This window comes from Equus przewalskii, chromosome 14, assembly GCF_037783145.1.
Source record: "Equus przewalskii isolate Varuska chromosome 14, EquPr2, whole genome shotgun sequence".
In the NCBI taxonomy this organism is placed as follows: domain Eukaryota; kingdom Metazoa; phylum Chordata; class Mammalia; order Perissodactyla; family Equidae; genus Equus; species Equus przewalskii.
In genome coordinates this window covers 59,591,378-59,663,466 of record NC_091844.1, presented here as the reverse complement: position 1 = coordinate 59,663,466, position 72,089 = coordinate 59,591,378, and the positions used below count along the sequence as shown (strand labels likewise).

At 44.1% G+C, this 72,089-nt stretch overlaps 1 protein-coding gene across 2 annotated transcripts; it reads right to left on the bottom strand.

The window, feature by feature from the left end:
• Positions 1 to 29,471: 29,471 nt before the first annotated feature.
• Positions 29,472 to 53,177, bottom strand: CDC42EP3 (CDC42 effector protein 3). Of its 2 annotated transcripts, XM_008516172.2 has the most exons (3): positions 52,833 to 53,140; positions 44,458 to 44,556; positions 29,472 to 31,457 (listed from the first exon to the last, which is right to left on the bottom strand). In XM_008516172.2, exon 3 carries the CDS (start codon positions 31,219 to 31,221, stop codon positions 30,457 to 30,459), a length of 765 nt encoding a protein of 254 aa, XP_008514394.1. In that variant the 5' UTR covers positions 31,222 to 31,457; positions 44,458 to 44,556; positions 52,833 to 53,140; the 3' UTR covers positions 29,472 to 30,456. The 2 variants fall into 2 exon arrangements, with proteins under 2 accessions (XP_008514394.1, XP_008514393.1); XM_008516171.2 differs by lacking the exon at positions 44,458 to 44,556 and having other exon boundaries at positions 52,833 to 53,177.
• Positions 53,178 to 72,089: the final 18,912 nt, after the last annotated feature.

The window sequence follows — 72,089 nt, the reverse complement described above, 5'->3', positions numbered from 1 at the left end:
TCAATTTTTAAAAGAACGTAGGATACCAATTTATTTTTTAAAAAATGTGTTTTTTTTAGTTCAGTTGAAATCCCTCTTTTGTACCAAAGTATACCTACATATTTCTAAAATTTGCATGATTTAAAGCAGGGGTTCTGGGGCCTGCCTGGTGGCACAGCAGTTAAGTTCGCATGTTCCACTTCAGCGGCCCGGGGTTCGTTGGTTCAGATCCCATCCCAGGTGCAGACATGGCACCGCTTGGCACGCCATGCTGTGGTAGGCATCCCACATATAAAGTAGAGGAAGATGGGCATGGATGTTAGCTCAGGGCCAGTCTTCCTCAGCGAAAAGAGGAGGATTGGTGGCAGATATTAGCTCAGGACTAATCTTCCTCAAAAAATAAATAAATAAATAAAAAATAAAGCAGGGGTTCTTATTTTGGAATACATATATATATGCTTTGAAGGAGTCTGTATACTTTATAAACACACATACTCACACACATACTTTATATACATATAAAATAAATAATATATAAACATAAACAATATAAAATACTACCTATCTATATTCATCCATATATACACATTTATATATGTATTTATATACATATATGTTGTGTGTGTGTATATTTTTGGAGGGAGGGTTCCTCTAGCTTTCATTAACTTATGCAAACGATTTATGACTCTCCTCTTGCCCACTCCCCTCCCCCAAAGTTAAAAATTACTGATTTAAAGGGACACAGAAATAAATCCAGTAATCTGAGTCCACACAGCTCTGCCCTCAATTCTTCCTCCCCAGTCAGTAAACATCATCATTCCTTTTGGCCTCACCCAGGAATTGTTCTAACTAAGCAAGTAGATGAATGGTTATTGTGGATCCAGTTCAAAGCAAGGCACAACTGGCTGGTTTTAGATCCTGAAGAAGGCCCACAGTTAGATTATGACCCGAGAGGGGTTGGGGCTGGCAGGCAAACCTTGCTTCTGAACGAGGCTGAGGCAGAGGGAGGGGGATGGCTTCACCCCTTCCTTTCCTGGTTTCTTCTGGCAGAAAGATGTCTGCCGACTATGCCAGGTTGTACATTGGAGCCAATGGTCAGCAGGGGTGCTGGGCTAGAGGCAGCAGAAAGCACCCATAATTGTCAAGGAGCCGACTGTCAAGCCACAGAAGCAGCGTGTTCCGTGTTTGTGCAAAGAGGCTGTTATCTGGAGGCTCAGATGGTGTTTTCCAAAGGTGCTCAGTTGAGTCTCCGGTGCTGCCTCTGCCGCCTTGTGGGGAGGGAGCAGAGCGGGTGTGCCATCGCTTCCCCGGCCTCTTCCAGCAGAGCGGCCCAGCTCTGATCTGTTTAATAGTACGACTCCACAGTGCCGCAGGTGCACACGGACTCGCTGCTCCTCTTGTTTCCTGTAGGAGGAACATGGCTGTTCTACCACTTCTGCTCCCTCACTCACCTCCCCAGAGGAGGAGGGGTGACTTACCTGATCGGGGAACTTGGGAGCAACCCCTGAGAATGAGCGACTCAGCCCCCTCTGACCCCCTCTAGCTCTGGACCCAACATGCCTCAGAGACCGTGTTCCCCATCGCCTGGGCTCCTCTGTGCTGGGTTTTCCAGGGCAGACTCTTTCATGGGAGATGTGGGAGCTTTCCAGTGCTGCCGTGGATAGGCTGAATTTGGGGGTGCAATGCTGGCATACTCCCTGGTCCTCGCGTCTAAGCCGCCGTCTCCAACAGCTGTATCAGTAGTAAAAGTGATGTTTTGGTCTCCATCTGCCTGACTCCCATGTTTATCTCTTTCTATTGGTTCTGAATATGAGCAGGTAAGAGAGGGATGTTTGTATTAATTCCCTAAAATCCAGTAATTACTTTTGAAGAAAGGCTTTAGAAAAACTTGAAATCTTCTGATCTCAGGCACTGTGGGTGGTTAGCAACACAGGGGGTCAGGTGGGCTGGCGATCCTGGGGAGAGGTAGGGACAGAAGTGAAGCAGGCAAAGAACTGGTCACTCCACCCCAGCAACCACAGAAATCATGGAACCTTGCCAACCTGGTCTTCCAATTTGGGATGCCGTTCAAATCTTCTCTGCCGGCCAGCTAACTCTGAGAGATGCTAACCAAAGTTTGCCTGTACCAATGAATGTCCAACTGATATATCAAACAAGTGGAGTCTGATCTGGTGTGATCAGGAATATTTTTTCCATGACTGTTCTGGCAAACCCCATCTTAGCTCCTTTCTCCTAACTCCCACCTTTGGATGCAATCTCACATAGAAGTCATCATCTTTTTGGTTATTCTTGGATAATAATTAAAAAGCCCTCGAAATACATCTAGCCACAAAAATACATCTTAGTGGTAATTAAAATATCCAGATGGCAGTATAGCGGTCACAACTAGAGCAGAAGCTCTGCCATCCTCTGCACAGGTCAGCTTTAGCCTGGAAAAGGGTATGAAACGGGGAGGCGAGGCTGCCTGCCTCCTTCTGTGTTTCCAACAGAGCATGTCTTCACTTCCCCTTTAACTCACTGGGCTGCCTTGGATGGCGGGAAAGAGGAAGAGGAAGAGGAGGGGCCAGAAAAGTTCTTGCTTGGTGGCCTTCATGTTATCTGGCACTGTCTTTCTTGGCGGTGGCCCCTCAAGATGTTCTCCTGTGGGGTCCCTCTAACTATAGCATCTAGCCTTTTCTGCTGGGGTCACGGTGCCTCTTCCAGAAACCACTCCCTGGTAAGATCATTTTAAAAATGACCCAAGTTGACATTCCTACCTTGAGTCCCACATCTGGGACTCACATACGTGCAACCTGGCTTTTAATCCAAAGGGGCTTCAGCTCACATCCTCTGATGACTGGTAGCAGAGGGTTAGTGGCCCCAGTGTGAATGCTGAGAGTGAAGCTGGCAGAGACTTTGTTGCAAGGGACTTGGAGGAAAAGGTGGTGGGCAGAATGGCGGGCCTTGCCCTCGTTCAGCCTGCAGTGGCCTCTCCTTCCTGCTTCTGCTACCTTGCCATTGGCTGACCACTCTTCTTTTGCTTCTCTGAGGCTTTTTCCCCCCTGTCCTTTGCATGGTCACATCATCTGGCCCTTTTCATGGAGTCTTGGCTTCTTGGTGGCACCAGCCTTTCTTTAATTTTTGTTTTTCTGGCCCAGCTGCATCTCCCTCTTTCACTTGCTATATTGAGAGTGTTTGGGGCAATTTTGTGGCATGAATGAAGCCAGCTTCTCTGGTCAGTCGCTGCATCTAAGGAAGTTGATTGAACCTTCAGAAAGTTCATCTGAGCTGATCTGCAGACAGAAGAAGGGGTCTGCTGAGAGGAGTGAGCAAGGGCGGGAGGACAGAGGCCACCAAGCAAGGAGGAGGAGGGGTGAGCTGCCCCAGAGAAACATGGGGTCGGGCAAGAGTCCATCGGGTCCAGCAAACTGCCCAACTGTCATAAGATGAGAGGGAATTACACAGAGGGAGGACTTGCTGCTGTTAGATTCTGGGGCATTTAAGGATTCCGAGCAAGACAATAAGCGCTGTGGATATCAACTCAATAATCCCTTCTGCTCCCAGGATTCTGGGAAAACCCATTTCACCGATCCCCTACAAGAAGTTTCCAAATCACTCAGAAGAAAGTATGTTTTTCACCTGAAAAATATTCAGTCTTTCCTTATCAGCAGGCTGGTGCTGCCAGCACAGTAACACTATGCTTTCCTCTAAAGATGTGTAGAGCTGTGGGACCAGAACAGATGTATGAGGTGGATGATTACCTCTGCTCAAACCTGATTTCTTTTGAAACAACATCTCTTAGGTGCCTAATATGCACTGACTGCATTTGCTACAGGCCTCTCCTTTGACACAGACTCTTAGCTCCTCCCTGTTGGCTAGGTGATTCCAAGGATGCTGGGATTTTTGTAAAATCCTGGCCTTTGGTTAGGGCTGAAACTGGGCCGACTGCCCTAACGGTGTGTGGGGAGTTAAATCTCCCCGAACTTGGTCTTGATGCATTTGCTCTGGTGAATTCTTCTCACTTCTGGCAAAAAAGCGATGCGTGTTCTTTCTCTCCTGGGTTGGATTCCTGGAGCTGGATCAGGTTTGCTGGGGTTAGCTTTTCCTCTTGTTCCCTGTGTAAAAGGAAAACAAGGACAGGTGGTTGCATAAAGGCCCTGGTGAGTAAATCTAAAGCACCTGTGAAAACTCAAAGTCAATATTTTCTTGAAAGTAAAGGAAAAGAGAATGTACACAAATGTAGGCCATTTAACTCAGCTGCCGTAGCAGAGATGACCTGGATATCAATGGCTGGCTTTTGCAGCCTCTCAGTATGTTCTTTCTTAGCTCCCAAAGTTGGGCAGTGCCCTCTGCCAACTTGTTATTAACAAGATTGCCCAGTATTTTGAACAAAGTTGCTGTTTCAATTTCCACCTCAAGGAAAACAACGATAAATTGCTTACAGTTTTTAAATGCTAGCCCTGTGCCTGGCACTGAACTAAATGTTTTATATGGATTATTTTGTTTAATCCTCGCAACAACCGTATGAAGTAACTACTATTATTTTCATGCATAGATGATAAAAATGAGGCTTAGAGATGAGAATTAATTAGCCCACAGTCATAGAGTTTGTAATTGATTCATTCCGTGGCTATTGTGACTTCAAAGTCCCTGCCATGTTGTCTTCATCAGTTGAATAAAACGCTATCTCTTAAGGTGTGTTTTCTTTTTCCTTCCCATGTGTTTCGGTTATTTATCAATGGTGATTTATTATTTCTCACAATTCTGTGGAGAGTTCTGCTTTCCGTGGTGTTGGCCACATTCATTGGGAGCTCAGCTGAGGCACCTCCGTTGTCCTCCACTTGGCCCCTCTCTGCATGTGGTGTCTCGTTCTCCAGGCCATCTCCACATGGCCTCTCTCCAGCAGGATAGCTGAGCCTTCTTCCCAACATGGCAGCTCTAAGAGGAGCTTTCCAAGAGAACAAATCTCACTGTGTAAGCGCTTCTCAAGTGCTTGTATCACACTTGCTAAAGCCTCATTGGCTAATCAAGGCATGGGATCAAGCTCAGATGTAGCGTGGGAGGGGACTTTACCAGGGGGTGGATCCCAGGAAGTGGTGTTCACTGGGGAGGCCTCAATGTAACAGTCTACCACACTACTAATAACACTAATAGTAACAATATCTGTCATTTATTGAGCACTTATCATGTGCCAGTCAATGTGATTCTCTTTCCTCATCATAGTAACACAACCTATCAGCTTGAAGTCTTTATCCGCAGTTTACAGGAGAGGAAGCTGAGACCCAGAGACTCTAAGTAACCTGATAAGATGAGATGGAATTCAAACACTGGTCATTCTATTTATAAGGTCTCAATGCAAGAGATAGAAGCGTGGTATGTAGAAAATAGAAAAAAATAAAAAAGGAAAGAATGTTATTTTTAATGTAACAATAGGCCTTGGAATTTGGAAGGAAAAAGGAAAGGTACTAGTCAGTGGCCATTCAGGCTGGGTGCTATAGTGTGTCTGCAGCCTTGCTGTCCCAAGACTGACTTTCTTTCGTTTGTAGTTGCCCTTTGTAATTCTGGCATTTTGAATGAAGAACACAGTCAGTAAACAAGATTGGGTATAATTAGGCTAATCAAAATGTGAAAGAATATAATGCAACTTTTCTTTTAATCAGCCCCTTGTTTTAATCCTTGGCAAAAAAAAGAGGCAGTCCTTCCTCTGGCTGTGTTTTCCCAAAGTTCTCCTTTGAACAATTTGGGAAGCAGAGAGCTGGAGAAAGAACGGGAGTGGAGGGAGCTATACCGTATAATAATGCCGATTTCAAAATATAGCTTAGATTTTTGGAAAATCCCTTCCCGAGCATGAAAAGTGCAATGACTTATGTTCAGATGCTTTTGCCAGCTGAAAACCACCATGACACTCGAGCATGGATGCAAATGTTCCCTCCTTCCCCACCAGCACCCAGGGCTGTGTTCCAGACGATGAACACAGTGTTTGGCCTGTCTCAGGGCTGAGAGGGTATGAAGTGTGGGCATTGTTGAGTGAGTCTGGTTAGGAGGGCAGTTCTTAAAAGCATGGGAATCATGTGGAAAGATTAATGGAAACTTATATTAAAATATGATACCTCCAAAAATAATTTCTTGCAAGCAGTAAGAATTAATGCATTGTGAAACAAACAGAGCTTTCACTATTAACCTCAGGCAAGAAAAAAAAGGGGTGGCTGGCTCAGTGGAAAATATTGGCTGTGATTTTTTTTTTTTGCCTTTTCCATGCTAGATGGTACTAATTGATTGAAGGGCTTGGTTGTTTGGGAGAAGAGGTTGGGGGGGTGCTCAGAAGGGAAGGGATAAAATTAGACCGTGTGATTTTTGGTATATCATGGGTGGTCCCAATTTTCACCCCTGTGTCTGTCTTATTATTTCACTATTGTTTTGGTCTTAGAGGTAATTTTTAATTTTAAGTAGGTTGCTTGGTTTTTCTGAATGTAGACATTTGGAGGAAAAGCTGACTAATGGGTCTGCAAAATCACTGGGGTGGGTGTTGACAGATCTGACTGACATTTGCATGATATTTCCTTGTGTCCTTTTTCCACACCCTGCACCCTAGTGACAGTAGTTAATGGTACACAGATCTTGGAAAATAGCATTTCTTAACCAATTTCTTTCAAAGTGAAGCCCATAGAGAAAGGAGTCATTTTATCTGAGCGAATAACAAATTCTTACAGAAGCTTGTGATTGCTGTCAACTCTCCTCAAAAATAGACCTTGTGGTGTGAAATGAGGACAGTAATGATTCATATGTAAGGGAGTTTATAATCCATTTTAGAAATAAAGCTGAGCCCGTAAAGTACAGTCCAGGAAAAATAAGGAAGAATGAATAGCCTGAAGGGCACATCAGATTACTTGGGCCAAAATAAAAATATTTGGTATAACTAAAATAAGTCTATATTTACTTTTTGAAAGGTAATGTGCAATTAACTTTTCCTCTGTCTGTTGAATAGTCACTTAAAAACGGTTTTGTAACATTCATGTAGTGACTTCGAATTTATGGAGGGATTGTATGATTTGATCTCACCAACAGTTCTATGACAAAGTCTTCTCATGTAATGTTGTTGACAGGTGACAAAACAGAGGCTGAGAGATTTTATCACTTTCCTAAGGTCACGTAAGTCATAAGTGCCGGAACCAGGACTTGAACTCAGATATGATGGCTCTAAAGCTCATTCTCTTTCCATTAAATTGTACCACATATCACTCTACAAGACTTTGTGAAATGGTAGCCATGGGTCTGTTCATCTATGATCCGGGTCATGGAAGAGTTTTGGATTTAGAATTAGGAGAGCTAGCTAGATTAGAGTCTCACGTGATATTATTTAGCTGAGTGACTTGAAACACATCACTAAAACTCTCCAAGCCTCACTTTTATTATCTGCAAATTGGGGGAAGATATTGCTTATCTACAGGGTTGTTGTGAAACCAAAGATCATGAAGATAAAGTCCTTTGAAGATGATAAAGTACTCTACAAAGGTACACTGTTATTATTTATTAAACATAGACTACATACCCAGCGATAGTCCAGGAGCTATGAGAAATTCAGAAGACTTTTTTATACTCTATATTGACAACCTCTCCTTATTTCCTTCCCATCCATTCTAGAAGTTCCAAGTCCTGGTCACACTGAACTTTTTAGTTTTCCAGACATGACTTGCCTGTTCCTACCGCTATGCCTTTACATATTTCAGTCTTCCTATCTGAAAGGCCCCTCCCCTAGGAACTTTATGCATCCTCCAGAGGCCCTTTCCAACTCTCCTGGGTGGAGTTAACATCTCTATAATAGCAGTTCCCACAGTGCATTGTAATTCATCTGTTTATATATCTGCTTCTGCCCCTTCCTAAGCCATGAGTTCCTCATGGGTGGGTGCTGCCATGTGTATTTAGTGTGCTTGGTACATTTGAGACACCCTAAGGCTTACTTGCTGAATGAATGATTAGAGGTGTAAGAATTACTGTCCTGACTCATAGATACATTACAACTTAATTGAGACAAACAGATATGAAACACTAGCAAAGTCTGCAGGACAATGGATTATGTGATATGGTACATACAGCTCCCTAGCAGTGCATAAATTCACATGAGCAAGAGATTATTGAAAGCTAAAGCAACCAGGAAAAGTTTCAGTAAGTGTGCGTAATTAGTTAATGACATGAAATGAGTGGGAAAACCATTAAATGCACGAGAATTCCTTTAGAGAGGGAATTCCATTGGTTTGGAAGCCCCACTGTGATAGACACTAAGTATTGTTAACTACTCAAAGGATCTGCTCAGGCACAGAACTATTGCGCAAGAGGAAGGGGAATTTCTGACGTCCCAGGAAGACAAGGGATGAGGAAGGGAAGAATGCAAGTGGATTGAGGATGATGGCTGAAAATCACATGCCCAACAAATCTCATTGAAGTTGCCTAAATCCTGATGAGCTTGAACTGAATAGATGTTTTTTGTAGTTTTTTAAAATGGAAGTAATACATGGACTTGAACTGGAGACATTCCACGTGAATACTGGAGTAGGGAGTCAAAGTGAAAAAAGCAAAGCGCAGGTATTCCTAGAGAGTGTGAGAAGGGCTTATGAGGGTCCAAAGACATGGATTTGGGGTTTTGGTCAGGTTTTAACAAGTCTCTAAGGAATGGAGCTGGGGGGCCTGATATCTGGATGACAATATCAAAATGAATTGTTCCTCCAAAGCGAAGAATTGGCTGTGAGTCTCAAGGAACCATTCATGGTAAAGCAAAATGATACTTCAATCCTTTTTATAGACATTTCTATAGCCACCGACCCTTAGACCTATAGTCCATAAATGTCAGTCTTCCGACCACACTGATGATAGAGGAAAAATTTTCACCTGTCTGGCTAAGTAAGGGAAAATGACAATGGTGTGAGTTGTTTATAACACTAAATTCATTTAATTTAAAGAACTACCTTTTTTTTTTAAAATCATGTTCTTTTATGTCTTTTTGGTATACATATCCTTTTTTTTGTGAATTGGTGGTTTCTTTTTGATGTCCTCACATGGCAAAATTAAAATGTGTCAAATTTATGCCCGTCTCCTAAATTTCTTGGAAATTTGCTGGTCTATAAAATCCCAAAGTCCAGGAACCACCTCTCTTAAAGTGACCCACAGTATAATTTCAATTCATTAGTTTGTCCTGAATGAAATAGAAGGAACGAGACTTATTTTCAGCTCCTAAATCCGCTATTTCTGGTCTTGGTTGATGGTGTTTAAGGCAATACCTTTTTGAGTCACAGCAGTAGCCTCTTCAAATTAACATTTGTGAATGGAGGAATTGCCCCGGGGCCCCTCTGAGGACTGTCTGCATGTGAACAGAATTTGGTTCTATAATCAATATGTCATTCACCAAGCTAAATCCTGTACCTAGTAAAAACAATACCTTGTATTGTATTATTACAAAGCAGTGTTTATGTAATGATTACATATTTTCACTTACCTGATTATGAAATTCACAATTGTTCTTATGCTGCACAGTAATTGACCGCAAATGGCATACATTTCACGTAAATGGTGCAATTCCTGTGACTTTTTGTATCAAGGCCAGCTTCATGGGCATGCCACCCGTATAATCCCACAGGCCCTGTGCTCTGGAGGCCCTGCTCTTGGTTTAATGCTCTGTGGTTGCTGTCTTGAAATTGTTAATAATTTTTGAACGAGGGGCCTCACATTTTCTCTTTATACTGAATCTGCAAATTATGTAGCTCTCTGGTACTTGCCTCTCTCTGTGTTATTCTGGAGGCCAGACTCAGCTGGCTTTACATCCTATTAAGGCTAGCTGGTGGAAGGGTGGACAGAAGAATCTGGGCAATCTGAGTTTTTGCAGAAATATTAAGGCCTCATATATCTCCCTGTGACCTAAAATCCCATCTGATAGAGACCATTTAGGTTCATGCAGACTAATCACCCTGGGAGGGTAGAGGGTTGGGGTGGGGGCCTCCTCTTCAGTCTCATCTTTGGTGTAACCCTTGTGCAGGAGGTGCCTGCAGCAGGGGAGGAGGGCTCTGCTGGGAGAGGAGCAGAGAGAACAATTCACAGTGGTCAAGTGGCCGGGGAGGGGTCTTCAGTGGAGCAAAAGTAATTAATGACTTAAATTGTTGCTGTGAGGTTTGCCCTGTAAGCTACCCAGCTCTCCCCTACTCTTCAATAACATCTTCAGTAGAGCTGATATTGCTTTTATGGTTTTGTTAGTGGATTTCTTTGGGAAACTCAAAAAAGTGCCAAGCTCTGAACCCAAGTTGATTCAACATGAAAATAAAGATTGTTCACATGGACTTAGGAACTAGAAGACAAAAGCCACTGGACAACCAGCTTCTGGGTGGCATGGCCTCAATAAGAATTTCAGTTCTGTCATGATCTTCCCCTGAGGTCACGAGAATGAGTGTATGCCGCCCCGAACCGTGGTGGGGATGGTGGGCATTCTCCGTAATTGTGAGCAGAGTGGAGCCTGTGTAAACTAGGAACCTGCCAGCTTTGGGGATTAATCATCTTTGCCCAGGCTCTTTATAAAAGTTTTGTACTTGTTAGGTTGGTTTTGCTTAACTCTTATATTTGACTTCAGATATCATTAGAAATAGTACTTTCGTCATTAATTGTCTTTTTAATCCTTTTTGAGGTTTCTTATATATTATTCTCTCTCTCTTTCCTTCTTTCTCTTTTCTTTTCATTCCTTCACACTACACATAAGTACACTTGAAGCTTTACCATTCCTCTGAGGTTAACTTAAGATATAGGGTATGTTGAGAGGCGCAGGCCAGGACACTGGGCAGGCATGTGGGAAAGAAATATTTTGGCAGCAATATAGTTTGGGAAGCCAATATTTTTTACCATAAGTTACAGTAAATATTTACAAATTCGGTTTTATGTGTGTGTTCAGATTTTTAGTGAAAAGCAATCTCATGCACTGATATTTACTTTGAATATGTTCTCCTCTTTTCAGTAACCATGACTAATTCCCCTTTTCACAGAGAGGAGAGTGTAAGTTGGCATTCAGTCTAGCAAAACACACATACACACACACACACACACACGCCCCAATTTACTATGCACATTCTGGTAGTAGGCGTCTAGTTAGAAAGCAGGAGTAACAAAACTCAACTCCTAAAATCATAGTACCAATTAATAAACGAACTCAGTGTTGCTGCTCGTGGGGCTGAATCACTATTTCACTGGTTCTTACTCTGGGTTTTGCTAGGAAGGCAAAGAATCTGCAAACTCTGAGTGTGATGCAGCAAATGCACTAAATCCAATAAAGATGTTTATTGCATATTGTTGTTGATGCTGTGAGAGATGTGAAGATAATATAAAAAGATCCTTGCTTTCAAGAAACTTATATGTGTAAAGAAAATACATCAACAATGTCAAGTTCAGTAACCATAAAAGGTGTGAATGACACTTGTGGACAACAATACAAGAGAGGCAGAGAGGATTGCTTCATAAATGGAATGTATGGAGTTGTCTCAGAAAGGCATGAGATTATTTGGGGTTGGCAGGAAAGGAGAACCTCTCTGGAGGAGGTGGATTTGACTTGAGTATTGAAAAGGGGCATTCCAGGTAGCAGAAGGTGAGCAGAATCACAGAGGTGGTGAAAGATCCATGTCCATGAGAGTGGGATGAAAAAACCGGTCTGGCTAAAATGAAGTTTCAGAGGATGAATAATTGGAGATAGTGCTGGAAGTAGCCAGTGTGTTGGACTATGGAGGGCCTGGACTTTTGGGGATGAGAGACTCGTCGTGCACCATGAAGGCCTTGCTCTAATATGGTAACCAGCTCTGAATCCACCTTTCCCACCCGCCCATCTTGGCCTTCTTTCCTTTTCTGCTTTTACCTTGAAGCCAAGAGTCCATTCTCATCGGATAGGCCCATCCTTCCTGCCTCAATTGTTCCAAGTCTGACGCAAGTCTAGGCCTGGCAGGTGAGTGTGCAAGCTCTTGTGGGGACTCCTTAAAACTCATTACTTTTCCAACTTGGACTGGGTCTGTTTAGAAAGCGGAGTGGTGAAGTCCTCTTGCCTAAGGATATGTGAAAACTCCTTCAGCTTCCACAGTGGAAACAGAGAGGGTTTCTCCCAGTTACTGCCCCCAGAAACTGCTCACCTGGCCCCCCAACCCAAGAGCCCAAGAAGTAGGTATAAAATTGGGGATTTTCTCAAAGAACAAGCATTACATAAAGATTCGTTTCAACCCCTGAGTAAGGCATTATGAATACAGACCTGATGATGCATTATTATAAGAAAATGAAAAGCACAGCCTTTGTGGTGGTGCCTGCAGAGCTAAGTAATTCTGGAGAGTAATTATGAAGCAGGAGAATGATTATACAAACTGCAGACTAAACATTAAGCCCTGTGTGTGGGGCCAGCTGACAAGCGGAGGTAATTAATAGGCAGTTACAATATGGAAGATTCCGGAAAATAGAGTTTTGTCATTTCAAATTCATAGTCTCTGACAGAAGAATATGAGTAAGATGAATGTATTTGGATCAAGTAATCTTGAGAGGAAGGGCATTCTCAAATCACTTTTGGAAACAATCCCTGGTGGTGTTCGGTTCCCTCTGTCCCTTTATGAAAGAATGTTCTCCTTGAGTGTTACGGTTGGTGAGTGTGTGAGTAAAGGAGATGTCACAAGCAACTGCTACAGCTGTACAAGCAAGCTGCTGGGAGGATTAGACACTTGTTAGTTTTTATGAACTTAGGTGTCTGGTCTCTGTTTCTTTGCCTTCTGAAGGCACTTCCTGGCAGAGAGTTGTAACGGTGCCTCACAGAAAACCCCAGGTCGGCAGCATCTGCTCTGTAGCTTGGCAGCCTGCCGCTGGCCCTGAGCGTGGCTTGCTGCTTTTCTGGGTCAGATGTGGTTCTGGTGGTGATGGGTCTCAGCCAAATAGGACTCTCGAATCTCTGCTCCCCTTCTCCTGCCCCAGAGGCACTGATTATTAGAAGATGTAACAGGGATTCCTGCCTTCCTTTGTGTCAGGAGGGAAGGAGGGGAGCATAATGGGCTTTTTGGAGAGCCAGGAGCCCGGTCTCTAGAACTGATTTTTAGAAAACCATGAAGCTGACTTTTGATAACTTGCAACTTCTTTTTCTCCAATAACCTTTTGGGACCCTTTCCTTCACACCACCCTTATCCTCAAGGCTGATAGATCCCTTTGTCTTACTCCCTAAATGTCCAATTTAATCTTCTTTTGCAATACTGTCAAAGCCTTCTTTGTTTTTACCATACATATCCCACCTTCCAAAATGATCCCTGGCCCCACCTATTCAGAATGTCCATTCCCTCAGGGCTAATACCCAAAGAAACAGATTGATTAATTCACACTAAGATGTGAATGATTGGTGCATTTGGGATGTTTGAAAAATTAAGGCAGTTATTCACTATAGAAGGTCGTTTAAAGACAAATGATTAAGAATATTTCACATCTGTCCTTTCACATTTATTATCCTGTTCATCCCTGTGAAGCAGACAATCTTACTATCTTAATTTTACAGAAAAGGAAACTAAGGCTCAAAAAACTTAAGTAACCTACTTAAATAAATAGTCTCAGTGGGGCTTGAGCCCAGATCTCTGGCTCCAAGAGGCCTTGCTCATTCCCTCATACTCTGGTGCCTGAACAGCAGATGAAAATATATTTGGAGAGTGGATTCTTCCCAACTTTTAGGACAACTAATAGGTTAATCTCTAAAAATCAGCAATCTGCTAAAGGAAGTGTAATGGGCTGAGTGGTATCTCCACCAATTTTGTATCTGGAAGCTCTAACTCCCAATGTGGATGTATTTAGAGACGGGACCTTTGGGAAAAAATTGGTTTTAAATGAGGTCACAAGGGTGGGGTGCTCATGACGGGATTAGTGCCCTTATAAGAAGAGACACCAGAGAGTGTGCTCTCTTTCTCCTGGCCACACGAGGGCACAGTGAGGAGACAGGCCGGGAAGAGAGTCTCACCGGAACCCAAACATGCTGGCACCCTGATCTCAGACTTCCAGCCTCCAGAACTGTGAGAAAATAAATTTCTGCTGTTTAAGCCCCCCAGTCTATGGGGTTTTGTTACAGCGCCACAGCTGACTAGGACAGGACAATACAGAGAGAACTGGGACCACGGTGCCAGTGTGCAACCATGTCTGCTGCTTACGTCCCAAATGCCCACGCGGTGAATTCCAAGGAACCAGGGAAGAACTAAGAAGAAAACAAAAAGCAGAAAAACTTTAAAAACCCAGGGAATTCTGCTCCTTTTTAACTAGGTTTTCCTAAAATTATATTTTGCTGCAAAACCCTGAGTACAGGTCACCTGTTACAAGATAATCCATAATGTCTCTTAGCCCAGTGACATCAGCTTGGAGTTTTCCTTTTCTTTTTTCCCCCTAATTAAGCACAATGTTCTCAGTTGTATTAGCTATAAAAAATAAATGCAAAAAACCATGCCCAGTTATTTAAAGTAATTCTCTTCTTGACCTAGTTGGTTCATCTGGTCTTCCAGATGAAAGAAGTACCCTTGAATGAGCTTTGTTCTTTGATGCCAAAGATACACAGCTGGTGAATGGCAGATGGTAAAGTTTCCTTGGGATAAGCCATGTGGGGATGATTCACATCATCCAAGGGTCATGTCGTAGTCCAAGATCAACTGAAACTTGCTTAGGCAAAGGGGGAGTTCATCGGCTCTCATAACCAAACCATGAGAGGACAGGGTTGTGGCTGGACGTTAGGGGTGATTGAGATGAGGACTCAATCATCTTAAGCCTCTATCCCTCCAACTCGGCCTCTGCTGTTCCCCATCATTGGTTCAATTCCATCTGACAAATGTCCTCCTGACAGCTGGAAATGAGACCAGCAGAAGCAGCTCACACTTGGGTCCAGAGCTCACCTCCAAAACCAGTTGACACTGATGGTCGCTGTTTCAAGCTGCATGAAGAGAGTGGAAGAAGGGATCATCTCCCAAAGATAAGAAATGCTGTTCATAAAAGAAGTGCAGAGAGGGGCTGTGTAGATTCCAAAGAAACGATACTATAAATGGCTGTGGGAATCACAAATAAATGATGATAAAGCTGATTATTTATACATTATGTGTGTTCTTGAAATGGAAGTTTTAAATAAAAATTGATTTGTAGCATCTAAAATTTCCACTATTTATATTACTGAAATAGAAATATGAATGAATGGAAAAATTTTAAATACATAATACAGACACACTTAAGAGACACCAGCTCCTTTTGACTCACACATTTCGAAGACAATGACAGTTTTCAGATAGAAAATAACTCTAAAAAGAAGTTTTAAGAAATAACAGTAATGAGGAAAATTCAAATAATGAAATAGTGGCCAGCCCTATGGCCGAGTGGTTGGGGACATGTGCTCTGCTTTGGTGGCCCAGGGTTTGGCTGGTTCAGATCCTGGGCACAAACCTAGCACCATTCATGAAGCCATGCTGGGGCAGTGTCCCACATAGCAGAACCACAAGGACCTACAACTAGAATTTACAGCCATGTACTGGGGGGCCTTGGGGAGAAGAAAAAAAAAAAAAGGAAGACTGGCAACTGGTGTTAACTCAGAGCCAATCTTTAAAAGAAAAAAAAAGTGTTTATTCACCCGTTATTTTCCCTCAAGTATGTACAATGTAACTGTAAAATAATGAGACAAAAAAAGCTGGCAGGCACACTAGAACTTTACACCAACAACTTTAGAATGCAGTCATTTTGTTGGTATAATAATAACAGCTAATATTCATTGAATGTTTATTAAGTGTGGATAACTATTATAAAACTTTTATTGGCATTATCTAAATTAATACTCAAAACAAATAGTGCACTAAGGCCTGTGGGCCAAATCCAGCCCATCGTCTGTTTTCGCATAGGGTTTTATTGGGACACAATAACTCCCATTCATTTATTCTTTGTCGATAGTTACTTTCACGCTACAGAATTGAGTAGTTGCAACTGAGACTGTATGAACTGCCTAAAGAATGTATCATCGGGTCCTTTATAGAGAAACTTAGCTTATCCCTGCAGAAGAATCCTATGACGTAAATATTATTAACCCTGCTTGACCCCAAGGTTGGATACTGGTATTGTCAGGGTGGCAAGTAAAACCCAAGTCTGTCTGAATATAAAGTCTATAATCTTTCCACATATTTTCAAAGCAGAGAACACAAGTCTTAGAGTGAGACTATTTGGGTTCAGATCAGACTCCACCACTTATAGCCATGTATTGGACATTTTGCTTAACTGCCCTGTATCTCAGATTTCTCCATAACTCCTCCAGTTGGTAATAGATGTTGCTGCTCATCCTTGACATCACTACTGCCCTTCGACCTCAGCGTGTCTGTCCCACGCCCTGCACCTCAGGGCCTCCCATGCTTTGGAGAACTTTCTTCAATATTTTCAAAGTTCCTCTCAGGCCCCTGGGAACAGCTAGAGCAGCAGTGTTATCTGGGCAGGATCCTGGGACCAATATCCTTGCAGACATTTGTCCTCGTTTCTGCCCTTTGGGGTGTCTTTGGTTTCTCCTCTCCATCCACCATGTAGAGTCAACCAGATGCCTTAAAGAGTTCCAGGACTCATATGTGTGGGATTGTTCTGGGGCTCCTGGTATGCCTCTGATTCCAGGACAGTGACCTGACAAGTGATTGCTCCCTAGGATAGCCCAATCTTTATTCGTTGAGATTTCGTGAGATTGAGCCACCGTACAAGTGCAGACACACTGAGTCTGATCACTTGCACATAAGGAGACACAAGTTCAGGGCTCTGGGGTACCCATGGCGCACTGCCAACCCTTGGGCTGCCACATATTGGGTTCATATGTTGGCTGTAACCCCTCCATGTTCTGATATACAGCCGCCTCTGACCTATAGCACCCCAGAGCAGCAAATAAGGCATCATACATCCTTTACCCTGTGTACCTCCCATCACTAGCACCAGGATGGTCAAACCTCCTCCCTGAGCAGTCCTTCAGAGGTGGCTATGTCATTCTCCTCAGAAACCTTGCGAGCTATTGCTCTGCAATGCCAGCAGACCCTTCTGATTGACAGCCTCTCTAGGCTCCAATGAATGTGTTGACATTGACCTCTCCATATTTAAGCTGTGTTGGTGAGAGACAGACATTCCTTGCACAAATGGGACCATTCTTCTTTGTCTTCTCAAGGCTCCTCCCCTCCCCTCCCCACTGGTGGTGACGTGTGGAAGGCAGAGGTGCTGTCAACATAGAAAGAAATCACATTCTAGGAATGCAGTGATTACCCAAAGGAGTTCTAGAAAAGATACGGTCAAAAAATGTCCTGTTCTATGTCAATTTTTAAAATTTTCAAGCAGTGAATTTAACATGATCAGAAGGTGAATTAACATTCACATTTTCCTTTACACTCCGGGTAAGGCTTGCCTCTGTGGTCATCATGCACAGAACCAGTAACAACCCTTGAGAGTCATTGGAATCTGGGACTCATAGGTGGCAGGATGGATGATATAACCAGCATTAAATAATTGGTGTTAGGGAAATGCAAGGACAAGAGGATCTATGCTGTTTCAGTACAAACATGTTCTGAAGAGCCATGGTATTGTGCATAATAACAGCATTGTCACCATTTTCTCCCATTGGAAAAGGTGAAATCAGCACATCCAACAATAAAGAACACAGAGATGGTTCTGGCACCTGCATAGGAAGCGATCGTGCTTAGACTCTATGAATAATCTTCACTTACACTGATTGAACAATAAACAAATATGAGCATACCCCTTCTCCACCCATGATTCTAAATCTCCATCAATAAATCATTATGCCTCATGTAGGCCCATGAATTTTGTAGAACATTTAAAAAGTCAAATTGCAGGGACCTTGCAAAAAATATTTGTCCAGGGGCAGACACCCTAGGGACAGTCCTACTTGGGGTCACCTCATATTCCTTTCTATTGGGTCACTCTTGGTTCCATTTGTAGTTTCTCCTATCTCTTTTCAGGTTTGTGCTTTTCTGTATGTTTTCTGCTCATTTAAGTTGCTCTTTCTTTGTCTCCTTTTCAAAAGTAAACGTATATTCTGTAATACTGTATACCCCTCCACTTCTTTTCAAGCAGATAATTTTGCCACTCTTTCTCTCTCTTTGATCATCTGCTTGTCTCACTCTGTCAGCCATTCTCTTTCTCTCCATCACACACACACATGTGCACACATATATACATACACACACTCTACACACACACAACATACCACACAGGCATACGAACAACTGATGAACATAATGCTTTAACATATAGACAGCAGGTTTGCATGGAATTTGTTCCTTGCTTTAGGAACTATGAAACTCATGAAATAAAGGTCCTGTATTTGAAAGAAGACAAAGAATCCAGGATGACTTATCCTCATTCTCAGATCTAGCATCCGGACATTCAGTTCATAGTATGCTAAGAATGCCAAGATGCCCAGGATGGCACAAGTGGAAATTCTTTTAGATGCTCTATTGTTTGCTCTTGTCTGTGGTTAGAACTTGGCTCCTTAAATCTTTACTTGCCCTTGGATCAAGTGTCCTGTGACTTGTGACAGCTGCTATGTTGGATGAGATAATGGGGTGCTATTTGTGATTCATGGCTGTCTATATTTTTATTATAGAAAACTATTGAACTAAAATCACATTTTATATCATTTAAAAATATTTGAGCAGCCTAAGATTCATTTTTTTGTTTCCCACCAGGAGATAATACAGTCAATTTTTACATGTTGTTCTTCTTTTTATTTATTTTATAGCATAATTTATAGGTCTTTAATCCTGACACTATTTGGCTATCCTAAAGATAGCCCATGCCACCAATTAGGACATAAAATTAGTTGTTGTTGACTTCCTGTCTTATTATGTGTTCATGCGGCAGTGGGGTATGGCGTTTGAAACACATTTAATTTAGCACATTTAGATAATGTATGGTAAAGGCGACAGGTGTTTTTTCTTTTTTGCCAACTTGTGCATTAGTGTCTCTTAAGTGACAGATTAAAAATTTTGAAAAGCACTAACACTGATTAAAAATGTTTGTTTAGGCCTGTTCACGACTCCGAGTGCTCTAAGGCTCCAGATCACATTCTTGTCCTTCTTTAAACCAACGACATTTTAAAAGCTTGCCTTAATGGCTCTATCTTAGTGTAGCAAACAATAATAAATTTCTATAGGGCTATATTCTTCCATAAGGTAAATAATGAAAACATGTAAATATGGAAAAACAATCCAGATCCATGCAAACATTTGCAAGAATATATTTTCAAAAAAAGGTTTCAGTCCTGTTTAGTCTCTACATGCTTTTGATACATTAGAGATGTGCATTGTACCTTGTTTTCTTTTCCTCAAAACTTCTTTTTCAGAATTTATAGCATTTCTCTCATCCAGTTAAGACTCCTGACAAGTTTTAACTTCTTGTGGACTTTATATCTTGTGGACTAATAGAAAAAATTTTTCTTTGGTGAGCATTAATTTTAGTGTCTACTTTTTATCCATTTATTCATTCTGTCATTTTTTCCTTCATTCAGCAACAGCTACTGGGCCTGGCTGGGAGTCATGTCTGAGGACGGCGCTGCCAGGAAGATGGACTTGGTTATAATACCATGAAAGATGCATTGAATAGAGGCTTGTGCAAAGTGTGATGGGGCCAAAAAGGAACAAATGATTGTTGGGACTTCTAGTGCAAGCATCACGGAGGAGGTGTCAGTGGGTTGGGGATGGAGAAGGAGCTCCTGCAAAGACAGACGCTGTAAAGTTTGGTATTTGGGGAGCTCAGCAATAGTCAACGTGGTGGAAGCCAAAGGTATAAACAAAGTTGGATGCCTCATTTGGAGCCAGAAGGGAGAAAGGCCTGGACTGCCATTTTGAAGAGTTTGGACTTTGTCTCTTAGCTATAGGGACCTGGTGAGAATTTCAGTCAGGGCTGTAACTTAGAGTGGGCAAGACTGGAGTCAGGGGCTCCTGAAGCAGTGTAAGACAAAATGAGAACTGAGTCAAAGACCTTCTATGTGATTATAGACAAATTTATTATGTAATATAATAGATAGAAAAGATTAATGTATAAGGAATCATAGCCTCTCTTCTTCTTCTTCCCTTCTACATCCCCCAGGAAATTCTGGCAGAGCTATAAATAAGGAATCCGACCTCCTCTGGAGTTTGAGAGAAGGCTTATTAATGTTGAGTGGCCTGGAGGTTACTTCCTACTTGGTGGCAGATTGAAGACCTGCCGGTTAGTCACATCTGCAAAGGGAAGATAGGCAGGATCTTAAAGCCCCAATTCCTGTCCTATTCCCTGTTACCATTTACGGTCCCCAGAAAAGGGACATGCTATTACCAGATAGGGCTTTAGCCCTCACACCCGATGTGGGTGCCTATTCTGGTCCACTCACCTGGACAAGCCTTGGGGGAGCTGTTAAGGACCCTTTGCCTCCTCTAATCCCAAGACCAGAAGAAGGTGAGATGACATCCTTGGCTACTCTCTCCTGGACTTGACTTGGTTCTACCTGGCTTTCTAACAGAGGGAAGAAAGAAAATGCTGCTTTACAATCATAAGGAGACCCCAGACCCGTATATCCTCCAGCTGCTAGGAAGGGAGGAGGCAGAAGTGATCTAAGTTTTAAGAAAGTTGAACTTTAAAGGAAGAAGTTTTGAATGAAGTACCCACCTAGAAGTAAGGATGTTTATCTTCTAAACTTAACCCCCAGCAGCATAAATCCAATTTCACCTCCTTGGGTATGGATTAGGGTGTTGGGGAGGTGGTAACCATTAGACTTTGATTCGGGAAATTTGGATTCTATGTCCAGGTTCTGCCACTACCACATTATTATGAGTTCATGGAGGGCCTTGCATGCCTGCTTAGGAGTTTGGGCTTAGTATGGTAAGAAGGAGTCTCTGGAGTTTGTTAACTTGGGACTTTATGGGTTTAGATATTCGTTTAGAGAAGTTTAAAATATTTTTTTAAAATATTAAAAAGTATTTTAAAAACCCACCCCCAACAAAATAAAACAAAAACATTGGCAAGGATCATACTGAAGCCAGGGAAATAGTTAGGAAGCTGTTGCTATAATAGAAGCAAGGAATGATGAGGATCTGAACTAAGTTAGTGGTAGTGGGAATGGAGAAAAGAGGTCTGATATAAAAATATTAAGGAGGTAAAAGGAGAGGGTTGTAGGGAGGGTGTAGTCAACTCCCAGGTTTTGTCTTGGGCAGCTGGCTGGCTGGGGGTGTCATTCACTGGGATAGGAGAAGGAGGAAGGAAGCATATTCTTGGGAATGGTGAGCTCAGTTTGGAATATGGTGAATTTGTGGATCCTGCAGGACAGGCGAGTGGAGACGTGCTGTGCTCAGTTGGATTTTCAGGTATGAAGCTCAAGAGCTGAGTCTAGGCAGGAAATACAGATCTGGGAGTCATCAGTAAGTAGCTGGTAGTTGAAGCTATGCAACCAAACAGAGGGACCGAGAGAAGGACAAGGATGACCCACAAGTGCATGGTAGTGACAGGGCAGGTAGAGGAAGAGGAACCAGAAAGGATCCAGAGTGGAGTGGTTAGAGAGGGAGAAGAGTTTGAGGGAACAAGCAGTGCCTGGTAGATTCAAATGCGGCAGAGAAGGAAGGGAGGTGGGATAGGGAATGTCTGTGACTTTAGGAACAGAGTCACTGGTGATTCTGCTGAGTTCAGCTTCCATAGAGCGGCGGTGGTGGAAGACAGAGGACAGTGGCTTCAGTGAACGTGAGGTGAGAAAATGGAGACATTGGTGTAAACTACTCTCAAGGTTGTGAGAGTGGGTCATGGCTTTGAGGCCGGGCTGTTTAGTTTTCAGTGGCAGACACTGGAGCACGTTCTCCACCCCATGTTCTCCCGTAGTGGATCAATGACATTGATAGACTGTTTTAGCCACAGATAGTCACAGGCAAAGTCTCAGTTCTGCTCCTCCTGTCACACTGAAGACTCTTGCTGTTTAGATCTCATCTCAACTCACCAGAGGCTCCTGGGCCTCACAGGCTCCCTGTCCTGGATTTGCTCCCTATCCCCTGTTATAAGTGAAGGGTTTGCAGTGGCCCTGCTGCTGCCGCCACCACTGCCACATGGCTGTCAGGCCTCACCCGGTGCCATGTTAGGTATCCGCTCTAGGGCCACACTTTCTCCATCACCTGCTTGTGCCACACACGGGTCGCAGGACTCTGAGTCCTATGAAAAGCTCAGTGTGGTCCCATAAATAGCTAGGGGGCCAGTAAGACATCCCACAATGCAACTGTTGGGCATCAAATGCGCTACAAGCACGCTGAGGCATTGAACCCGTAGCACCTGCAGCAGGTAGGTGGGGCCTGCATCAGCCGTAACAGCCCTTTCATTTCCCAGAGTACCCTTCAAATGTCTCCATTTCCTTTGTGTGCCCTGAAATGGGAGGCTTTGGCCCTTAGGGCACACTGGCTATCTCTTTGCCAGACAGCTCCCCGAAGGGTATTTACAATGCCCCTCACATCACTCCTGGGTCTCAGTGAACGCTCTGGCCTCTTCTTTGATTTGCTCTCCCCGTCCTGGGAAGGCCTGGACTTTGTGTGGGAAGGAACACTTCTGAGGCAAAGAGCTACTGAGGAATATCTCCCTAGAAACAACCGAGCGCCCCTCTGCAGTCTTCTCTGCTTCCCTTTTGTTGTTATCTGGATGACAGGAATAATCTGGCCCCTGCCCACATCAAATGCTGTCTGGGGCTGGAAACAAGCCTCAAAACATGTTTTAAATCCTTTATTTCTCTTCATCTCCACCATGCACACACTCGATTTGTGTTACACCAGCAGCAATCAATGGTGAGTTACAGTGACCCTCCTGAAGGTAGCCGACTTGGCCCCCACAGGCCAAGGCATCACACCTGTGTCTGATTAGACACTACGTTACCCCATCTGAGCACGTGGCACATGAAAGCAGCTTTCTCTCGTGCGCTTGTAGGGGGATGCTTTCTGGAAATGTTAACACGGGGCTAGACTTTGCTCCTGCTGATCTCCTGCCTGGAATTTTTTCTCCTGCCTCCTGCCTCCCTTTTTTCTCCATAAGCCAGAGCAACACTGAATCAGTGTAAACTCCTTGTCTTACAGTGAGGACTGGGGTCCAGGGAGGTGAGGTCATCCTGGCCTTATCTCCTTAAAGAACCTCACTCTTAGTGGGGGTCTTCTTTGTTAACTGTATTAGCCCGCTTGAGCGGCCATAACAAAATACTGAAGACTGGAGGCCTTAAACAACAGAAATTCATTTTCTCACAGTTCTGGAGGCTAGAAATCTAAGGTCAGGATGCCAGTGGGGCTGGTTTCTCCTGAGGCCTCTCTCCTTGGCTTGCAGATGGTACCTCCTTGCTGTGTCCTCTCATGGCCTTTCCTCTGTGTACATGTATGGAGAGGGAGGGAGAGAGAGAGAGGGTGAGAAAGAGAGAGAGGGCGAGAGAGAGAGAGAGAGCTCTGTCTCTCATCCTCTTCTTATAAGGCCACCAATCCTAGTGGATTAGGGTCTACCTTTATGACCTCATTGAACCTTAATTACCTTTTCAAAGGCCCTGTCTCCAAATACAGTCACATTGGGGTTAAGGCTTCAACATATGAATTTAAGGGGAACAGGATTCAGTCCATAGCATTCTCTGTCCTTCACATACTCTATCTTTCTGCATTCTCTCCAGTGCTTGGGTATCGCACTAGTTTCCTATGGCTACTTTAACAAATTACTACAAACTTGGGGGCTTAAAACTGAAATTTATTCTCTCACAGTTCTAGAGGCAGAAATCCAAACTCAGTATCACTGGGCTGAAATCGAGCTGTCAACAGGACCGAACTCCCTCTGGAAGTTCTGTACTGTGAGGGAGAATCTGTTCCTCACCTCTTCCAGCTTGGTGCCTACCAGCATTCCTTGACTTGTGGCCACATCACATGAATCTCTGCTTCTGCAGCCATGTGGTTTCCTCCTCTTCTGTGTGTCAAATTTTCCTTTGCCTCTCTCATCTGAGAAAAATTATGATTGCACTTAGGGACCACCGGGACAATCCAGGAGAACTCCCATCTCGAGATCCTTAACTTAATCATATCTGTAAAGATCCTGTTTCCAAATATGGTAACATTTTCAGGTTTCAGGGACTAGGACCTGGGATCTTTGGGTGGGGGCCATTATTCAGCCTACCACAGATATAATGTTCATACACTATCATTTGGTGTTTTTATAGTAGAGACAACCGACGAGAGGAGCCCTTGTTGGAAGAACCAGAGACTCGAAGAATCTTTCTTGGGCAAGTCCAGGCAGGATCACACCCTCCAAACCATCCTCCAGAGAGCTGGCTCTGCCTCTCCCATGGCCTTCTCCTAGGACCTGAAGGGAGGGGCTGGGGGCTGGGAAGCTGAGGAGTCTCCCCCAGGGAGGGAATACTCGGAAGATCAGGGGTAGGGAGAAAGGAGTGTTTTCTATGCATCCCTTTTTCAAGGCTGGCTAGAGGGATGGGCACCTCACTCCCAGAAGCCATTTCACTTGCAATACTTTGTTCACTTCCGGTAAGAGCAATCTCCCGGGAGCGGGGTCTGGGGTACCATGACCCTGCTTCCCCTGCTCTTAGAACAGGGTCTGCCCCTCTGCTCGGTTCTCCTATCATGAGACTTAAAACTTTTTCTCTCAGGTACCTAAAGCACCTGATCAATTTGCGATATGCTTATAACGTCCAGAGAGCCAACTGTGTTGAAAATTAGCAATTTTAATCAACAGTGAAGAAAGCACTTTGCTTTTTTTAAAAAAAGAAGGGGTTACTGCAGAGTGAATGTTCACAAACAGTGCTTTATTTGGTCACAGGAGCCATGGTCTGCTATGGGGCGGGAGAGCTTTATTGGATGCTAATCTAATATCTAAGATTGCGTTTGTGTGCTCTTCCTTCTTGCCATTTATGGTGAAAAATCTGAGGCAAGGACACCATGCATGTTTTGCTTCTTGTTTGTAGTCCCATCCTGATTTCATTTTCATGCAATGAGAGTAAGGATTAGGAGATAATTAGCAATTTTCTTCTCTCACTTTTAACGATGTCTCTGCTCACTTTACAAAGTTATGTTTGAACATTATTGCTTACTCTGAAAAGTTAAATACATAATTTTAATGTTTCAGGCTTTTCAAAGTTTCATGTGTTTCTGGGGCATTGCTAACGGTTTACCTTCGAATGCAGAAAAACTATTATAAAGGAGACTTCAGGATAAAATCATAATCTCCTCAAGGAAACCATGTCACTAAGAGGCCATTGTTAAGGGTTGGGAGGGGAAAGGCAGAAGGAAGATTAGACAGTGATTTAGAAATATCAACGTTTGGCGTCAAGGCATTAATGAGTGGAACCACATCAATCATTGAGAGGTTTATATTAATCTTCTCCTGTACTATCTAATTCGTGTTGATTCAAAATTAGATTTCACTGAAATGGCTGCATTTACTCCTCCAGCACCAGGGAGACCAGCCAACTATAACCTTTATTATCTCCTCTGGTGAAAGCCACATTTGGTGATAGCTAAATGTTTTGGAAAAGCCTGTCTCCTCACCCCCTCTTTTGTGGGTACCAGGCAAAATTACGCATTAAAATGAACTCACTCTTCATGCTTTTGTTGTTTCTCTTACTCTCCATGTTCTTCCTTGTCCCAGTACAGTTGCTAGAGTCTTATGCTCCTGGCGTAGACATCTGATAAGTAAATTCACACCCCCCTGGTGATGCTTTAAGATGCTGATGCCATGGAAGTATGCTAAGGGGACTTCATGCCTACCATAATGCCTTATCCAAAGGAACTCATTTCTAATGTGGATTTTCTGACACTGGGGGCAGCTACATACAGGAGAAATTGTTTTGAGCAGTTTGTATTTTCAGGGTCTCCTTAGGTTCTGCCCAGTTCACCTTACAAACAAGGCTGGTCATGGGTATGGGAACAACATTCTTTGGGGGTTTTAATGCACATTTCTTATGACTTGTATTACAGATGGAATTTTCCATGGAAGAAGTTCCTCAAGGGTCTCTTTGTTCAAGACTCAAATGTAATGCAAAGATCTTTCCACTTCTCACTGTGGGTATTTGTGGTGTGAATGTTGGGGACTCTGTGCAGTGCTAAGATGACCATTTTCCTGATGTATCTAGCAGGATAAGGTCTAATCCTAGGTGTGAATGTGGTCAGAGTGGTGGACAGCCCAGAAATCACCCCAGGGAAGAGGCATGAACCTCAGGAAACCAGAGTCTGGAAATCCAAGACTTCGCCTCTCTCTGGGCTTCAATTTTGAGTTTGGACTTCAAAGAGTTTGAGAGAACGTCAGAAGCTGTTTGCTTCTACTCCATTGAGTTGGTTTTTCTACTCAGCCGAGACTCTTCATTGACATTTGGACTTTTCTTTCTGTTTCCTGAGGACCCTTCTCCCTTAATCCTGGGTAAGTTCAATAAGAAATTACAACCCAGCCGGGGAAAAGGATGTGTTGATCAGGGGTGTGACGAAGCTCCCTGGGGGTACTGCTGGTGAGATGGCTGCTCAAGTGTGTTCAGTCCAGGTACTGTCATATGAACTTGTTTCATCTGGTGCTGTTTCAGGAGACACTTAGCCCCTCTCACTTCTTCCATCATCATGAATGGCTTTCCCTGAACACCCAACAGCCTCACTGTTCAAGTGTCTCCAATCTGGCCTTCAGGTTACAGCGTAGTCACTACTGACGGGGCATGAGCTTTCACAAGATGGTGGCTTATTGTATATAAATTTCTAACCCTAGGCACCACCTGTTCAGCAGTCTCAGATTCCTGAGTCTTTTCTTATTCCACTGGGAGAGACTTCTCAGCCATGGGCCCAATTCCTTTAGTCCTGGAACTAAGCATTTTCTACTTCAATCCCTGTTCCTAGACTGTTTTGAGTGGAAACCCTACCAGGATGTAGTGTATCCTTTTGTTTGTTCATAATCTTCTTCCTCTTGAGTATGGCCCCTGTCCCTAAAAAAAAAATCTCACCAGTCCCTCAAGACCCCATTTGGGTCCTCTTTTTCTATGAAGCCAGAACTCCCCAGAACTCAAAGCTCTTTTTTCCCCAACAATCTTTTGGCAATGAATCACACACATGCCTTATGACTTACTCCAATGATCATTTTATGGTGAGCATAATACCCACTTCACTTGTTCAGCCTCGCTAATTTTGACGTATGGCAGACATCTCCTTCTGCACAATGAGTCCCTGGAATATTAACTCTATTCTGCATACTGGCTTTGATTTGGGCAGACGTTTTTATCTATCACCCATGTCAATCTGCTTTCCATGAAGAAAATTTGGCTGACCTTCAAAGGATGAAGATTATTGACCTCCCTTGGAAGCTAATGGAAGTGAATTCACTAGCAGGTTTTTTAAAGTAAAAATGGAAGATAATTGTAAAACAGATTTCACCGTGTTATATACATCACTTCAGAAAATAAGCATAGTTCCCATTCTCCCATGTGATGTTCTTTGTAGCATTTTACCACAGAATGACTCCCTTACAACTCAAGTAAGAAATGTTTAGGCCTACTTCATAAGAATTTGCCCTAAGAACAAGGTGAAAATTAAACACTCTTGAATGGAAGTCTGGCTGGATGAAACGACGTGCTATCAGAATAAAGCATGCGATGTTCCGTATAATTTGTACTCAAGATGTATATTTTTTTGTTTTAATATGCTTATCAAATTAACTCATGGACTTCCTCCATTCCATGACTCAAGTGTGTTGTGAGGGAACTCGAGAAAAAATGGTAACTTTTAGTAACATAAAAAGGAATAGACCGTGATTCTGGAGACCTGGGTTCTCCTTTCTATTCAACCAGTTTAGTCTTTTGTGTTTGTTGACACTGATGTTGACTCACTGAAATGTGATAATTAATGACTATTTCTTAAGAGCTAAGTATACTGCTGTTTTGATCTTTTTAAGCATATAATTTTAGGCAGAAATAATATATCTTGTCCCTTGTTAGGCCTCACTGCCCAGGGAAGAGATCACTCACAAGAACCTTGCCTACAACGCGAAGGGTCTGTACTTAGACTGCACAGTCTCTTTTCTGGTTGTTGGGTCACAGGTGGCTCACTATTCTGAGTTTGCAAATAAAGTGCATCTTGATAAATTAGGTTAAAAGTGAGAGAATGTTCAAAGGCTGAGAACATCAATTCAGCTCTCAGCAAGTGCAAGTCAAAAGTGCCTTTTTGCAGGAGAAAGCCACCACCAGCTCTGCACCTGCTCCCTGGAGAAGGAACCATGTATTAGAAGGACGGCCACAGGAGAACTGACACAACAAAACTGTTCATGAGCCAGATGTGGCTTTGTTTCTTTTCTAATAAGGGCATGTTTGTTTGTGTAATCTCAACTATACCTAACCTAATGGGAGAGACTGTGTGGGAAAGGGCTTGGAGAAAGCATAATGGCTGGATATCTGCAAGGATGCATTATTTCTTAGATTCTATCACACAAACCCAATACTGGCAGAGTTGTTCTCCATATGTCACAGAGGGAGCAGAGAAAATACACACAGACATTCCTCATCATTTCACCTAATAGTTTATTCTTTTCCTGGAGGTCAGGCTGCAGATGAAGAGTAAAATGAGAGAATGAATACAGTCAATAATAAGATGGGGAAAAGTGTTGAAAGAGCCTGGCTAAAAATTATGAGATTCATCAGACTCTTCCTCATTGACCAGAAGAGGCTTGGAAGTCTATTTGGAACTGTGACCTGTGAGTGGGGTGTTGGTCAGACAGAGAAAGAACACTGGGAAATCGTGGGATAGAAATACAGCTGGGAAGTTAAGGCAAGCACCCAACGCTCTCAGGAAACTTGTTTCCTCTTCTGCTTGGTTAGTTGTTTCATCTGCAGTTCAAAGGTTATTTCAGATGATCAGATGATAGAATTGCGACAACTCCAAACCCGGTAAGAAAACACTGAAGTGTTTGGGAGAGGAAGTCATTTCAGGGATACATTTCAAGGAGAAATTAAAGTTATTGTGTGCCAGTGTTTGTCTTTGGGGGGATGGGGGTAGGGGTGGTTGACAATGGGACAGGAATCAGTGTGTACATTTCCTGTTCCTGTTTCCTTAACCTATATCCTCAGGGCATCTCTGGTTCCTTGGTGGGAAAATGCTCTTTGCTGCCCTCTTTTTGGCCTCAATCCTGTCTATATGGGACCTGCAGCACGGAAACACCTGTCCCACAGGGGCAGGATTAGGGTCATAAGAGTTTGCTGTGGCATGTGTTAAAGGGAGGAGATTCACAGACATGAGTTGAGAGGTTGGCATCAGTGTTGACTTAAAAAAAATTATCTCACATGTTCATTTTTCCTAAAATTCAGGGGCCATGTTTCTGTAATCTCAAACCTTTGGGAAATAATCAAAATTACAGAGTGGCTGGAAATCACCTCTTACCTTATTTGAAAGGCCCATGTACACTTCAGAGAAGCAATTTTTCTCATCCTGGACTTAAAAAAAATGATCATTCTCTTAATGTTTTTGTTTACTACTATATAAACAAGCAAGTTCGTTTTAACATTTACTCTTTATTGTGTTGTATGAAGTACCTATGTAATGCAAGTATGTACTGTACTAAAATACCCACATTTCCAAGTAACATTATGTGGTCTCTGCAGAAGCATCATGGGTAATCTGTGCCTTTACACTTTACAATCCATTGTTGGCTGCTGTGAAAAGTATGGTAACAGATGAAGAAAAACATAATATAGCTACATATGAATACACTTTTCCAAACATACATATACACAGCTTACAATGCAACCCCAATGGAAACAAGTCAAATGGCAACATTGGATGTAACATCTATAAAATGTAGACTCTGCAATAAAAAGCCAAAGGCACATTAAAAATATATTTTAACTTTAAAAATAACTTAGTTACAGTAATACTTTGCTTGTGTCTTACCAACATGTAGCTGACAGTCAAAATTTTGCCATATAGATATATAGTAATATAGAGTAATATAAGAGCTACAAGAAAATCCCCAAAACCCATAAAGTTGTTCAAATGTGAAAACAGAGAGAAGTTTTAACACTGAAGAATTTGCTATGGTGAGCCCAAACAATATAATATAGAAAAGAGTCTAGAAAAAGGCTTAAGTGTTAAATAAATTTGACTTTTTCTTGCTCAGAAAATGCAGAGTAAAGTTGCCGAATGTGACTCTTGAGGCCCTTCGCAGCTAGTGCCAATCCTGGCCCAGCCAGATTTCCTACGTGTCTGGAAACAAAATGTGAGCTGGACATCAGCAATGCCCGCCGAAAATGGCTTCTGACTGACTCACTTCCTCTTTTTGCCAGGACAGGTTTTTTTTTCAAACTGTTTTTGCAAACACGGCATAACAGGTAAAAAAATATTTTGTAGGAACGTTATTTTAGAAAACCCATCACACAACTGCAAATGAAGCCAGTGAAGCTCTTCTCTTCAACCGTGGTTTTTTTTTTTTTTTTTTTGATACTTTTGACCCCAGAGGAAAATACCTGGCGGCGTCCTGTTACTTATTTTTATCCATGACGTTCAGCACCTCATCCAAAAATGAGGGCCCAAGATCGAGCTGCAGGGAGAGGAGGGAACCTGTAAGATCCGAGAGTGACTCCTCTGATTTAGTCTTTTCCTTGATGAGCTCACATGGGGCAGGATGGTCAAACATGTCCTCGGCCGGCCAGTCGGAATACTGTTCGGAGAGGCTGGAGGAGTGGCTGTCCCTGCCCTGGCTGGACTGCGAGGCGGACCCGCTGGAGCCCCAGGAGACGTCTCCCTGGTGGGCGGTCCCATTCTCCAACAGACTGCTTTTCTCCGGAGCCTTTTCCTCCATGACAGGCTCACAGCTAAGCCTGGGCAGCTTTGCAGGCCCAAAGGACTCCTGTTTGGAATTAAATGTCACTGGTGACAATAAGGGCAACATGAGTGCTTGGGACCCTCCAATGGTCGGGAGGGAGATGGCGTTTTTGAGCACAGGAGAAGGCGTTTCTGTGAACATGGAGTCGGAGGTGCTGTTGGCCCGTAAGAACTCGCTGTGCCCAGGGAACTGGCCCATGCGTGCTTTCTCCTGGTTCCCAGGTAAAAGCTCATAGTTCCCTTGAAGAAAGGAAATATCCCCAAAGACATCGTGCTGGCCCTCTTTGCCAATGTGGATGGTGTGGCGAAAATCTCCAAGGGGAGGACTGATCATATCAGGAGACAAGATGTCCCTCAGTTTAAATTTCTTTCCTTTCTTGTTATTGGCAGCTTTCAGGTAAATGGGGGTCTTGGCTGGCATTTTGGAATTTGAGAATGTCTATTTTGCAAAAGGGAAAAAGGGCCACTTTCTTCACAGGTGTTCTATGTTTCTGAAAATCGTTTCTGATAGGAATTGTCACATCATTTTTCTCAAGTAGCTTCAGAAGTGGCTCTGAAATGAGAGGGGGTCTAAGAAACCCTCCTGGGGTTACAGCCAAGTGCAGCTTTCTGAAAAGCCAGTTACATCATCCAATCCCTTCCGCAACACGGAGAAACCTGGAAAAGAAACCAAAGCAGGTTATAATTAGCTGGCCCTTCTGGGTTTACTTGGGCCTGTCTTTTTCACAAGAGCCTGTAAACAATGGCAGGACCAGTTCCCAACCAAAGCTGAGCTTTATTTTGCTGCTTCCTTCCATCAAGTAGGATAAAAACTTTAATCTTAACAAGGGTCCACTAATCTCAGTCTTACTTCAGGGGAAAAAAGAAAAAGAGGAGGGAACGAGAGATAGATTCAAAAACCCCAAACATATGACATCAGCACTTTTTAAACATGGCCATGAACACAATTTTCTGGATACGTCTAAAGTTTTAATCCTTTCCCTCTATTATAAGAATTGCTGTCACCACACGACCAGACTGAGTCCAGCTCCTTAGATATGACTGGATTTGTTTTCAAATATATTTTCTCTTTTGGTGTTCACACTAGCAGGACTAATAATACTTCGTCGTTAAGTTCTGTATATAAATAAAATTAATGCAATAAAATGAATAGTCCTATAAAGACAGGGGCTGGAAATATAATTTACTAGTGACAGTGACTATTACACGCTAGTGTCCAACAAAATCTTAGTGAAATGCATTCTTACAAATGAGAAAACCGATTCAGGAGTCAAAAAAACACCCTTTCTCAATGACATACACTGGATAACGAAAGAGCTGGAGCAGGAATCAAGGTGTGGCAGAGAGAGAGGGGCTGTCAAGGATTTCAGGATTTGGAGGCATTCTGAATGGAAGGAAAAGAACAAAACTGCTTCTTTTCAAAGAAAAAAGTGTGATCGTATGTAATAGGTTGGGTCTTCATTTGGGAATACTTCTGAAACATTTACTGATAAGCTTGTGTCCCCTCCCTGTGGTAGGCAGAATTCCAAGGTAATCCCCATAATCTGCCTCCTGGTGTTAATGTCTTAGTGGGCAGAACCTGTGGCTTGTTTGTAACCAACCAAGCATGGCAAAGGTGATGGGATGTCACACCTTGATTAGGTTACATTACAAAAGATTCCATCTTAGCAGACTGGAGACGCCCTTTACTGTTTTTGTTTTTGTTTTTTCTCCCCAAAGCCCCCCAGTACATAGTTGTGTATTCTAGGTGTGAGCGCTCCATTGTGCTATGTGGGATGCCACCTCAACACGGCCTGATGAGCAGTGCCATGTCCTCGCCCAGGATCCGAATCGGTGAAACCCTGGGCCGCCAAAGCAGAGCGCACGAGCATAACCACTTTTGAAAAAGTAACCTGCCATGCTGAGAGAGGGCCTATGGAGATGAATTCTACCAACAACCTGAGGGACCCTTGCTGATCTTTCCCCAGTCGAACTTCTGATGAGACTACCGTGCCAACAGCTGGTTCCCAGCCTGATGAGACCATGGAGCTAAGCCATGCTTGGACTCCTGACCTGCAGAAACTGTGAGACAATACATGGGTATTGTTGTAAGCCACTAAGTTTGTGGTAATTTGTTACCAACCTAGAAAACTAACACACCCTCTCTGCACACGCCATAAGACACGATTAGAACTGATGAGCTACAAGAAGGTTTTGGGGCCCTCAGGCTCTCACGTTACAGATGAGAAACTCTCCATCTCTTGAAAATCATCCTCCGACTCTTCAGTCACCTCAGCTGACATGGAAAAGCTAAACCTTTCCCACTCTGGGAGTTCCTGACATGGCTCTGCAGTGACCTCTCCCTGGTCACAGAGCAAATAAATAAATAAAAACGCTGAGGGTCGGGTTAGATGGTGCCTTGAAGAGAGCCACATTTGCTTCGTAGCAGCTGGAGGTCTGCATCTGCCCCATATTTCTTTCCTCTCAGCAAGAGTTTTAAATTATTTCCCCGTGGCAGGTGGCAAGAACTGTGCTCCAGCACCCACTGGCAAGGTAACAAGTGGCTCTGTTGGGGCAGCAGCTTGCGCCCAGGCCTAAGAAGGCACCAGGCCTGAGAAGGCAGAGAATGATAGCTGGAGAGACTCACCCCTTCCCCAGCCTCGAGCGTGGGGAGGAGGCTGAGGCAGCACCATGGGGTTCATGCCCAGCGTGGGCTAACCTCAAAGCTGCCAGAGAGGACCACACACTCACTGTCTCTCGCTTTCTCTTTACTCCCAACTAAGGCCCTGGCTCACACACCTCCCTGAAGTGCTCCTGTTGTGGCCACAGGGAGGAGCCCCACAGGTCTGCCTGCCCACTTCAGGCAGGAAGGCATGGAGACGCCATGTTATGGATGCTTGATACTGAGCGAGAAGACAGGAAACCCCAGCACAGGAAGACATGCTAGCGGGTCCAGACATTCTCTCTCAGAGTTTTAGCTCTAATTCGGGTCTCGTAAGAGTAACCAAAGTTTAAACCTTGGATCTTCCTGCTAAAACATCAGAACTTCCTTCCCCTGTGAGTGCACAACAGCCCAGGGACCCTGCCACCCAGGGGCAGCTGGCACTGCCTTCATGCCCCTCTGGGCACAGCACAATGACTGCCTGCAGGAGCAGCTGGGGTGCTGGGCCCGCAGAAGGTGGGGGCAGCCCTGAGGGTCAGCTGCCCACTGGAGTGGTGTCCTCAGCACACATGGCCAGGAGGGCAGCTGCCATGGAAAGATACAGTGCATCCACTGCAACTCAGGGGCATGCGAGGGCTGCCTGTGGCCAGCTGGTGGAGTGGGGGTTATGCAAGGCCAGAAACCGAGGCAGAGCATTTCAAATTATTTAGAAAAATAAAAATACCATCAAGATGCAGCCAGAGAGCACTTGTCTGCCCCTTGGACTGGATCACTCACATTCACCCTGTACTTGAATGCTGAATGGGGGTGCTGGGGAGGAAAAGGGAGGAGGAGAAAAGGGAGGCAGGCTTGCAGCTCTTGGAAGGCTCCAGGCAGGATGCCCGGTCACCGTCCCTGCCTGGCCACAGCCACGGGCACTGCAGGCCCCCAGCCAGAGGCTCACTCAGCCTGGGAGAAGCTGGGTTTATGTCAGTGATGTGGACATGAGGGTGGGAGGGCAAGGACAAAAAAGAAAAAAGAAAAGGGTTGGTGAGTGGAAGCTGGAATGCTGCAGGCAGTGAGATTCTGGAGAGTGGGAGAAGAAGAAGATACCTTAAAAGGCATTTTTCTTTCTTTCTACAAATATTTACATACATTTACTGCATGACAGGGATGTAGGCTTCTAGGACATTGGAAAGAATAATTTGCATTGAATTTCTACTATGTGCCAGGACTAAGAGCTCCCAAAGACACTGGAAGTTAAAAAATAAAAAAAAGGATTTGGGGCAAAAATGTCAATTTTACAACTTTAGAAGAGTTGATGTTTGCGATGTGATGCTGGCAAGATATCTGAGAGCTCTGAGCCCGTCCCTCTATCTTATCTGTTATCTTTCCTCCTCCAGCTCGGGGCCAAGCAGGCCTGATTCCAGGAGAGACAATCCAATACCAATGATCTCTTATGCTGACCGCTTCCTCCCTTTCTTTCTGAATATTCTGGGCTCCCTGGCTCATCAATGGACATTCGTGCCCCTTTCCCTTCTTCCCAGGTGACTGCTCTTTCAAGATCTCTGCCATCGTAAATGCAGAAACCTAATGGGCAGTTTCTTCACTGGTAACAAAGTGGCTTGTCCTGGAGAGGGTATGTGTGCGTCTCCTGGGAGCCAGCACTTTATATGACAGTAAATATTTATTGAGAGCATCTCTAGGTGCCAGCCACTGTTCCAACCTTTGACATGTACTAGCTCACTCACAAGAACCCATGAGGCTGCTACTGTTAACATTTCCATTTTACAAATGAAGCGCTGAGGTACAGATGTTGAGTTGCTTCGCCAAGGCCATGTGGCTACTAAGCCAAAGTGCCCAGGCGCAGGCTCCAGAGTTTGAGGTCTTGATACTTAATGAGCACACTCCCTGAGAATCCAGTCAGCTTCCAAATTATGAAGGGGGTGCATTCCAAAGTCTGTTTAAGATACAGATGTGTGATAACGCCCTGGGCTGATAAGGGTGGGAGTTAGGCCTTGTGTACACTGATGGTGGAAGCATGGACAGGTCCAACCTCAACGGCAGGCAGTCTGGCAATATCTATCAGAACTGCAAATCACATGCCTTTGGCCCCAGAATTCCACTCTTACAGAGATTCATCCAACTTACGTACACAAGAAATAATATATGTACAAGGCTGTCAATCCAGCACAGTTTACAACAGCCTGGAGTTGGAAGCAAGCCAATTGTCCACCCAGGGAGGACTGGTTATATACATTAAGGTGCGTCCATATAAATGAATAGTACACAGATCCAAGAAAGGATGAAGCAGCTTTTACTATGCTGATACAGAAAGAGCTTCAAGGATATATATCTTCAAAGGAAAAAAAGATAGGTGTAAAAGTGTATAGATACATTTGTATTGGCTTTATTCTTTTTTTTGTTAAGATTAGCCCTGAGCTAACATCTGCCACCAATCCTCCTCTTTTTGCTGAGGAAGACTGGCCCTGGGCTAACATCTGTGCCCATCTTCCTCTACTTTATATGTGGGATGCCACCACAGCATGGCTTGATAAGCAGTGCATAGGTCCATGCTCAGGATGTGAACTGGTGAACTCTGGGCTGCCAAAGCAGAGTGTGTGAACTTAACTGCTATGCCACCAGGCCAGGCCGGCCCCTGATTTTGGATTTTGGAACCATATGAATGAATCAGCTATTTAAAAAAAAAAAATGAATGAAAGGGTCGATAAAGGCTCAGAGTGCACTTTCTTACGAACCAATTTTACACATCAGTCCTGAGAAGCCTACTGAAACTATGAGTTACTTATAAAGCAAATATTAGTATGGGAAAATGTGTTCAAAAGCCAAAATCTGGGATGGCAGCATGTGGATATATGAAGACCTCACAAGAGGGCTGAGCTCGGCAAAGGGACAGGTCACTCCTCCCTGTAGTGATCAGGCGTTCAGCAAAGAGGCAGCACCAGTGTGTATTTTTTGGAATGGGAAAGATCTCAAGAGAGGGGTTTTCAGTCAGAAGGAAATGAGAACAGACAAGAGACACAAGGATGCTGGAGAATGGCCGGCAGCAGGGCATCCATGTGGAGGGAAGCACAGGCAGGTGGAGACGCTGGGGTTTGGGGGTACAGCTCCCTCTTTGGGAGGTGGCTAGTGAGGCAGGTAGACAACATTCTATGATGGAATGGTCCTAAATGCCACAAAACGAAGTCCTGTCCTTCCTCACCATTTTCAGAAAAGGAGACTTGGGCTCCAGGAGGCTGCCTCACAGGGCAGTAGACAGAGTGAAGAATGAATCAGAGCGGCAGAGCCTGTGTCAGGGGGACACCCAAGAGGCTTTGATCTCTGCCCAGAAGGAAGCGGATGTTCTTGTGGTCGGAGAAGAGGAAAGGAAGAGCTAAATCGCAAGGGCTTATAGGCCAGACACGATTATTAGACTAGAAGTGGTGAGCGAGCCCTCCTGGGTATTCTGCAGCAAAACGGAGTATTTTTAGCCTTTGCGCATCCATGGCACTCTACTACCATCATGAACTCTCAGGAAATGAACCATTTGAGGGTGCTCCTGCCCACACTTGGGCCTCTCCTGGCTCTCCAGCTCCCTTGCATTGCTATCATTCCTCTATTCCCACTATCTTCCTCAAATCAGAAGAGAGAGAAAGAGAACGTAATCTTCCTATGGGTAGCCTTTTCTCAAAAACCCTTCCCTTGACCCTGAAATCAACCATTCATGATTGATAATCCCTTTCTCTGAGTTCTTGGATCACTGTTTGCTCCTCCTTTCCCCCTTAGATGACATTCGAGATAATAGTCATCTGGGAAATTAGATGCCCCTGAAAACAAGTTTCCAGTTCCTGGGTCTTGAAGAGGATAGATTCTCCAACAAGAGTCAACTCCCCAGTCAGTTGCTCGTCCCCCTCTATCAAGGTTAGAGAGACCGTCCGGCAGGGGTGTGGGCATGGAGTCCAGCTGAGAATGCACAGGCCCCCACTTAGAGGAATTCATGAGAAACCCAAGGGTTCCAAGACACAGAGGACTTGAGAGGAAGCTAAAGCCAAGGTTTTGATAAGAAAGGAAGAGTGTCAGGCAGTCATTCCTGCACTAGGCTAGACAATTCTGGTTTCCTGTGACTGATTTAAGCATAAATGACAGTGTTAATAAGAGAAATCACAGTAATAATCATTCAACGAAGAAAAAACTGAAGCAGCCCTTTGCTTCACTTCCTTACCATGCTTTTGGTAATCAGAATGATGCTGCAAAGACCAAAACAGGTGGTGGGGAAAAACAAAGGGTTATGAAAAAGTGACACACTCAAAAATCAGTTCCTGAATTACGTAGAGATGACAGTCTTGACAACTCACCGGGCTTCGAAAAAGAACAAAGAGGTAGAGACTTTAAAAAATTCCGTTTATTTTAAGAAAGGAATGTTTGGTTTGTCTACTAATTGTTTTTAGATTAATTCTTAGTGGAGAGAGGATAAAAAATGTCTTGCAGTGTTAATGTAAAACACACATGTATAAAAACAGGGGCAGGTTGGGGAGGGGGGGGTGTGCCTGTCCAGAGGGACCTGCGGGCCTTTTCCTTTCTTCTTGTGGGAAGTGAGCCTGTGCTGAATTCCCCTCTTGTGCTTAGCTGTCACACCCTTCAACGACATCCTAGCTTCTGATCACTTTTCAGTTTGCCTCAGTGTTACGTCAGCGCGCCCTTCTTCCCAGCACCCAGACACAGCACCACCATACCATCTGAGCCCGAAGCAAAAACATTAAATTATTCCTCCTAGAGTCTGAACCAATAGTCCCAGGGATGGTGACTTGGCCAAGAAGCCCCAACCACCTTTGGGGTATCTCTCTCTGCTGCCAACAAGCAGAAGACACTTCCACTGTGATAAGCCCCAGGAAACTGTATTTGACCCTGGGCTCCACACTTTAGAAGGCACAGGTGACCTGGACCATGTTCTTACACGTCTGAGGAATCCAAGCAGGAGACAAGGAGCTGGGTCGTGAACACGTGAGAAGCTTCAAAGTGGAGCACTTTGAAGAAAACTCAAATACTGAGGGAAAACGAAGCTTTGGGGAGCCAAAGGATCCATCTAACTAGAATGGAAAAGGGATTAACTTGTTCTTTGAGATCCTAGGGTTACTAAACAGAAGCTACAAGGGAACCAATTTTAGCTTCTTCAAGGGAGAAGCCAGGTACCTTAAAAGATGGAATGGGTTGCCGTGGGGAGAGGGCAGTGAGCAAGGCATGGGAGGGGAGTCTGCCAGGGGGCTGCAGCCTTGACTCTGAGCCTCTGTGATGGTGCATGGCAGGTGGTGTTTAGTCCCTGTTCCCTCCGAGTCTCCTAGAAGGGAATACTATCACTATCACTCCTGATTTGCTTATAGCCCCATGTCACATTTGCCTATAAAAACGCTCAGTCTTTCCCTAGAAGACTTTCCTTTTGAAGATGGCTGTGTTTTTACTAATATGGGAATGACCAGCCAACCTTTAGTAATAGTAATATTTAGTAACACTAAAATATTACTACAATGAGGGCGCTCATGCCAATCCTTTTGCAAATCTCTGTATAGAAGGGCTTCTCTGAATCAGACAAAATTTTAAAATTCAAGGGGCAAAAAATCATAGTAATAGAAATTCAATATTGAACTTAAATAAAAATCTAAGACAGAAGTAAATGTAACCCAAGAACACCCAGTGAACAGCATCCTGAGGGGATGCTTTCCATATTTTCAGTCTGTTTTACTCCACCCATGAGAAGATAAGATGCCTTTTCTATTTTTAGATTCTTATCCTCTCCCCATAGCATCTAAACTGAAGACATAGCTATATGTGGCAAGACTGTAAAAGGCTATTAGCTCAGCACCCAGCTGCCCAGCTGTCATGCAAATGAACTTACAGCCAGACTGAGCAGCCTATATTTTATAGGCCCACTCAGAAAGTCTATGATACATCTCACCTTCAATTATTTATAAATGGACTTCTCACTTATGATTCAGCTACAGCTCCTATTTATTTTTCTTTTACAAGCCTGATTAGAGAGAGTCCCACAAATACCATATGGGAGATTCACTGCTAATTTGTGTATACTCTTCACATTTATAGGATCTAATTGTACGATTTGAAAGATGTCTTAGAAGCAAAATTGGAAGACAGGATATCCACCTCAAAGTACCAAGTCTGCACTTTTGAAGAGAGACCATTACACCCTTTCTCCCTATTAAAATGAGTTATTGGAGAGGACTCAATATGGGCAGTGAACTCTGGCAGTTATAACAAGGTAAGAGAAGGGCAGATTCCCTCAAAATGCCTGGCTCTTTTATCATGACTATTTTTATATGGGATTCAGCCTTAGGGCTGGTCAGAAGGACCAAGGCAGACACTCCAGTTTGTTACATGAGTTACGTTAATAAGGCCATTACTGTGAATTGCTCTCCCATGCTTCTGTAACTGATGGATCTGACTTGGTCTGCAAAGCTGCAAGGACACTATCAATAAAGGAAGAGAACTTGACTGAAGTTTTCAGCAATATTCAGCTAGGATGTTCCTTCTAAACTCTGCTGAAAAGCAAGTAACTTGTGAAGTTGCTCACAAAAAAACTACTAATATTTAAATCAGCAATTATTCTACAGAAATGTCAGCTCCAGTAACAGTAATATCAAATGATCCAAAATAACAGGTTTGACAGATATCCAGAAATTCAGAGTACAGTCACTTGATCCATAGCACCATCAAGAGCTGGGTTCCTCATCCTTTGCCTTTAGAGCTCATCCTCAAATTTAGGCCCCTTGAATACTCTATTTCCCTAATGGGTGAAGGACAGATAAGGGATTTCCATGCTATTCTCCCATCCTGCTAGGGCCCTTGACAATCATCCATCCATGCTCGTTGGATGGGCTGAAACATGGCTGCTCCGCATCACACCAACACTGGGTATATTTGGAACCTGGCAGTGGCTACTGCGATTCTCACCCCACTTCCATGGCAGGCTCTCCCGTATTATTTGTACAAAAATATATGTACACAAATGTTTGCTGAATAAATAAACATCCCCCTTGCTTAGGCTGAGAGCTCTTCTGTAAGCATGAGCTGGGTCTTATTCATTTTTTTGCCTCCCACAACATGTACATACAGTGAACTTCAAGTTAAGACGTGTTTAAATCCATAACCCCTGCTAAACCTTCCATCGTGAGAGATGAGTGGGGTTGCCCCTGAGGGGCAACCCCCAGTCCAAGTCTACAGGGGCTCCTCTACAAAGAGGCAAATTTGAAATGCCTCATTCTCTAAGGAATTTATACATGTGAATAGTAATGGCTAACATATGAGTGCCTGCTGTGGGTCAAGCAGGTAAGCATTGGAACACACATCTTAGGAAACAGTCTTAGATTAAGCCCATGTCTTAGGTCAGTCAGCCAAAATGTGGAGGAGCTAGGATTTCAGTCATGGCCGGACTCCACAGTCTGTGCTCTTAACCGCTGCTGACTGGATAACTGAGGAGTGACACAAAAGTGGATTGAGAATGGAATGGCCATTCCAGACTATCTGTCTTGAAGTCTAAAAGCATCAGGAGGAAATGATACACCATGATCGCAACATCAGCTGGCAGAGGAGATGACTTGACCTTATCAGGAACCAAGAATGAGTAAAATGGTCCCAGACACCAGCCTCTCCAACTCCAACTCACTGGGACTTACCAGTATTTTTGCTCTTGTCAAAAAGAATCTCAAAAGGAATTTGACTTTATGTAAATGAAAAGCCAAAAGATTAAAATTTTGAAGTAATAAAAGCCCCCTGAACCTCAAGGAGAAAAACAAACATCCTGTTCTTAGAAAAGAGCATTAAGTGCCGTTAATTCTTTTCCCAGAGGAAGCACGTGCATGGGGTTGCACACAACCACAAGGCTTTCACCAGGGACAATAGCTCCCTTCCCTCGCTGTTGACACTTCACTTCACTTCCCTCTTAACTTTCCGAAACCAAGAACTCTGTGTTCCTTACATGGAATGTCCTCCCACCTTCTTACCATCAGCTACTATTCATAACATCCTCCAAGACCTGCTTCGGTCACTTCCTTCCTAGAGGAAATCCCTAACCCACCTCACGCAATCCAGGCTCATTACTGCCTTGCTTGGAGGTTTTCTTAGGGCTCCAGTAGAGCTTATATTTCTGTTTTTTCCTGTTCTCTGTTTTTTTGATTTTATGTCTGATATCTCCAGGTGGGTAGTAAGCTCAATAAGAATGAGGTAAGCAAAGGTCCTATAAATAAGAGCTACTGCTAATAAAAATCCCCTTCTCTTTATGCTGGATCACTTACAGAGCCTCCTCTGGGGCTATGAACATGAAAGGCCCTCGAATTTTATAAAATAAGCCCTTTTAGTTTTCCCTCTGCCCATTCCTTAGGTCAAAGGTCTGAGAAGTACAACAGGCGGGCCCAATCCTCCCCCGGCCTGTTTATGTAAATAAAGTTTTATTGGAACACATCTATGTGTTCATTTATGTGTTGTCTGCAGCTAGTAGTTTCTCAGCTGAGGGTGATTTTGCTTCCCAGGTGACATTTGGCAATGTCTGGAGATATTTTTTATTCTAATGACTGTGTGGGGGGGTGGGGGGCGGGGGCGGTGGTGCTAAGGGCATCTAGTGGGTAGAGGTCAGGGATGCTGCTAAACATTCTACAGTGCACAGGACAGCCCCCCACAACAAACAATTATCTGGCCCCAATTCTCAGAGATTTGGAAAGCCTGGTAGAGCTACTTTCATACTACAAGGTCAGAGGTGAGTAGCTGTGACAGACTGTATGTGGCTATCAAGCCTAAAATACTAACTGACACTCTACGGAAAAAGTTTGAACCCCTGCCTTAGATGTTGGTATTTTCAGTGTTGGATGGTTGCTGTCCACCCCCAACCCTCAACAATCCTCCTGCAAATGGCTTCAACTACCACCTCTAATGATAACTTCCAAATTAGTGTCTTCAGCCCACACATACCTAAGTCTAGACCAGCGCTACTCTAAGTGGGTCTGTGGACCAGGGCCAGCCCATGACAAGCTAAGCAAAGCAACAGAAAGTAAGCTTCTAGAAACTTCTTGACATAACAATCAAGCACATGATCTGTGGATTTTTCTCGCTGGTCAGAATACTGACAAGTTTGGGAGCTATGGATCATCAGGTTTGCGGGGAGCTGGATGTGGCCCAAGCAGCTGCTCATTGTGCACAGCACTATCAGTATCAGTAAACGACGGATTGGAAATTGAAACAAACAAAACCAGGAAAACACTGATCCTTCACAGAAAGCAGCACTGGACATTTCTCCCCTAGTCTTTTAGACATCTCCACTTTGCTTCCCTCCAGTACTTCCTATTCAACTTGTCCCAGAGCGAATTTGCCGTCTTTCCTCTTCTTGCCTGCCCTGAGATACGCCTCCTGTACCTTCTTCTCTTGGTGAACAGCAGGAAGTCACCCAAATCCAGACCCCAGTTGTCATCCCCAATTCCTCCCCTTGCCTCATTCTCCACATCAAGTCCCATCATTATCTCCCGTCTTGTCCATCCCACTGACTCGGCCTTACTTCTAGCTAAAGATCTCTCTCCTGTAACAAGAACATTTGCCTCCCCGCCTGTCTCCCTGCCTCCAACCTCCTCTCCTTCCACTTTATCTTCCAGTCTTTATCAGAGTGAGCCATCTAGAATGTTCATGTAACCTTGTCACTCTCAGCTTCCAATGGCACCCCCACCCTTGCAGCCTGGAGATAAGATAGGTTATGAGGCTCACTTTAGCAATCTGGGTCCTGCCCACCCCTCAGCTACATCTCCTGCCAGTTCCCCAGAGCCTCTAACCCGGAGCTCCTGTAGGACCTTGTTTACCTCAAACCTACCAACACTCAACTGTAATCGCTACTTGTCTCTCCCTCTAGGCTGCCTTCCTCCCGGGAGAGACAACTATATTTAATCCATAGTTGGTATTGAATAAATGTTTGTTGAATGAATGAACATATGAGAAAGTTCGACTTCCTTTCTCTTCAACCCTGCCTGGCCTGCTGAAAACGCAGGCTGGAGTCTTTCTATGACTCCTACAGAAAAAAATAAACAAAATCAATTAACAAGGAGTTAGCCTCTTCTCTCGGGGCAAACGCTTTCTTTCATTTTTCCCTCTGTAAGATGTTCTAACATTTCCCCATCCATGCAAGGTAAGAATTTAAAAGCCTACCAGTGCAAGCCTCAGTAAGTCTACAGGTTCTTACAGATCTTTGGGATTAAGGCAAAGAATATCTGTTGACACGCTGTTTGAAAGGGAAATGACTTCTATCCATGACTGCAGTGTGCAAATAAGTCTTAGAGAGACAGGCAAGACTCAAGAAAAATTTGACAATACATTCCCTGAATGCAGACTCCCTAGTTATATTTCAGTCACTCTTCAAGAAAGAGGCCCTGGAGAAACACTGAGCTCGCTCTCCTGACCTTTCCTTTCAAAAGGAAATGGGTTAAGGGGGAACCTGGATTATTTGGCCCAAGACGTACAAAGGAACTTCAAGAAACTATAATGGACATTCTATAAAAAAGAGTTGTTTTGAATATCAATGTGCCATTAGGTAGTTAAAAAAAAAAAACGCCCTTTAAAATGAATGAATGTGTGGGCAAACAAAAGAGCAGCCAGAGCTCTCACTGCTGGTCTAGCCCTTAGGGTGGAAGAACTGAGCCAAAACTTTGGGCCAGCCCTGTAGGATCCCTGTAGAACTCCAGACACGTGGGTGCCAGTTACTTCCTGTGTAAATGGAGATAATTACTCCAAACCTGCCTATCTCACAGCTAACTTTAAGAGCTGAGTGTGAAAATCTTCATAACAAGAGAGGGCTATGCAAACACAAAGCACTATCTTTATCCCAACTGAAAAACCAGAACATCTACTGAAATACATTCTAATTGCCAAAATAACCACTTCCATTTTCTCCTTAAATGTTGCCTGTAGCAGTCATCAATAAAATGGTTGCAGATGGGACCACAGTCGGTTGTGTCTGCCCTGTGAACAAGCTCCACAATTGGAAGGGATTCCTACCTGCCTCCAGCTTGATCAGAGGATAATTCCTTCCGTCAACGGGACCAGGGCTAACTTCTCCTATATGCATCCTCTATCTCCAGGTCCAATTCTTCCAGCCTTGAGAACAAATGGGTCTTCTTTGAGTTGGGACGATTACAATCAACAATTATTGGTCAGATAAAGAAAAATGTAAGGGCGTACTGTTATTTTCTTTAAGTATTTGGTAAGCTGTCAGGTGAGAGGGAATCTGTATGGTCCCAAGGAAAGAACTAGGCATGCAATTAAGGTTCATGAGGAGGCTGAGCAGGACTGGACATAAGGAAGAAGTCTAAAACTTGACTTAATAGTCCTAGAATGGGAGAGGCCCATTACAGGAAGTTTTCCCTTAAGTGTGAGATTGCTGAGGGATTCCAGAGGGAAGGGAGGGAGTGGGGGAGGGTGAGCATGCCAGCACTGGGACAGGAGCTAGGGTAGACATCTTCTATTCCATGTTCCTATCTTGAAGTAGCAGCCCCTGGTATGTGCATGTAAGCTACAGGTCCATACAAAGAGTTGATACGATCATAGATTTGTCCTTATGATTTATTTGTATTTAATATGACAAAGTATTTTAGGACGGTGGTTCCTCACACTGTGTTCCCTGGCACACTGAGGGCTGAAGGAAGGCTGCTGAGACCCCGGTGAAGGGAAGGGAGACTGAGAAAGTAGAGCCAACATCCCTACCTTCCCCTTCCGCCTCGTCAACCAAAGAAATTCTACTATTATCTGTTAATATATTGGACTTATGTGAAGATTTTCTTTCTTTTCCTTGGCTAAAAAACAAGTCTGGAAGAGGACTGGGCCAAAGACGATATGTGTTCTCTGTCACCCAAACTCTTAGGGTGAAATCATGTCAGAATGGGAGAGTGGGGCTGCGATAAGGGCCTTTCCACCTGTAAAATGTTAGGGTTCTATGATTCTACATGTTCGCAGAAGCATCTAGCTTTTAGGGAATTTTAAGGAAAAAATATAATACTTTTTAACGAAGTTAAGTCCATACTTAGAACCAAACTACGCTTTGCCAGCTTATAAAATTTTCATCACTTTTCTCACCCTTCCTGGTATTAAACTAAGGGCACAGAGCAATGCCAGCGACTGTCTCTGGGAGGCTCAGTTTCCTCATCTGTAAAGTGGGGACACTAACAGTGAGTGTCTTCTTAGGAGGAGACAACACGCAAAGTCCTGTTGGGCAGTGAGCTCACAATCAATGGAAGGGGCGATTATTATTAATTACTCCAAAAAACTAGAGCTACGTCAGGAACAAGGCAGGCTGGAAGCTCACCGTGGGGATTTCTCCCAACTTTCTTTCTTTTAGACCTTGGGATCTGACCACCGAAACTGATTGTTTTGAATGTAGGGTGAAAATCGCCAACTATTCTAGTTCCAAGCCTAATGCTCCATTCCGAGCAAAAACCTGGAATTGGAAAGAAGTCACTGTTTTACTCCACACGCTGCCCCTGAGATAAGTCAGCAGTGGCACTCCACCAGGCTGGCAAGTGAAACACCACCAGCCACCTCAGGTGAGCCCACGGCTTAAGGGCTTTTTCATGAGGAAAACAGAACGAAATCCACCCATAAGCATAAACTTACACTAAACTTATAGAAGGCCAAAAACCAACATTATTTTAGAAGACATTTCACTCTGAAGTCATCTGAGAGCAAGAGAAGAGTTTCCAGTTTGGTGCTATGACATGCACAGTGGGACATGTGGCTTTAGCTGACTCACTCAAGCAGGCTTTGGAGACAGCCTTCCGCATGCCTTCATCTGGCCCCTGGCTAGTCACTCACATTCAACAATATTTATTCAACAACAAACATCTACTGAGAGCCTTCTAAGCACCAGGCACAATGTTAGGAATTGAGGCTACTGCAATGATGTGCTCACAGAGCTTATATTCCAGGGTGGAGAGACAAATGATCAATGAAGACACCAATAAATACAACCGTGGCTGGAGAGGTCCAGGCGAGCACTAGGAAACACACCCACCCTTACCCTCTTCAGCACTGGGGCTGCTGGGCCTGTGCTGTAAGCAGATACGTGGTCCCAAACCACCACAATCACACCCAGCACAAGAGAGCTTTGATGAGGTTGCAAGCGCCCCACCAAGACTCTGAGGAAGTTCCGGTGGTGGCTTGATTTTCAGAGGACCTTGAGTGATAGTGACACCAGAACCAAAGGGCTGGAGGCGCCTTTCTTCGAATTTGAATGTTCCGTAGCCTGGGAAGGAATAATTTTACCAAGGCAAGACCTCAATAAGTTAGGTAAGTGAAAACGATTTCTAGCTTGACAACACCAAGACAAGACGTTGCTCCAGGCAGAATCAGATAACACGGTGAGGGCGAGATGGGCCGCTTTTTCATTAAGTCCTACTGTAAAAAAGATGAGTGCCATGATAAACCAGATTCAGTCCCTACCCTCAAGGAGCCAGAAGTCTAATTAAGCAGCCACAAGCGCTAATAAATGATCATTTAAATGCACAGTTACAATAGGAGAAGGTACAAAACATTATGAGAACTGCCTCAGAGACAAGGAAATAGAATAAGAGAACCACAGCAGTTTAGAGCTGAGAGAGAGCTTGGAAAGGTCCATCCACTTCCTCTGCACCCCCATCCTTCCGCTGCCCCCACTTCTTCACCAATGAGGGGATAGAGCCTACCCAGAAGGGCAGCATGTGCCTTGTGACACAGTTGGCCTGTCAAGGACTTAGAGCCTCATCTCCTGCTGTGTTAAAATCAATGTTATAAGTCTGAACTGACCCTTGCAAAAAAAAAAAAAAAGTTTAAAAAAATAAATGAAAAGGAAAGAAATCAAATACATTTCAAAATGGCAAAGCCACATTTTACCAAAAACGCCTTTGCTTGTTTAAAAAATGCGTGTAGCCTAAATGATTATAATGGATTTGAACAGAACAGGTCTTTTTCAACTAAACACATAGTGATCTATCATTGGCACGATGTGTCTACAACTATGACCTTCAAGTTGTCACCAGAACATGACGGATTCCCCAGTGTGTAAGCTGTCTAAACAGAGGCCTAACTTTGAAGTGCTCTGCCTTCCTCGCTGGCTCAGGCTGCTCTGCTGGAAATCGGCACTGGTTTGTTTTTCAACCCAGGATTTTTACATTATTATTAGCAAGATAGCTATGCTAATAGGTACCACTGATTCTGGCTCAATGGATTCTGGATTCCAGAACTAGAGATTATCTAAAATCATCTAGCACCAAATGCTTCATCTCAGAGATTAAAAAAAAAAGAAAAAGACCCTAAGAGGTCACAGTTACACAATTTGGGTCAGAGCTAAGACCAGAACCTATGTTTTCTAATCTTTAGTTCCTCTTTGATTGTCTCCACTTAATTCTGCATTAGCTTTATCGAATAGCAGAATGATGGGGTGTTTGCTGGCATCTTCTGGTCTTCTTGTGGCTCTAAAAGGTCGTTGGGTTCCTTGAGCTCCGTAGGGCAGACTGCAGAGCAGGGCTTCTGCCTCTGGCTCGATGGTTCCCAGAGCGTAGTTCCTGCTAGACTAGTCCCGCCAGCTGTTCTGTGGGCAAAATGATTTGAGAACTCTGGATGTTATCCTCCTGTGGAGATTCACTGTACATGGTGGCATATGAGATGCTCTGAAAAGCCCTGCAGAAAGGAACCTTAATCCAACTGGTTTCCCAAAGAACGCTTTTCTGATGCTATCCATGTCTCAGGGTGCTGTGGGCAGCGCAGTGATAGCTAACTGCAGGGGTTTGAGCTCTGCAACACGGTTTAACGAAGAACCAAAGGCGAGAAGGCTAATAATGAGTTTCTCAAAGATGCAAATAAAACCCAAATCACTGAAAATCTGGGTTTTTAAAATTTTAAATTTGGGATTTGAGGATTCTATTAATTGATGACTTGGACAAGCAGTAAGGATCATGCAAATACTACCTGGGAACTCATCAGCGTTCAAACTCATCAGTTGGCTTGGCCATTCAGAAACAAACTTTTTAACATCATGGTTCATATTATAAAACAATACGGTTTAATTTTTAAAACTGTTTTTCCACTAAGCCGTACTGTCAAATCAGTCCATTATCACGAGACTCTGGTGAAACATGGCAATGAAGAAATATGTCATTTTTTTTTAAGGAAAGAAACATACCTGACTATTGCTGCGAACTATTTGGCTACTTATATAATTTATTCTGGTTTGTGGGCTATCGTTTCGTTTTGTAGCCTTTAAAGGATGGGGGCAGGAGAAGGGAAGATTCCAAATGGAGGTAGACGGCTCTAAGGCCATTACCCTTTGTTTGGAGGCAACCTGGGATATTGCAAGCCATCCTTTCCAGAACCCCCACCTCCATCTGAGCAGTCTCCTATAGCTAATCACACACCCACAGTATCAAAGGCAGCGGATGCCAGGCAGGCCCCCTGTGGGTTATAACTGGGGCACTCCTCCAGGTCTAAAGGCCTCCTTACTCACTCTTTCTCTCACCAGAAGCTTATCTGGAAGCGCTCAGGCCATATGCAGAACTGTAAGGAGGCCCAACTTCCGCCAAGAACAGAGCCTTCCTGCCCAGCTTACTCGTGGCTCCTGCCCCTTGCTTTAGCTCATCTTGGAGCAACGTCATTTCAAAACATGGATTAAATGTCCACTGAGTGCCAGGGACTGAAGGGTCAGGAATTGTGGTTGTGGTCATGGCCTCAAGGAGCTACCATCCAGAACAGTTACTGAACTCTGCTACCCCTGACCCTCTCGAGCTTCAAAGCAAGGATGTGGTCCACACTAACCTCCACTGCATGCCTGGACCCCCAAATGCCTTGTTTCCGGCTGTGGCAGGGCTTTCTTTCTCATTCCAGAGTCCCACATTTTCGCCTAGTAAATCTCTTTGTTTATGGTATAAACTGCTCGTTGATTCTGCAGTTTGACGCAGGATCCACTGCAGGAGAGTGTTGCCATACTGTGGGATTAAACTACATTCAGTAAGAGAATAATTCACATGGTATTCCCTTAGGCTGGCAATTACTGTCGTCTTCCATTGGGCGGAGTACTGCGAGATACAGAGTACTGGGAAAGAATCTCCTGCCAGAGGCCAAAAACCCTAACAAGAGTCAGATTTAACAGTTTCTCTGCCCCTCCTTCCTGATGGTGGGGATATGGTATTTAGTACAAGGTCAAACAGACCTGGATTCAAACCTGATTCTGCTATTTTCTTAGCTGTGTGACTTTGGCCAACTTAGTAAACCTTTCTGAGCCTGTGTTCCCATCTGGAAAATAAGAACCATACTATCTACCTCGAAGAGTAGTTAGGAATAGTAAATGAAAGAACCAGCATTAAGCACCTAGGATGAAAACAAAAGCAACAATGAAAGCATCAACCTTTTATTGTGCCTAGTCCGGACCAGGCACTTTGAGTGCATTATACATTTTTTAACTCATTTAATGCTCAGAGTAATATTAACATCCTCATTTTATAACTGATAAACCAAGGTACACAGACTAAGTAATTTGCCCCAAATCACACGAGTATTAGCACCAGACCCGGCATAGGAGCTCAGGCAGCCCGACTGAGAGGTTTCTTAGCCTCAGGGTTTATTCCTATCTCCTTACCCCACAGAGGTGCTGACTTTCATGTAGAACCCCCCAACATCCATGTATTGGGTTGTTAAATTGCATACGAACGTTTAGGTATGTTCCTTACTGTCTAATTTTTGGCAAGTTATATTAACAGGTCTGTCTTCAGTTTCCACACCTGTAAAATGGGGATATTTACAGTTTCTCCTTCACAGAGTGACTGCTAGAAATAAACGAGTTAACGTAAAGGGCTGAGAAGAGTGCTCAGCATTTAGGCTTCATGTAGGAAGTACCTTTAACAACCCAAGGCGTGAACAGTGTGACAGATGAGAATTCTTGGGCTTCAGTACTTCGTAAAGGAGATTTTGTGGCTGGCTAAATCTAGTAGTTTCAAATGACTATACTTGTTCTCTTGCAAACCTACTGCATTTAAAAATAGATTGAAGTTCTTATTCAATCAAGGAATAAACAGGTCCACAGGAGTCTGGTTAGAAAGCAGGCAGGCCTAAATGAAATCAGCCTGAAAGCAGGAAGTTTAACAATGAAAAAAAAAATTCAGCGCAGTCTTTCTGGAGGTTCTTCAGGTTATGAATTGTATTCCACCCACTGGGTACATGTTACGGCTACTGGGCAAAGAGTTTGTGAGAAATTTATGGCCTGGTCAAAACCTTTGGATACTATAGGTTAAAACAACTTTATCCCCAAGGCTATTGAACACCAAGAATTTTAGAAAAGGGCTGCTTTTGTGAACATGCTGGACATAAAACAGCACATTAAAGGAAAAGCTGGAGAGCAGATATGTCCAACAAGCTCATGTGAGCGCTTCTGCAATAATTTTTACAGCTTTGTATTTACTCATCTTGCGCCACATTTCAATTTACAATGAAAAGCAAAAAAAAGTACAATGCTCATTACTCTAGCTGTCTTTCCGTGTTCCATGGATACACAAAACAGAATCCCACTGCTCCAATTTTGTGGGAAGGGGGACTCATCTTACTTCATGTCTGTAGCTGCTGCCACAGCCACAGCACCATGTTCCAATCATGGAATTCGCAACGTAAATCTCTTGCAGATGATACCACTGGAAAACAGAAACTGTCATGGATCCAGAAATGCCTCCAAATTTCTTCTCTAAAGTTCTTATCTGGGAGCCCAGGGGCTGGGACTGAGTGTTTTATTCAATGAGTGAGGCTATTGGGAAATCTACATTCTTTGGGAGGCTTAATGAACTCTCGACTGTTCCTTGACCATACAGTATTTATCATTTATTTCACAACTGCCCCAACTTATCTCTGAGTGTTTAAATCTATTCTGACAAGGGCTTGTGTCACACACACCTGTGTAGCTTATTCTTAACTGCCAATAAGAGCTCATATCAATTTCAGGTGGTATCAAAGAGAAGACCTCTGGGACCAACCAGAAAAGAAGAGAAACTGCATTTCCCGGTTGATTAGATGAAAGATCTTTATTAAGTTAGAACATTACAGGAGTCTTTTAAATCGCCTTAGGGATACCCCTGGGGCATCGTCAGAGCTTCAAAGCGAGGCTTTTGTCTCCCAGTGATGTTAAGAAGTCCCTAAGATTGGCTTTGCTATTCAAATATGGACATGAGCTGTTCTCCTCATTTTTGTTCTTTTTCAAAGGCAGCACCTCCAAGAAACTCTAGGATATTGTGAGGCCTAAGAGCTCGGGGTGGGAAGGAAATCCTTGTCTCCCTAACACATTCATCAGTTCCTTCCCCCTACCCAGCACCTCCCTCCCCAGAAACCCCTTCACCCTCAGCACACACAGCAGAGGCTCCCCCCAAATACACCAGGGCTGGAAAAGTTCATGTTGCAATATCCTCCTGACATTCCTATTCCCGCCCTCATTTTAATTCACTTTTTTTTTTTTTTAACAAAATGTAATTACTTGACAGCCTGGGCTGCACTCTGGGGCTTTTACTCCTTTCAACACAGCTGTGCTCCCGGCTTTGATGCTGCTGTCCATGCAGCTTGTCCCAGCCACAGCCCGGCTCTCGGTAACGGTAACATTCAAGTGCATATTTATTTTTAAACTGACCTCTCCTAGACCGTACAGTATAAAGGAGGTCCTGCCAAAAATTATGCTACTTTCTATTTATAAGATGAAACGCATGCCTCCGAAAGTCGGGAGTGGGGGAGATGAAGTATTATTCATAATGAAAAAAAGACTGGCCAGATCCATTCGTCCTCACATGTCTGATACGAGTCTGTGTCAAGACACTTTGTCTCAAGGAGAAAAAAAAAAATCTTGACGCTTCAGCTGTTCCGAAGCCACCAACACACACACTAAAAATTCAACTGCCAGATCTGCAGGTTGCAGCCCCAGCCACAAAGGCCCCGGTCGAGTGAGGAGAGGGTACCCAGTGGGTACTGTCACCGCAGATCTGCACAGCGCACCCATGTGCGGCCCTGGTGCCAATCCACAATGGGAGGGGAGCGGTAGCCATGTGCGGCTTGTTCTCAGATGGAAAAATGCAATACGCGCCCAGAATGGCTGTCAATAGCTCGGAGGGTGCTGTGTAGCCGTGTAGCCCCACCCTGAAAAGTGGTGGGTACAAATGGTTGAGCCCTGCGTCCTAGTCGCGTCCCCCGAACCCCTCCCGGCTTGCTTTATGCCCCCTTTGGTCCTTTGGACACCAGCTGGGAAGGCGATGCCCTCGGTATCCCCACTCCTTGTGTGTTTCCAAGCCTAGTACACTGCGCACGCCGGAAGCAGCCACGGCCACCAGTGGGACAGACTCACAGACAGGCAGAGAGAAAGGAGCCGTGGGCAGGCAGCAACTCACCAGCAGCCCGAGGATCCCGGCCGCTCGCAGCCCCCGGGGCCGGGCGCCCCGCACCGACGCCTCCCGAGGGCGCACGCAGTCCCTGCCCGCGACGAGCAGATCCAGCTGGGTCGGCCGGCGCGGCGCCGCCTCACAGCATTATCCACTCCGAGACGGCGTGAAGGCGCCGGAGGCCGCGGGTCCCCAGGCTCGTCCCGCGCTCAGGCCGCGCCGGTTCGGGCGGCGGCGGCGGCGAAGGAAGGTGCTAGCGAGACTGAGCGCTCGGCGGCCGGACGCACGGACTGAACCTGTGAAGGGCGGGGCGGCGCGGGGCGGGGCGGGGCGGCGGCGCGGGGGCCGGGCCGGGCCGGGCGGGGCGGCGCGCGGGCGGCCGAGGGGACCCTCCGCGCCGCGGTACCTGCGCCCCGAGTAGGGGTGGCCGCACGGGGTGCGACGGCGGCAGGGCCTGCGGGTCCCCGGGGGACAATGGGCGCCCGTTGTTACCTCCCCAGCGCCACCCGCAGGGATGCGGCTTCCCTTGGAGAAGCTGTGTTCAGCTACCTCGGCACAAAGAAAGGTCGCGGGACGCTCGATTCAAAGAGGAACCCCAGGGCGCTGGCGCTTGGGTGCCCGAGGACAAAGGGACTCCATCCGCACCCCGGACACCTGCACTAAACCTTGTTCGCCCACCTTTCCCCGTCCCAGCCCGGCACAGCGGGCGGGCGACTCTTTAGGAAGCGGAGCCACCTGACCGCGCCCCCTCGGCCCAGCCTCGGGCTCCCGGGCCACTCGTAGCCCGGACTTGGGGGGGCGGTGGGGGGCGGGTCGGGTGCTGTCAGTTTCCAGCTCGCTCCCCTTGGAGCTGCCGCCAAATCCCGGAGAGTGGATTTGGCACACTGGCAACGCCGGAGGCTCCCGGCTGATCAAGCGGGCAAGCGAAGAACAGCCGACGCTGCAGGTTTTTCCAGTCCAAGGGGAGGTGTTTCCTCTCCCGCAGGGTCCCTAAGAGACTTGCCCATGGGGCCTGCCCATGGCCAAGCGCTAAAGTTCCGCAAGTTGCCCTTGGCAGCACGAGTTCGCGGTTCGGATCCCCAGCACGGACCTACTCCACTCATCAACCATGCTGTGTAGCCATCCTACGTACAAAAAAGGATTGGCACAGATGTTAGCTCAGGGCCAGTCTTCCTCAAGCAAAAAGAGAGGAGGATTGGCAATGGATGTTAGCTCAGGGAGAATATTCCTCACCAGAAAAAAAAGAGAGAGAGAGAGGGAGACTTGTCTAAAGCTGGGGCAATGGGGTGGCAGTTGCCGCGAAGCGCGAGGAGGCGCAAGTGGCGCAGCTGCCTCCCGGGAGGGTAAAATTCCGCCCTTGGCGGCACCTGCGCCTGCCGGTCAATGGGGCGACGGCAGCAGCACGCCCCGCCCCTCCGCCTGGAGGCCGAGCAGGACCCGGTTAATTAATTTCTTTAATCCGTCTCCGTCTCTTCCGCCTCGAGTAGTCGGCCAGGGCAACGAGTAGGCGACAGGAAAGGGCGGCGTTTTCCGGCTGTGAGGTCCCAGCCTGCACAGTCAGCCTGGGGAGGGGGCTGGAACTCAGGGGAGTCGGGCCCTGGGGGTCTGGCCCCAGCCCTCGGACTGTCAGGTTGGATGGAAATCCTGGCACAAGCAGAGAACCTCTAGGGGACCTTGATTTTCCAGCGTGGTATCGGCTTCAGGTCGTCCCCGCAATGCCCCTGGATCTGTGAAAGCTTAGAGGCTGCACGTTAAGCCGATGCTGTAAACCGCGGGCTGACGTTAAGGTGAAGCGAAAAGGAAACGGACACAACTGCTCTGGAAAGCAAAATACTTGGGTGGAGTGTTAAAAGCCTCAAAGAAAATAATAGTTGGCAGGTCAAATGGCCAGGAGGTTGGAATTCAAACTCAAAACTCTGCTGAAGTGATGTTAGAAATCTGACAAGCAAAACAGTCCATGAAGATAAGAGACCCGGCGTTGTTTCCTTTTTTCAAATGACAACTGCTCCCAAGTTTCCTTTGGCAGATACCTGGATTTTACTTTAGATTCCTGAGAGTTTTACTTGGGGTTCATATTTCAAAATATATGTTCCATTTGGCACTAATGTATATATTTTATGTATGAATTTATTGAAAAATATTAAATGTTACTGGTCTACTTAGCTGAAGGTATTTTTATAAATATTTATGCATAGCTTTCATTGCATATGGTATTTTTATAAGTACAAATAGTATGTATATATACTTATTAAATGCCACATGAAAAATTCTTTTTGCACGCAGATATTCTTTACACATACATCTTGTGTGTAAATTTCTTTTCGTTTGCTCCATTGTTAGCTACTGTTAAAAAGACTTTCCACATGACGAAGTAACAGCTTATGGAAAAATAGAATGGCAGGTTGTTTGAGGTAGCATGTTTATTCCCAAACCCCATTTTCACTTTTCTACGTTATCCCTCACCTTCTAGAGACTTTCTCTCCCTCTCTGCCCTTTCTTTATGAGACATCACTTCTGGGCTCTAGACAGTTTATCCAGAGCCTGCCCCTTCAGGGCCCAGTGGTGCTGATTCCATTCATCTTGGCTTCTTTGGTGCCCCATGTTGTTTATTTGCACTGAACATTTTCTTAGTACTGAACATCTCCAGCGAGAGAGAAGGCCTTATATAGTGAATTATCTTTCCAAATGAGTTCATTTCCTGTGCTAACTATGATGGCTTTTAGGTTTGGTGGATTTTGATTTCAATATGGAAGAGAGAGAAAAGCTTTGCTTTAGGAAGATTTTGAGGGTTTTGAGATACTCCTCTGAGTTACAGAAAGGTTTAGCCTTGAAAAATTGGTAGTAACCTTAGAAGCCTAAGTGAGACTAAGAAAGTGGCCTAGAGTAGATGTTTTCATCAGGTTCAATTAATGCGCTCATGTCTATAGAGCAAGCACCTTTCAGGTCCATCAGAGGGCTGTGTTTCTGTTAGTCCCAATTGTGGGAGCCAAGCCAAGAAGTGTCAGCAGTACCCTTGCTGTCCAGAAACCTGCAGTCTACTTAAGGGGCAGAGAGCAGCACGCCAGTGTGTGCAAGCAAGTGCTGGCTGGAAATAGTCCAGCCTCTTGCCACCAAGTGTGGTCCTGGGACCAGAAGCACCAATCCTCAGCCCAGAGCTACTGAATTGGGATCTTTATTTTAATGAAGTGTGGATGGTTTGTGTGCACGTTTGATGTTTGAGAAGCACCGGTCAAGAGTAGTGGTTCTCAATCTTTTTAAGTCACAGGCTCATTTGAAAATCTCAGGGGACTTATGAACACTCTTGTTGGGAAAACACACAAATATCTACACAAAACTCTTTTGCATTCAATTTCAGGGTTCCCCTGAACACCAGTCCATTGATAGCAAGGTAGTCTGGATAAAATCCTCCACTCTCAGAGCCAGAAGAGCCACTCGGTGTCAGCCGACGGGGTTATGGGAGGATTCCTACAGGAGGCAGAGCTTAAATTAAGCCTTGAAATAGGGAAGAAATTGAATAGGGGGAAGAGTCAAGAAGGGCATTTCAGGCAGCAGAAATGTATGGGTAAATGGGCCCCGGGGGATAAATCAGCAAATATCCATTTTTATGTGCAGTAAGGTGAAACTTAATGAGATTGTAATTTGATGGCGGGCTCTCCTTGCAATTCATTGTCATTGTTTGAACCTCCAAAAAATGAAACTGGACAGTGGCGCTTCAGGGGCACTGGGAACCCGATGACATATGGTTCTCTGTACCGTCTCATTGCCGATTACCAGCTCTCCCTCTCACTCACTCTGCCCTGGCGACATGGCCTTCAGGCTTTTCCAGGAACTCCAACGAGTCTGGGCATTCCATCGGCCTGGGGCACTTCTTCCCCAGATAACCCAAAGGATCCATTAAAGTCTTTATTCAAATGAGACTTCAGGGTGAGAGGCTTCCCTCTAAAATAGCAACCCCACCCCGTTCCCTTGCCTTGCTTAAAGCAGGAAGAATTTCTTCATTACCTGACATTACCTTATATTTATTTACAGATTCATTTATGGCCTGTTTCCTCTAATTGTGGACTTTGCTGTTGTATGATCCATACCTAAAACGGGGCCTAGCACATAGTAGGCACTCAGTAAATATTTGTTTAGTCAATGACCCCTTGGCTACAACCAATATTGAGTGTAAAAGTCATGTTCACAAGCTCCATAGCTCCAAAAATAATAATATATTAAACATTGCTGAAATATGCCACATGTATGCTGAGACTGAATTTTCAACCACTTTTCTTTAGTCTAGCTGAACAAGAAATGCTAAACACATGGAACATTTTAAGTTCTAAAATTCAAACATTTTCAAGCAAGGCTTACAAAAAATGTCTTTATAGTCCATGTATAATGCATAACTATTTCTCTTTTGGCAAAGCTGAAACACAGTCGTGTGTACTCAGCTGGGGTTTTCCTCCAAAATGCCACATTCAGACTGAATTCGTATGTATATGTTCTCTATTATCCCCTTAAGTTGGATTTAAGGAGAAATGTAAGAGAAGCTGGAAGGTTAGAACATCTTGAGGAGAATGTCCTTGTAGCTGGCAGATTCCCCTCTTTGCTACCCAATTAGGATTTCACTGGTCCTGGAAATAAAGTTAACCTGTGCTAACGAATTTGGTTGAAAAATTGCCAAAAGCTAACGAATTTTTTAACCAGTGGTTTCCTTGTATATAAAGCACTTCAGGTCACATGTAGGTTAGGAGACTTCAGTTTCGCCTAATCAAAGGCAGCAGGAAATGGTACACTTGAGACTATGTGAGCATGTGGACCACAGGCCTAGCATGTAGTCTGAGTAGGGTCAGTAGTCACTCACGGTAACCACCAAATCCTAGCACTCTTCTGGCTTTTGAATTAGCTTTTGAACTCAGACAGCACCAATTTTATTTGTGGATGAGGCCTTCAAGTATAGATGCAGACTTGATCCTGATTGTTGACTGGAAACCAGTGACTAATAAAGAGTATTACCTTATTTATATATAGCCTTCTGCTTTAAACAACCCTTTTAAATTCGTCTCATTTCTTCCTCATCTTAGGTTGTCTGTCCATGTTGGGTAACTAAGGCCCTTACGATTGATCTCCACTTTGCCTCTGTCCAGAAGGGATTTGAGGCGACTTATAAGGCTTTTGTGTATGAGTCATTCCTGTTACAGTCATGCGCCACATAATGACATTTCCGTCAATGACGTACCACATGTATGACAGTGGTGCCATAAGATTAGTACCGTAGAGCCTAGGTGTGTGGTTGGCTGTACCATCTAGGTTTGTGTAAGCACACTTATGATGTTCACACAACAAAATTGCCTAACAGCACGTTTCTCAGAACCTATCCTGTTGTTAAGTGACACATGACTGTATATTCTGCAATGTGCTTTCTCCAGATACCTGTATGTCTCCTTCCTTAGCTTTTTTCCAGCCTCTGCTTAATGAACCACTCCTCAGTGCTTAGTACAGACAACTGGCATGTGATAAATATTTGTTGAATAAAGCAATGGACTAGAGAAAGGTCTGATTCATTCAAGTTCACCCAGATAGTGATGACTCGGTTTATATAGACATCAAGCCCTACTAATTCTTTCTCTGAAACCTTCTTCATTTGTCTACGTGGTAGCAAATCCAGACTGTCATATTGTCAAAATTTCTTTTTTTTTTTTTTTAAGAATTTTAGTGAGGAAAATCAGCCCTGAGCTAACATCTCTTGCCTATCTTCTTTTTTTACTCTCCCCAAAACCCCAGCACATAGTTGTATATCCTAGTTGTAAATCACTCTAGTTCTACTGTGTGGGATGCCGCCACAGCATGGCTTGATGAATGTGTGTAGGTCTGTGCCCAGGATCTGAACCAGGGAACTCCAGACTGCTGAAGTGGAGCATGCAAACTTAACTACTCAGCCATGGGAGCAGTTCTCTCAAAGCTTCTTTGTTCATCCAATTTGGTACCGGTCAAAATGCACACTGTAGAGCTATGACAGTGATTTAAAGATGAGCAGGAAGTACAGTTATTTCAGTTAATGTTCTGGATCAGTGCGAAACAAGATGAAAAAAGAGAGGGGAAGAGAGAGGGCTGCAATAATATCCCCATTTCTCCTGCTCTCTACATGCATTCATACACACACATGGACAGACATGAACCCATGTAGCTCCCCCAACAAAAGCATAAAACATACTTCAATCCTACAAGTACGTGCTGTCTTCACCGTCTCTGCCTTTCTTGTGTCACCTTTCCTGTGTTACCCAGTGTCAGAAGTCTCTGTGCACAAAGGACAGACCATCTTCTGAAGGGTTTATTATAGATCACTTAATTTGGGCTCCCACAAAGAAAACCAAGAAACACTCAGTGGGGGACACCCAGGACTCTCCTTACGTTTGCTTCCCAGAGAACATTCCATAGGGATGTTTGAAAACCACATCTGACAATAGTCTCCTACTCTTAGGGCCCCAAGGGTCACTTAGGCTCTGGGCCAGGATCCTTTGCTGCAGCTTGTCTTGCTCATGGACTAGACTCTTGAGCATACCTGTCCCACCTGGCATAGTGGTTGCTCTGAAGCCCGCTTGTCCACTTTTGTCATCAACGCTCTAGAAACAATGGGTGTGGTAGTTTCCTTAAGAAGAATAATGGATAGGTAGGTGTGTGGCCTTGAGAGTAATTTAAGCTGCCTGACTACTGATTGAACAGGTTGGAGCAGGAGGGGAGGGGAGCCATTTCACACATTCAACACATATTTATTGGATGCCCACTCTGTGCCAAGGAATCGGGCCAATAATGTTGGCATTCCTCCCAGGCTGACCTATATTTCTCTCATTTTTCCAAAGACTGAATGTGTTAGCTGTGTTCCAAAAGCCTTCATCTTACCCCACCAGGGATGTCTAGATGCCTCTGACAGTGGTCAGGTCACTTGTCTGAGCAGAAGAATATGTTACGCAAATTAAACACCTACACAAGACTCAACTCTTGGTAACCCTATACTTTGTACCTCAGCCCAGAAATGCTGTGATTTACGCAAACAAACACTGAATGCTGAGCTTCTTCAAAGTCAGTTGTCTCCTTTGTGTCCCTATATTAAAATCTCTGTTCCTAGAATGGTCCAGGACTTCCTTTTTGGTTTGTAAAGTCCTATATTTAAGTTATTTCTAATTGTGAGCCTGTCTAGAAAGCCAAGATAAGAGTTTTGCACATTCATTCCATGATGTTATAACTCTTAGGACCTGCTGCATAAATCTACTTGCTAGTGAATATGACCTAACGTTCTTATTGTCATTCAACTTACATCTGTTGAACATCAGAGTGTAAGGCACAGTGACAAGTACTCTAAAGGATGTGAAAAAAATATGCTTCCTACACTTAAGCAGTTTAAAATTGTAGAGATGATAAAATAAGCACACAAGTTACTACAATACTAGACAATATATGATAAATGTCATCAACTCCATGATATTTTCCAAATGCCACATAGGGACACATATTCTGATATGTTATCTGACAGTAGAATAACGTGTATCTAAATTGAGACCATATGGTTTATCTGGGATGGATGGTCCAGTAATACTGATATTTCACTATACGTTAGTGGTTTTGAAGTTTTCCCCTTCTTAAATGGAATTGTAAGAAGGACCCTAATGTATATTACAGGTGGAAGCACAGCTGTTCCAGCTGAGCTGTAGTGGGGAGCCCTTCCTGTCTTAGTCTCCACCCTTTCACCAAGAAGTTTCTTGAAACTCCTTTCTGACTCTTATGGGCTCCAGGAAACATGGTTGAAACCATGGTGAGATGGTCAGTAAGTGGAGAGATTGTTTCAGGTTAGGGTGATCAGGATGGCCTGATGGAAGAGGTGACATTTGCAGTAAGCCTTAGTATAGGGTGACCAGTGGACTTTCCATCGTATAGGGCTGGGTCGTGTGCTCTGAGTGGGCCTATACATGGTACAGATCTTCTCAACCCAGTAAACGGCCTCCTTAGAGGGTGTCAGTGAGCATCCAACACTTGATTAGTGAATTTCACGGTGGTGAAGGATCTGAGGTTCATCTCTGGCTTACTCTGAACTTCTCTTCCTCGCTCCTCATCCGTGTCCTCTCTATCCCACCACTAATAACTTTCTGCTATCCCTTTCCTAGCCCCGAGCCCCAGCTCCTCTAGATATTTGTCCTTTGCCAGAAGCAGCGCTTACAGTGGATTCTAACACTTGTTTCTTTAGCAGTGGACTCGAGAAGCACACACTAGGTCACTGCACAATGGGTGAACACTGTCATCCTCAGGGAATGCTGTGTTTTCTTCCAAGGAGGGCAGGCTTGGGAAGGAGGATACACTCAGGAGCCAGAGAACCAATGAACTAGAACCCCAGTCCTTTAGCATACCTTTCTTACTAATCAAAGTTTTGTACCACCTTGGAATATAGTTAATGTTGCGTGGGAGGTGGGCTGCCTGCTCTGAGGTTCATGCTTTCGTGAAATTCCCAAATATTAGGATTAAGATGGAGGAATGGCCAAGTCTCAGACACCTTCTCTTCCTGAATTGCTTTATTGTCCCTTGTCAGGCTAATGACTTAATTAGCTATAAAGGAAAGCAAGTTTTATGGAAAGCCCAAAGATAGAAGTCATATGAAGATTTACAAATGTGTGTGAGTTGTGCAGAAAATTCAATTCAATTAAAAAATATATTTGTTGAGGTTTGTTTTCCTTTAATTTTTAGAGCAATCTTAAGTTCACAGCAAAATTGAGCAGAAAGTACAGAGAGTTCCTATATACCCCCTGCCCACACACACACAGCCTCCTTCACTATCAACATCCTGCACCAGAGTAGTAATTTGTTTCAGCTGATGAACCTATATTGCCACATCATCATCACCCAAAGTCCATAGTTTACATTGGGATTCACTCTTGGGTTGCACGTTCTGTGGGTTTGGACAAATGTATCTACCATTATGGTATCGTACAGAATAGTTTCACTGCCTTAAAAGTCTTCTGTGCTTCGCCTCTTCATCTCCCCCTCCCCCTTACTCCTGGCAACCACTGATCTTTTTAATCTCTCCATAGTTTTGCCTTTTCCAGAATGTCATATAGTTGGAATCATAAAGCATATAAACTTTTCACATGGGCTTCTTTTAGTTAGTAACATGCATTTAAGTTTTATCCATGTCTTTTCATGGCTTGATAGCTCTTTATTTTTAGCGCTGAATTATATTTTATTATCTGGATGTATCACAGCTTATTTATCCAATTATCTACTGAATGTTTGTTAGATTTTTACTTTGAATAAAGCACTAAGCTACATACCATTAGGGATATAATAAATTAAGACATAGTTTATAAAACAAGACATTGTGCAGTCGTTCAAAGAGCTTACATTCCATTAGAGTTTTTTGTTGAGTGGTAGACTGGAGCAAAGGCATTACAAAGAAGGAAGGATGCCAACTGGTTAAGTTCCAAGCTTCTGGAAGGGAAAACACATATGAGGAGGGATTAGAAGGATGGGTAGGGTTCCAATGTTGTTATGGACTGAATTGTGTTCTCTCAAGATCCATATGTTGAAGTCTTAACCCCCAATAACTCAGAATGTGACTGTATTTGGAGATGGGGCCTTTAAAGAGGTAATTAAAGCTAAATGGAAGTCACATGGGTGGACCCTAATCCAATACAACTGGTGTCCTTAAAGAAGAGGAAGAGACACCAGAGATGTGTGCATGCAGAGCAAAGGCCATGTGAGGACACAGCAAAAACGCAGGAGTCTGCAAGCCAAGGAGAGAGGCCTCAAGAAAAACCAACCCTGCCAGCACCTTGATCTTGGACTTCCAGCCTCCAGAATTGTGAGAAAATAAATTTCTGTTGTTTAAGCCATTCAGTCTGTGGTATTTTCTCATGGAAGCCCTAGCAAACTAGTACAAATGTGGAGACTGGAAGGAAGGTAATTGAACAGTGAGAATGGCATGAGGAAAGTGCAGAGGCTGGAAAACATGGCTTGTGTTTAAAACAAGATGAAGCCAAGTTGGCTGGTAGTTGGGGGCCACTTTACCAGGTGGTGGGTGGCCTCAGGGGAGCCAGCAGAGGGGAGTCCATGAGGGTGCCAGGATGGAATGGATCTTCAGAATTTTCTTTGTGAATTCAGACAGCTTGGAGGTGGTGCCTTGGTTCTGGTAGGTGTTTGTATTCCACATAAGTTTTCAAGTTAACGAAAATAGGTCTTTAAAATGCATTGGCTTACCTCTGTTTTACCCCTGGTGCCAGTACACAATGATTTCAATACACTGAGTCTGCAACACTGAAAGAGATATATTGGCAGAGAAACACCAGCTAAGAATATTTTGAGATTTTTCTCATCGCCAGGTGAGAACCTTGCCTTTCCTGGCGTTGCTTCTCCTGTGTCTCAACCTCAGAGCAATGGTTCTCCAAAATGGTGCTGCGGTCTGATGGACCAAAAGAATGTCAGAGCTGAAAGGGACCTTGGAGGTCATCCAGCCCTGCCCTCCCATTTTACAGCAGAAGAAACAGAAGCCTAGAAAAATCAGTGAGTTTCTCAGATTGTCCAGTTAAGAAGTGGCAGAGGCTCCTAGTCTAGAAGGTTGGGATTTTTTGCTAAATAATTTTGCTTCTCTTTGAAAAAGGAGGCTTACCTCTGCAAGGATTAGGATGGAAACATGCTCTGAATTGTGCCTGTGGGAGGACCATGGCATCAAGGTGAAAAGCATGTGCTCTAGTAAGACACCCGGGTTCGGACCCCAGCTCTCCATCGGCTAGACATGTGAGCCTGGGGCCACTGCTCAGCTCTCTAAGCCTTAGTTCTTTATCTATAAGAATGGTGGCCGGTGAGGAGAGGTTATCATAGAACGCATCTTGAGAGTGGGTGTGAAGATTAAATGAAACAGTTCTTATGAATGTGAATGGCACATTATCAAACCTCTAAAAGTGTGTTCAGATCCATTTTTCCTACCTCCCAGTGATAGTCTTTGTCTCTGTGTTCCTGGGACCAGGCACAATTCCTGTCACAGAGTCCATATGCAACAAATGTGCCTTGAATCAATGAAGCATCAGGAGTGAACTAAGAGAAACAATGGCACATAAAGCTGGAAAAATAAAAAGAGAAATAGAAAATAATCTATGGATAAGGGAGATATGTAAATAGTTAGATTCTCAGGCAAGTGGAAAGATTTGAGAAGTGTTAAATGGCAATAAAAGGGAAAGAGGAATCCCTCACTGCCAGGGCGTCACATGGACCACACAACAGGTGCACTTGACATGCTTCGAAAGCATCAAGTACAAAACAAGTGTGCAGGGAACATCACTACCAGAAGCAGCCTCATCTTGCCAGGATTTAAAAAAGGAAAGTTTGCCCCAAGCATCCAGAGAGAGGCTTACACTGCTCAAACCTCAGGAACCAGGAAGGTCAAGGGGGAAGAGACTGAGGACCGTCTCAGGCAGTGCCAGTGAAAATAGACCCAATGATAAGGCTCTGCAAGGTGGGGTGTATTAAGCACATCTTTTTATTGTGATGCCTTGAGATCTTGGGGTCTTGCTGATGTTGGAAGAGACTGACCCTCCCAGTGTTAGCTAATTCCTAGAAACAGCAAACAACTGGCCTGGGAGCATGCCTTTATATGCAAACCAACCAATCCAAAGCCCATACCCCAACCACCTCCTTATTGGGCTCTCACACGGGAACCTACTGTCTCCCGGCCGTAAACAGCTGAAGGCTAGATACCAGACAATAAGAGCTGCCCCCTAACCCCATACTCCAGAGCCTGCTGAAATTATTCAAACTAGCCAACCCTAAGCCTGCTTACCCTACCTTTTCCATGGAAACCCAGTATAGTCTCTTACTCACGTTTTCCCCTCACTTCTTCTTCCTTCTAATGGACCCTGGTGCTTCCACAAGTGGTCCTACATCATGCACCGTGCTTCCTGTTTTTAAGGGTGTATGAATATAAAAACTTCTTCCCTCATGACAGTCTTTTCTGTGACTATGTGTCTTACCACACCTGATTAAAACAAATCCAAGGTACCCTTACAAAAAGGAGCTATCAGGGTTTCTAGGATTGTCCCCTCTACCCAGATGACAGTCCTCTCTTCCCTTATTGAGCATGTTTTTAATTTTGGTTTGGAATTGGTATTCTTCCGTGTTCTGAGAAGTTACTTTCTACATTTCTCTCTCTTTCTTCTTTATCTTATGGAAAGCATTAACCCACGCATCTTTTTTGCTCTCTTATTTGAGGATGGAAAACATAGGAGCTAAAGTCAAATGTAGGCAGCAAGTTGTTGGTTTCTACATCCCGTGTCTAATATGACCCCAAAGAAGCGCCCCTCTTCTCCTGCAGGCTGAGCTATTTAAAAACTGTTCTCAATGCCAACAACTCACATTTCTTGTTTAGTTTTTAAGTTTTACTCCCTATTCTTGAAAAACTTTTAACATTTTTAAAATTAGTCAAGCAACAATGAGATACTATCGTTTGCCTATTAGAATGGCTAAAATCCAAAAAGCTGACAACATCATTTGCTGGCAAGGGTGTAGAGCAACAGGAACTCTATTCATTGCTGGTGTGAATTCAAAACGGTAACAGCCACTTTGGAAAACAGTTTGGCAGTTTCTTACAAAGTTAAACACAGTCTTACCATAGGACCTAGCAATCACACTCCTGAGCATTTACTCTGAGTTGAAAACTTATTTGCACACCAAAACCAGCATGAGAATGTTTATACTAGTTTTATTCGCAATTGCCAAAAACTAGGAGTGACCTTCAATAGGTGAATGGCTAAACAAACTTTGGTACATTCACGCAGTAGAATGAGCTATCAAACCACACGAAGACATGGATGAATCTTAAATGCATATTGCTAAGTGAAAGAAGCCAGTCTTAAAAGGTTACATACTGTATAATTCCACTTGTATGACATCTTGGAAAAGGCAAAACTCTTAGAGATGGTAAATAGATTAGTGGTTGCCAGGGACTCAGGGCAAGAGGAGATGTTGAATAGGTAAACAACTGGAGATTTATTTAGGGTGGTGAAACTATTCTTTATGATGCTATAAGAAAGGTAGATGCATGACAGTATGTGCTTGTCAAAACCCATAGAACTTTGCAGCACAAAGGGTGAACCATAATTATGCAAATTTTAAAAAATCATTTAGGAGGTTATAGGATCACAGGATGGAATACAAAATATGACAAAAGAATCTAACTGCGTTATAAATGCATGAACGACCTTCCTGAAGCGGGCAGGGGAAAAGTGCTGACCTAAGGAAATTTGGAAATAAACAGAGCCTGTAAAATTAAAGGCAAGAGGGATTGTACATAAGCACTCTAGTTTATAAAGTTATCTTCTATGAGGTTATAGGTTAATAATTATGTAAAGTATTCTACAGTACACTAGAATTGAGCAATTAAGTAATGGATGGCTGATGGTGGGAGCTCGTTCCCTCATTGTAGGGGAGAGGATATAGACTAGCAAGGGGAGAAGCTAGAGTGATCCCTGTGGTACTGAGTCAGAACTGGAGACATCAGTATGAACTCATATTTAGCTTAATATAGATACAGAGAATTACATATAGAAATGTTTATAGATATGTGTGTGTATATATATCGGTTAATATGCACATACATATATTGTTTCTCTGTCAGCTGAGAGGGCCTAGAAGTAACAACACCCCAGTAACACTGAGCACACCCAGATCATGGTCTCTAATACCATTCTCCGATAAAAGAACCAGGGCTCCTAGGAGAAATGCCTGATTCTAGGACTGGGGCAGGAAATATATGAGATGAGCCTGGAGCATCTTGTAGCTCCAGAAAGGAAGGAAGTGCTCAACAAAACCCCACAATGCCTGGAGTATTTTAAGAAACACAAAAAAGAGCTCTTGATGGTCCAAGCTGGAACAATTTGAGCATCAAAATAAAGTAGTATTAGATTTTAACCCAAAGCATAAAGTAAATATGCATGAATCCATACTGATATAAATGATTGAATAAATAAATAAGTGGGAGACAATAGACAAATCTGCCCCAGCAAAGAATTCCAAATAATTTATGGAAATATTTCACTGTTGAAGGAGGAGAGTATAACTCCCTACTCCTTTTTTTATTTTTATTTTTTTGAGGAAGATTAGCCCTGAGCTAACTACTGCCAGTCCTCCTCTTTTTTGCTGAGGAAGCCTGGCCCTGAGCTAACATCCGTGCCCATCTTCCTCTACTTTATATATGGGATGCCTACCACAGCATGGTGTGCCAAGCAGTGCCATGTCCGCACCCAGCAATCGAACCAGCAAACCCCGGGCCGCTAAGAAGTGGAATGTGTGCACTTAACTGCTGCGCCACTGGGCTGGCCCCTCCCTACTCCTTAAAGCGGGCTGCCTATAGTGACTTTCTTTCAAAAAATACAATATTAAAAGGTGGGGAAAAATATGTTTACAGCGGAGAAACCTGACAATATGATGCGATGTGATGAGAATGGCACTTCACCTCTGTGGTCCTCCTCCCCAGAACTCACAGCCACAGTCTGATCATGAGAAAAACATCAGGCAGTTCCTAATTGAGGGACAGTCTACAAAATACTTGACCAGGACTCCTCAAAACTGTCAAGGTGATGAAAAACAAGGAAAGTCTTAGAAACTGTCACAGAGAAGAGCCTAAGGAGACACAACAATTCATTGTAATGTGTTCTGCTGGATGAGATCCTGAAACAGAAGAAGGATATTAAGTCAAAAAAGAAATCCGAATAAAGTATTTTACTTAGACTTTAGTTAAAAATAATGTACCAATATTGGTTCATAAATTGTCACAAATATACCATATTAATGTAAGACGTTAATAACAGAAATGGTATATTCGAGCTTTCTGTATTATCTTCACAATTTTTCCGTAACTCTAAGACTATTTGAAAATTTAAAAATTTACTTTTAAAAAAGTGCTTGGAAGAGGATCTGGGCTTATTTTGCTTAAAGCTGGTTTCTGTCTTTAACTCATTGTTCTATAATTTAGAGCTTAGAAATTTAACTTTTTAAATAATGAAATGAATAAATTTTAACTCATTATCTATAAAGAGCTGAAAATCTTTCTTCTCAGAAAATTGGAAGTAAACAATCAAGCCAGCAAAAATGGGGGTTTGTATGTATACAAAAGTATAGGACTCTATCTTTTTTTTTCATAATGATGATGAGGCTGATCATTGTACTGCGCACTGATTTGCATTACTGAAGTGAAAATGTGCACGTTCCATGAAAAAAGTAAACTTCAAATTCAGTCATGGTCTATATTGCTGTACACCCATGTATACCTGTACATGGCATACAAAACACTCCTGGCTTTGGAACACGGTTCGGAAACGGATGACTTGAGAGGATCCTGGTGAACTGAACCCTTAGGTATCAATCAACAGGTGAGTAGATATCTTGAAATTTTGACAAGAAACTCGTCACTTTTGCCCTGCACTGCAAGTGTATGTCTGGCAGTCTTTGGAATTTTCTAGAAATTGTATAGACTCTAGTGCCCACCATCTCTAAGAAGAGGGGCACCAAGGACTCCCTGGAGCCTTCTCTGAAGGTCTCTGGTGGGCACAGCTGTCTCTCAGAAGTGCAGGATGACACAGAAAGTAACCACTCTGCACAGCAGGCAGTTGAAGGGCTTTCTCTTGGTTTAAATACGACCACCACCTCTCCCCCACCGCCTGCCCCGACCCCACACACACACACACACACACACACACACACACACACACAAACACACACACTCACACGCATGCACATTCTGTATTTTCTGTTCTTCAACACATCTTTAGAGAATGGTGGATGTGTGCAAGGCCTGTACTAGAGAGTTTAACACGAAGTTAAATTAGACATGAATTCCTCATCTTCCCCCAAGGAACTGATAATCCAGTAGAGAAGATAACATTTGATTAAATAATGAGACAAGGTAGGATGATCATTGGAAAACAGTATTACTGAGCAGGTTGGAGAATTATTCCGCTTTCCCCTCCTGCCTGGTAAAATCTATGGGATCACATGACAATTGTACTTTGGGTTTAGGCTCTCAGCCCGTCTTGCCTGGATCCTTCATCTCTACCCTCTCTCCAGATCCAGTCAGTCACCAAGTCAAATAGATTGGACCACGGCATGTGGCTTCTCATAGCCATCAGGATAAAATATGAAGTACTTGGCTGGCTAAAAAATCTTCTGCCATGCCGTAGCCCTTGTCTACTTCTCCAGCCTTGACTTCCAAGCCATCCTCAAGTTCCAAACATACTGAATCACCGTGTTTGAAACTGCCGTCTTCTTTCACCTCTGTGTGTGCAGTGCTGTCTCCTCTTTCTAGAATGCCCTCCTTCCTGCCCTTCACCTGAGTGTCACCTCCACATCCTTGCAGGCTCAGTTCCTCTCCGAGGAAGAGGGATCCTGTCTGCTGGGCTGCTGTCCCTCCTCTGTGTTCTTACAGCTCCTTCCCCATGGCTGTGTCCCATTTCTTATCTCCTGCAAGTTACTCCTCCTCCTTCATACGCACCTACTCATCCTTCAAGACTCCCTTTTGGCAGCCCTTCTCCCTTTAGTCTGAGTTAATCTTCCCCTGCTTGGTGAGTCATTAAGACTTATCCCTTTATTATAGCACTGAATTACATCTGACTTGCGTTAGTTGCTGGCGTGTTTTGTCTGGCTTTTTCACCTGATTGCTAACCATTTCAGAGTAGTCAGCTTATCTTCATCTTTTATTTTAGCACAATGCCTGGCACGACACCTGTTGATTAAGCTAATTACCCTTTCTGTGGTTACTTGGGCCTCTAGGCAACCAAACATCTCAAGGCAGATGTAGAGGCTGCCCCGGGTGGCCACATTTCTGAACATTCTAACAGGCAGGTGGTGCCAGCCTTTAAATGACTTACTGAGCCTCAGACAACCGGGAAATGGAACTTACAGCATGTTTATTTGTCCTCTCAATATACCTGTTCCGCAATCATGACCAAACAGAAGGAATAAATCCAGACCAGATTCTGAAATGTAAAAAGGCTCCTTGTCAACGTCACCATTGTTTTCTGCTGGAGTGAGCAGAGCAGCCTCGGCTGCACATTCCTGGGACATGAATAATATCAGTTGTAATTACACTTCAGTATCTCATCCATCACCAGCCTGTGAACATTGAATATAACCTAATTAGGAAATGTGAAGGGCCCTCTGCCGGGGATGAGTGCCGGGAAAGCACAGGTCCACCTGCCTCCCGGCAGGATGGGGACTCATGAAGGCTCACACACAGGTTTGTCTCCCACGGGGCTCAAGGACAGACCTCACCAGTCTCGCTCACATTCCTCACATAATCACCAGGCAGCCGAGATGGCAACACCTCAGAGTCCATCCTATATGACACTCCTTAAATGCATTGCAAAGGGGACATATCAGGACTAATAAAGGGATATTAAAGTACTAACTAATTGATTACCTCTGTAACACATTTTTTTTTTACTAGTTTTGGCTGGCCTCAAATAGGAACTCTGAATTTGTTGACAACTGGCTTCTCATCTTTTATTGAATTCTTCTAAACTTGTTTGTCTTTTCCTACACAGCTCTTAAAATGCTCTCAGAGGGCTGCATTCTATCTTCCAAAGTGCAGAGAGTAGAGGACTAAGGATGTCTGTGGGCTTAATTATGAAGGATGAGACGTCCTTAAGGTTCCTTTATGAGAGAAAAAGTACAGACTCTTTGCACAAAAAGTCACGGAACCTGAATCCCTACTTGTCACGCGTGGACTTTAACTTGTCGCATTCATTACTCAGTCCTCTGTCCATGCACTTGTCTGGCACTTGTTGAGCACCTCCTGTGTGCTGATCCGCTTCACACCCATGGTGCCCTGGCACCCAGCATTTACAGGGTAACTGACAGGAGCCAAGAGGCCTGCAGCCACCAGGCAGTGAGACTGACTCACTTGCTCTGGGACAGAGCACCTGGCCAAGCACACAGGGCACCAACTGACTTGGCTAACTGACAAGTCAACCTTAACACTACTGGAAGATGTTTTTTGTCAACCTACCCTCTGCTGACTCAGTGTACGTTCTTTAATCTATACTTTGCCCTGACAATGTGTTGTCTTCAATGTCATGCTCTACGGTTCCTTTGCTGCTGGGCATAGGATGATCACTGAATCCTTAATTTGTCTTGAATCATGGTTAAGCCACCCTAGAGCATCACTGTAGTTTGCCATCTGTTTCCAAGTATCCTCCTGAAACCAGAGGGCAGTTAGCCATTAACAATTAGGTAGCTAGTAACTAAAGTTTTTTCCAGGCTGTTGTTAATTGTAGCCTTTAGTTGTTCACCGACTCATTGTTAGCGGTGCTGCTTATTTTTTAAAAGTCACACAGATAGGCAATATATTATCTGACTCCCACTAGGTTCTTCATAGAGAACGTCTCTGACACCTGGGTCTCCATGGTAATGAGTGCTTGAGTTATTTTTCAGGAACTAAGAGTAGACCCCTTGTCCAGTCAGGCCGGTTGAGATTGCCAACCCACCAACTGGGCCTGTGCAAGTGTCTGATAGGTGACCTCCTGAAATTGAGGAGCCAAAACCTCCACCCTCAAATCATGCTAACACCATCATTTTGTGAACATGTGTCCTATGAAGAGCCATGAAGCTTGACTATGCCTGTGCAGATCATCAATTACCTTATTTCTCCTCACCTCCAATCATCTATTCCTACACTTCAGACTACCCAACCCTTCTAACCCATAAATATCCCTAATCTCCATTTTCAGGGAGGTGGATTTGAGGTTTGTTCTCCCAGCTCCTCACTTGGCTGCCTTGTGAATAAACCTGTATCTGCTGCAAAGGTGTAGTCTTGGTGATTGGCATAGCATGTGGCTGGCGAAACGAACCTGGTTCAGTAGCACTTTGAGGCCCTCATTTCATAGAATGGGGCTTCCTTTGGATTCCCTTTCTGCATATCTAGTCTACCTCCCTATAATTTTTATTGCTGTATTCTCTCCCCAAGGGATGGAACCTGGCTTTGGTATAGACCTCCATGAAATACTTGGCATGGCGAATACCACCCACTCAGCTTTGTTCACTAGGCTCTGACCACAAGTGAGGGCATCTTGCTACTTTTGCCTTCTAACCTGATGTTTGCCTGCATTGTGTCTGGACATTGCTTAATCCCTTTGGCTGTCATGCCCTGCCTGCTTGTTTGAATTTCTGTGGTCACCCTAGTCCTCACCTGTCCCAGCAGCTCTACTCCCAATCACAGCTTGCCCTGCTCCCATGCCTTCCTGAAGAATCTTGAAA

What these genes read in the sequence shown, in the direction of transcription:
- CDC42EP3 (XM_008516171.2), bottom strand. Translation starts at nt 31,221, where the DNA reads ATGCCAGCCAAGACCCCCATTTACCTGAAAGCTGCCAATAACAAGAAA.